Here is a 71,247-nt window from a genome sequence, read left to right on the forward strand (position 1 = left end):
GCGGATTTTCACCAAGTCGGTCTTCAGGTCAGCTTCAAGGCCTTCTGCTTCCTTGAGGGAGTGAACAATGAGAGCTTCCTCAGCCGCAATGAGCCGATTTTGGTGCCCGAACTTTCTCTTCGAGGACTTCCAACCCTTTGCGCCAGTTCAGCGATCGTCGGAAAGCGTCAGTTTTGGCATGCAAGGCAGCCTTTTGCTCATTAGGCCGTTGGTGTTTCGTCTACAATATCGGCTTTCAACGGAAGAAGAGGCGATCGATGGGGGCAAGTTTGGCTGGCTCGGCATGGTGGCTGTCTCAGAATTACCTGAGTTCAAAGTCCTTTGTCTGATCTGTGCATCCTCACCGCTATTCTCGCCTTGACTGAGGCTCGGGGGGCAGCTGGCCTGGTAGATGCTCTGTTTTAGAAGCCGATTGGGGTGTCATCGGCTGATCCTTCGTCGCAACCTTCTTAAAAAATGGTGAGTTCTTGCAGAAGAGGATCACTGGAGCTGGTGGGAGGAATTTAAGGGCTCTCTTGAAGACTCTACATTATCCACCAGATCTCAAAGTCATCAGTCGAAGAGTTGAAGGATAGATTGTGAAGAACCGATGCGTTGCTATCGGCTCATTGAGCATTGGTTAAGTGAACAAATCGGCAGAATCAGTATGAGGGGGAATCGGCTAAATTAGCTTAAAGGAAATCGGCAAAATCAAATTGGGGAAAATTCTTCATTGATAAACAGGATTTCTTACATAAAGAGCTGATTGCTCTCAAAAGGAGGTACTAGGGGATACATTGCCCCATCTACTACTACTGATCCTATGCTAAGGGTCCTATCTACGGGCCGTCGCTGCCCTCGTCGTCGCCGTCGTCGCCGCTGTCGGCGCTACTCCCGGCGGGCTCGTCGTCGCTGCTGCAGCGGCCGCCGGCAGGGCCCTCGTTGTCCTCGTCCTCCTCGTCAGCGTCGTCGTCGTCGCTGTCGAAGTCGCTGAGGTTCCCCGGCCAGGGACAGAAGCGCTTGGCCGGCGGTTCGTCGGAGGAGGTGTCGTCCTCCTCCTCCTTCTCCTCCTCCTCCTCCTCGGGGGAGGTGAAGTCATCATAGGAGAAGCGATCGTCATCGCTCTCCTCCTCCGTTTCCCCGTCGGCAAGGAAGCGGAGGTCACTTTCCCCGTCGGTCAAGGACTTGTCGTCCTCGGACCAGACGGAGAAATCGTGACTGGACTCCTCCCCGGCTTCGATGGCGCGGCGAATGTTGGCCGCATGGGCCTCCTCCGGGTTCCACTCCGGCGTCGGCTCGCGGGAGGAGGAGGATTGGGCGGAAAAACCTGATGAGGCAGAGGAGGAAGAAGACATGGTGGCGCAGAAGGGCTTTTTGGAGTGCTAATGCGAAGGGGATGAAGAAGCAAACTGTTTGGAGCGGTTAAATAAAAGGGGATATAGTGGAAATTTAATGTCACAGCAGTTTCCGAGGAAGTGGTGCCCAACAAAAAAAAAATATTGCCAGGTCACGCGGAGAAGTTGAGAAGGCAAGGCATCATGATGAAGGATACTGCGACGGTTCTGCCACGACATGACCCGACGAAGAAAAGCAGAGTGATTTTGGAATTATCAATTCCAAAACCAGGGGGGCATGTGTTATCACCAGAATTTGACCGAGTCAGAGGTGGGCCGCGATCAAGATGGGCTTGAAGAATATACATGGAAGAATATACGTGAATCGGCCTTATATGCGAAGTTTGGGCTAGTTTGCCCGTGTATCTGTAATATAGTAGGATACGTGTCGGTTAGTTAGAATTTGGCTCGTGCACGGTTGGGATTATTCCCACGTTAGAAAGTCTACGGACTATAAATATGTATCTAGGGTTTATGAAATAAACAACAATCACGTTCACCACAAACCAATCTAGGCGCATCGCCAACTCCCTTGTCTCGAGGGTTTCTTCCGGGTAAGCATCATGCTGCCTTGCGATCTAGGCAGTACACGTTTATTCGCTGTTCATGCGTTGCTCGTACTGAAGCCTTTTTGATGGCGAGCAATGTAGTTATCTTAGACGTGTTAGGGTTAGCATTGTTCCTCGTATCATATGCTGTCGTCGTGCAACCCTGAGACGTCTAGCCGCCCTTACGCCTATCTTAGGTGTAAGGGCGGCACCCCGCTTGATCGTTATTTAGTAGATCCGGTCCGTTATGGTTGCTCCTTGTTCTTCAAGGATTAGTTTAATATCTGCATAGTTAGGCCTTACAAACGGGTTGAAGGATCCAGTGGCGCGTAGGGTGTAGTTTGCTAGCCCTAGATAGGATGTTCCGAGGATCAACTTCGTGTTGGTTTTTAGGCCTTGTCTAGGGTCGGTTTACGATCACCGTGCGTGGCCGCCAGGCTCAATCACAAGTAGGATGTTCCGATTATGCGGTGAAAACCCTAAATCGTAGTAGGTCGTTTTAGCTTTATTCTGATCAAGCAGGACCACCATATATTCGTGCACCTCGTACGAATCATGGGTGGATCGGCTCTTTGAGCCGATTCACAGGACAACCTGAGAGCCGATCGAGGCTCGTATTTAATGTTTACGTGTATGCCATGCAGGAAACTAAGCGAGGCACATCCATCACCTTCCTGACCGGGTATAGGTCAGGTGGCACGCCCTTGCACCAGCATCGGACGTGCGTGCCGAGTCTTTGCGGGCCGTCGCTCAGAGGGACCAGGGCCAGCCGCAGTCCTGGGAGCCTCCCGGCTCTACCGTGTTGCCCGTCGCTGCTCGCCGGTGGGTTTCTGACCGCAACACAATTACAGATAATACTGTCGAGCATTACTGTTTCCAAGGTTTCTAGATGTGCTGTATCGGGCTAAGTTTCTTATTTGAAATGAATACATATTCATTACTAGTGTTAGGACTTCTCTTGGCGTTGGCAAGGTCCATGTTTTACTATTGACACTATTAAATTGCTCATATACACATGGGCGGATCCACCATCCCTCTAGCCCGGGCGGTCGCCCGGGCTTGGCGGCGGCGGCAAGCCTAGTGTCATGTGATGTTCTATAGCATTTTGTCTCAAAAAATGGCATGGTAGGCATGTTTGACCGGGCTTCTAGAAACTTCTAGGTCCGCCCATGCATATACAGATATATTTAATAAATTGAATTTAAGATTGATGTGTATTTATCATTTTTTGGATCAGAACCTTTGCATGTTTAGGGCATGTACAACGTTGTTGCTTAGAGAGGCGCTAGGGAATAAAATCCCTGCCATTATGCTACAATCCCGTTCTATTCTGGGATTAAACCTAGCGCCAACCCAAAACGTGCAGCCAGGCGCTTGCTCTTTAGTTTGGGTACAAAACAACTGGTACAACGATGTGAGCTACCCGGGCAGGAAAAAAATAACCTGAATTCTTCCGAGCGGGCGCGTGCCAAACTGAAATTTCGGGCGGTCGCACCACAGGAACAGCTCCATGCCTTCAGCTATAGTCTAGCTGATATCACGTATTTTTTTTCAAAAAGCTGTAACTTTTAAATCGTGCAGCGAAATTACAATTCGGTTTCAATTCTAGAATCCTCACGACGAGAGCTTCCAAACTAGACCACATTTTCATACGTTCTGACGAAATTTTTTAACGAGCAACTTTGATGCGCGACAGAGCAACTTTGTTTTGTGGCAAAATAACTTTGGTGTGCTGCAAAGCAACTTTTGTGTGCAACGAACATGTACACTTTTTGGTACACGAAAGCACAACTTTGGTGCCCGACAACAATTTTGGTGTCCATCAGAACAATTTCAATGTGTGACGAAGCAACTTTGGTGCCTAACGGCACAACTTTGATGCCAACAGAGCAAATTTGGTGCCAACATAGGAACTATCATGCGCGACCGAGCAACTTTTGTTCTTTGGTGCATAATGACGCCATTCTGGTTTCCGACATAGCAACTTTGGTGCATGACGGGACAATTTTGTTGCCTTACAGCACAACTAATGGTGCCCTAAAGAGCAACGCTGGGTGTCAGAACAACTTTGTTGCTTGCCGGCGCAATTCTGGTGTCTAAAAGAGCAACTTCGGTGCCTAATAGTGCAATTCTGGTGCCTAATAGCGCAACTTTTGATGCCTAACGGTGCAATTATGGTGCATGTTAGAACAAATTTGGTGCTCATGATTTCGGGGAGCAGCCGCCTGTGCCTAAGCAGCCAAAGAGGGGGAGCAGCCGCCAGTACCACTATTATGAAGCCGCCGGAATCAGACGAAGCAACTTTGAAACCCGACGGAGCAACTTTGCTGCCCATCAGAGCAACTTCGGAACTCGACGGATCAACTTTGCTGCCGAACAGAGCAACTTTGGTGCTTGCGGTATATTCTTGGTGTCCGACATAATAACTTTGGTATCTTAGTGTGTAACTCTAGTGTTGACAATGCCCGACATAATTTTTTTCGCCGCGTGCCAAAATTGCTTAGTTGCTCACCTTGGTTGTTTTGTAGGGCACCAAAGTTGCTTCTTATTTTTTTTTGTCAAAATATATGCAAGCGGGATCTAGTTTTAAAGATCTTGCCACGACGATTCTAAATGTGAAAACGAATCATAATTCCGATACACGGTTTAAAAGTTATAGCTTTTTGAAATAGATCTACAATATCTAGCTGGCCTATTCATTGCATGTACGTTTAGGAAAGAAAAAGCGTGCCAACGCCTGCCAACCAGCTAATTAATTGTTGAATCTTTCCGTTTTTATCAAAGGGGATAAAATTTTCCTAATATAGATGGTATGCTGAACACTGCTAACGAGCACGCGGCCGCCCGCTAGACGTATCCAAAAAATAATCATTTTTAGCGCCTGTACCTAGCGTCTCGCGTTGGAGATAGGAACTCTTACCTTTATTCGTTACTATATATTTATTTATTTTTGGTTGCTCAAGCGTCTATCTAAGCGCGTAGCATTGTAGATGGCCTTACCAGACTGATTTTACTCTTCCGTAAGATACTATTCATTATCGTTGTTATACTTTAGAAGGCAGATGCAATTGGCACTTACAAAATAGATCATTATGGCAGGGAACTATTTGGGTTTCTTATAAATGGATTTCAAGAATTCAGGATGCACTTTTAAGACAAGTGGCAGTTACTCCGCATATGGGAGCACATTAGGTTGTTGAAATTTTCATATGCACATTAGTTTGTTGAAATTTTGAGTGCTTCTCTACCGACTATCATTCCAAAATCATGAAAAAAGTACAATTAGTACTCACTCAAAATTTAGGCACTACAGTTCCCGTAGATAGCGAGGAGAAAGAGACATGAAAAAAGACTACTAAACAATACATCAAGAAAGACCATGAGACTTGACCACAAACTTATTCCTTGTTAACTCTCGAATATAAAAACAAGTGTGCGTGTGCGCGTGCGCGTGCGCGTGTGCGTGCGTGCGTGCGTGAGATCCGGTGCCCCGACTGAGGCAGGACACGGATGAACAGTACCGTGCCCTGCTGCCTTGGCCGTTGGATCGATAATGAATAGACCAGATTTCGCACTGTAGCAGGCACTGTGGATGGTACTGTAGTAGATACTGTGGACGATGCCTGTAGCGAATATACTGTAGCATACGCACTGTAGATGCCCCCTGTAGCATGCGCCTGTTCATGTTCATCCAGCCATCGGTTCTCGATCCAACGGCCAGAAAAGGCAGCAGGGCACGGTACTGTTCATCCGTGCCCTGCCTCAGTCGGGGCACTGGATCTCAGTGCGTGCGTGCGTGCGTGCATGCGTGTGCGTGCGTGCGTGCGTGCGTGCGTGCGTGTGTGTGTGTGTGTGTGTGTGTGTGTATCTAGTGTTGTAGCTTCAGCTCATTGCACGCTCGTGTGGCGGTGGGAGCGCAAACGGGGCAAAAAGCAAGCATAAGTCCGTTTTCCCCTGAAGACCCAATTATATGACCTTTCTTTGTGGAAAAGCCCATGTGCTAAGGGAAAGAGGGGGGGGGGGGGGGGGGAGCTGCTCCTGCCTCTCACCTAGTTCCAACACTGCCTGTAACACTTTAGACAATAATCCCTATTTGACGCTCGTTGCGTCGGTTAGTGGGGCGACGTGTACCCCCCAATGTAATCTATTGGCCCACCATGGTCGAAATGGCAACGAGTGTGCCTCCTGAAATCGCGAGTGTAATGCTCCGACACCTAGAGTGACTTTAGAGTTGCGGGTTTAGTGCGCGTATTGATAACCCCCAAGTGCAGGGATAGTTATAGCACCTTTCAATGTGTAAGTATGTGGTATCGAACCGCATGAGCAAGAAGGTAAAGCAATATATCCCCTCAAACAAGAGTGTCAAAATTCTAGTTATATATGCACTAAACATTTTTAAACATGCAAATGGTGATTGATATCTTTCAAGTTTTAATGCAATAAGTAATGGTTGTGAGGATCTCAGAGATATCCCAATCCTCTATAATGCGGGAGGACAAGATAAAGGTTTTACTCTTATGTTAATATAATGGGCCTAGGTTCATGGGTTTACTTAATCTTTCTCTCTCAATAGTGGTGGTGATCATATTATAGACAATAAAGTACACATAATTTTCATGCTTCTATGGTAATATTTATATGAGTAACATGTCCTAAAACATGAAGTTGAGAAAGGAAATATCAAAAGGGTGTTGTCATGCATTCCAATTTTATCACTTGGACCCAAGTAGATGTTCTCATTAATTTATCCCTAGATGCGTGTATACCAAATTATGCTAGTTGATATTGTTGTCACATAGCGGTATCATTTATGTCATTCGGCTACACCCTCCATACAGATCTACATAAATCTTACTCTTATGTATAAAAACACACATATAACAACGCATGCAAAGGTTTATTTGTCGTGCACATCGTGCACCCCTCTCATTTTCCTACACTTGGAGTCGTCAAACACCTCATGACATGAGCAAACAAGACATTACCATAAGTGTGACTCAATAATAATCTTAACTAATGCAATAAACAATCATAATGTGATTCAAGAGTATTACAAGATATAAAAGTTGCAACACAACGGTAAATGCATAACACGTATCATCTCACATCGTAATAACAACCATATGAATTACATCTTTAGAACCATAATCATATTGAGAAGCTCATACATATTACTATAATGATAATACATAGAGAGATTGGATCAAGATACTACCACACACCGAAGTCCAGAGGGTAGAATACTCCCCTCTCATTGTGGAGAGTGGCGTGGAGGCATGGGCGAAGGTGGAGAGGCTGCTGGAGATGATTCCGGCAATGGTTCGCCCTCTAATCTTCTTCCTGCGGTGGACTTTGTCTCTCCTTTTCGTGATTTTAATCTCCGTCTCCGTTCGTTGTGAAATAAAAACCTAGATGGATTTATAAATGGTTTTAGGTTAATACGAAGGCGATGACATGAAGTTTGACGCAAAATGAGCCACGAGGCTCCATATTACCTCCATTTCGCGGCTGATGGCATTCTTTCTTGGGTTCAGCCAGTCCTGTGGAGTTAATTTATTTTCTACCGTTTGTACCTATGCTGGCGAAACTTTCTTGAGGATGCTGTTATGAGATAGTAGAATTGTAAACCACCTATCGGCAATGATGGCCCAGGTGCTGGTGGTTATTGAGGATTGCAGTAGCACCATCTGGTGTAGAAACAACTTGTATGTCCTTTATTAGTAAAACTTCAGAGGTGGTAGAAAATTCTTCCGAGGAACCTCGCAGGTTTACCTCCTTTGTTTGCTTAAATGATTTAGCTATTGTTTGCTGTGTTATATGTGATCCTTCATTATCATGGTAAATGCTGAACTAGAATAGTGTTGTAGTTGGTCAATCTACCAATATAAATGTTTGATGTCAATAGGAAGGCAGTGGCATGAAGTTTGACACAAAATGAGCCATGAGGCTCGAAATCACCTCCATGGCGCAGCTGAGGGCATTCTTTCTTGGGTTTAGCCAGCCCCCTACGGATTTTATCAATGCGTCAATAGCATCCCAGAGTAAAGATTTGAAGCTTGTTGCTAGCGAAGTGAATAGGAATATTGAACGGGAAAGACGTGCAGACTTCTACAACCAACCATGGTAAGCTTAAGGAATACATGCCCCTTGGTTGTACTTTGTGCATTTCCTGCTTGAATTTGTTATCTATCGTTTGTACATATGCTGACTAAACTTTCTTCGACTCCAAAATTCATAGGGTTGAAGATGTTGTTTAAGATATTTGAACCGTAAACTGCCTGGCGGCAATGATGGCCAAGGTGCGGGTGGTTCTTGAGGAGAAGATTGCCGCAGCATCCGTTGGTGTTGAAAGGAAAACTTTAGAGGTGGTAGGAAATTGCTCGGAGGAACCTGGCATGTTTACCTCCTTTGGTTGCCTAAATGGTTTATTTAGCTATTTTGTGCTGTTTTATATACTTATATGTGATCCGTCTTTATCATGGTAAATGCTGAACCGAGAAAGTGTTGTAGTTCTAGCAATATAAATGTTACTGCAAGTGCAAGGTTAGCTTTGTATGATGCACCAATGTGGTTGTCATTAGTCCACCAACTCAACGAGGAAGCTGTAGGACGTGAGAAAGTGGGCCTTTTGTATTTTTTTTTTTGTTTTTTTGAAAGCTCAACGGTGGAGGGGAACCCCCTCCACCTGAAGTGAATTTATTGAATCATAAACCGGGGATACAAAGGTTTTTTACACAGCAGTGGGTTCACAAACATCAACCCAGGAGCCGACAAAGGATCAAGTAAAATGAGTTCTAAGAGCAGCAAGCCACGCATCCACAGGCTGGCGGCTGTGGCGATGGGGCAGCCGGTGGAGCTAGAGCTCACAGTGCGTCGCGAGGAGGGAGAACATCTGCCTGGGCCGCAGGAGCTGAGCGTCGAAGACCATGCGGTTCCGGCATTTCCAGACGATCCAAAGGGTTAGCAGCACCATAGTGTGGCGCACCGTCGGGATGAAGCCATGGTGGGCGGCGGCAAGCAACTCGCACCCCTCATCGAGGTCAGCTGCCGAGGCGGCCGCGTGTGCCCCAAGGCCAGCAAACCAGGGCGCCAACCGGGGGCACCTGAAGAAGAGGTGCACCAGGTCCTCATCGTCATCGCAGAACGGGCATCGGGCGCTTGGCAGAATCCCATGCCGGTGGAGTAGCGCGCGGGTCCTGGTGTTCCCGTGGCGAGCGATCCAGAAGAAAACTTTGACCTTGAGTGGCGCGAAGTTCGACCAATTGTGATCCGCGAGTGGGAGCACGACACCGGATGTTTTCATGATGCTGTAAGCTCCGGCTGTGGAGAAGGCGGCACCCCCTGGGAGCAAACGGGTGTCCGGCTCGTCTGAGAGAGACGCATGCTGAAGCGACATAACCAGGGCAGCCAGCTGAGCTTGGGCGGCCGCCGAGACGCGCGTTTGCAGAGGGATCTCCAGCGGGGCACGCTCCAGGGCCGCGGCCACCGTGATGGACGGCTCAGTACAGTGAGTAAGCAGCTCTGGGACGCGGGCGTAGAGGGGGCCGGCGGCGTGCCAATTGTCGAACCAAAACGAGGTAGACGCCCCATTGCCAACCCGCACGTTGGTTATCCCGCGGTGTACCGCGAAGACGCGCTTGAATGATCGCCACGAAGGGGTGTCGAGGGGCGACGGGGGCTCGGCGATCCCGTTGGCACCATACCAGCGGCGAACCCACCGGGCCCAAGGCGTGTCATCCCCGCGGAGCAGCTTGTGGATGAATTTGAGGAGCAGACACGTATTCTGGCACTGGAGATGTCGGACGCCCAGGCCGCCCTCCGCGCGTGAGCGACAAACGTCCTCCCAGGCAACTTGGCAGTCACCACCAGAGCACGCGGCCTTCCCCTTCCAGAGCATGCCCCGACGGGGCCTGTTCATACGGTCCAGAGTGGTGACGGGGAGGGGGATCACGCTCATGGCAAATGAAGGGAGGGCGGAGAGGACGGCGTCAGTCAGAGTTAGGCGCGAGCCCAAGTTGAGCAGCGAACTCTTCCACCCCGGGGCGCGCTTTTCTACCTTGACGACCAGGTGCTGAAGGTCCTGTACACGCAACTTGCTGGCTGTCAGCGGGAGGCCCAGATATGTTTGTGGGAACTCCGCCGGCGTGCAGCCTACCAACGCAGCAAGGTCAGCGGCCTGCACCGTTGGTACACTGATGGGCACAAAGGCAGATTTCTGAAAGTTGATCTGCAAGCCCGTGGCTCGGGAGAATGTGTCCAGCAGGCTCTTGGCGCGAAGGAGCTGATCGGTGGTGGCACGCAGGATGAGGAGGGTGTCATCCGCGTATTGGATTACGGGGCATGGCAGATCATCCACCAGCGGGTGTCTCAGGCGTTCATCCCCCGCATCGCCGGCAATAAGCTGCTGCAGGACGTCCGCCACAATGATGAACAAGTATGGAGATAGGGGGTCCCCCTGACGCAGCCCTTGCTTGCAGTCAAACCATCGACCAGGCACTCCATTGAGAAGCACAGCAGTACGCCCAGACTCCAGGATAGCTGTGATCCAGCCGCACCACTTGTCGCCAAAACCGCGAGCACGAAGGATGTGATCGAGGGCAGCCCAATCGACAGAGTCAAAGGCTTTTCTGAAGTCAAGCTTGAGTACGATGGTCGGGACGCGTCGCTTGTAGCAGCACTGGACTAACTCCGCTGCATAGGCAAAGTTATCACATATGTTTCGCCCACGGATGAAGCCAGATTGGTCAATGGACACGAGGGACGGGATGAGCGGCTGAATCCGACGCGTCAGGACTTTGCAAAGTATTTTCAGCGCAGTGCCCTGGAGAGAGATCGGCCGGAACCCATCAGCAGTGACAACATCTTCTCGTTTGGGGAGCAGGGCCATGTAGGCTTGGTTCAGAGGCTGCAGGCGTGTGGTGCCAGAGTGAAATGCATCAAGCAGGTCCTTCATATCCCCCTTCACGAGAGGCCAAAAGGTCTTGAAAAACCCCGGACTAAAACCATCAGGGCCGGGTGAGGCGTCAGTGCGCATAGTGAGAAGGGCAGCTCGCAGTTCTTCCTCGGAAAAGGGGCGCTCCAGGTCAGCCAGAGAAGGCAGGTGGCAGTACATGGATTGGACGTCGAAGTCGAAGGTAGTAGATACCGAACTCCCCATCAGGGAAGAGTAATAGGTAGTGAGCACACGCTCCTTCTCAGAGTGTGAGTAGACAGGCAACCCGTTGTCATGCAGTACTCGAATGGAGTTCTTCCGCAGTCTAGCCGAGGCGCACGCATGAAAGAATCGTGTGTTTTCATCTCCGAGGCGACAATATCGAATGGAGGCGACAAGAATCGTGTGTTTTCATCTCCGCAGTCTAGCCGAGGCCTTTTGTATTTGAACGTGGAGGAGGGAAATTCAAAGAGATGTGGTCCCTTTCATTGGTACCTCAAGGATTAGGACATCTGTTATGTCTCTTGGCCCATCCTATCCTGTTCCCTTCTATTCCAGTCATACGTTTGTTCATTTTCGGCTCGTAAGGGTGTGGTAGACCATATTTTGTCCATTGTGCTATGCTATGGTTTTGGTTGCCCTGAGAGGCTTGTCAGTTTGCATGAGTAGCGTCCTGTGTTGTTACCTTTCTTCAAAATCTTGGATTGCTCCCATTCTTGCATAACAATACAAACTAGAATTGCTTTGTTACAGCATACAAACTATTGTTGCCCTCGCCGTCATTGCTGATTTTTACTGGTTATTATCGTATAACAATAAAGTCTGTTGCTATTTGTATTGTCCCTTTGCATGTTTCTCCTCTGGTTGATTGTCAGCTGTGAAATTGCAGTCTGAATTCATGGGACCCTGCGAGCAGTAGTAACAGGAAAGATCAAATTAGCCATCGTTTGCTCCCTGCTCTGCTTGGAGCCTGAGATGCAGATCGTTGCCCCCATCTCTGGAACTGAGCGTTCTGTTAACCGGTCTCTTTGCTACTGCTAGTCGCTACCTTTGCTCTGTTGCTGAGGGGAGGAGAGGCGACGCGACTGCGATAGTAGCCTGGACTGCTTGCACAAGGTGCCGCTGGCGTCCTCGATCTGTTAATTTTCTAACAGATCCTCGTTGGAAATTTTACAAGGTGCAGAGGGGAGAACAAATGCCGATGCCCCGCCGGTGATAGGGGCAGGCTCTTTTGAACTGAATTATCTCCGTGGACGGTTTGTTGGATACTGTTTGTCTGTAGCCATGTACCAGTATCAAAAATGCGCTTACTCCATTTCATCCGGAGTTGGTCCATCAGAATTGAATTGTGCTCAGAATTTCTGACATTACGTATATCACATGGTAGCAGTACAGTGTTTAGGAGTATGATACTGTTAGCAAGTGCAAGATCTGAACCCAGATCCACTCAAGAAAACCACTCCACACGGCTTCACTACATCCAGAAGCAATATGGGGAGCAGAGGTGTGACGCCAGCTCATCGAACAATTGAGCGTTCTTATCCGGTTTCACGGGCGGGGCCGTATACGCAATGCGTGAACCGACGTCCCAAAAGCCCCAAAACGTGATCAAGGTAGAGCAGGTAACCCATGATCGTTATCATGTGACCCGACAAAGAAAAAGAAAACACACAAGCCAAACAGAAGTTTGTTTTGAACAAAAACATCAGGGGGCGCTCTAGCCAGGCTCCCCTGATACGAAATCAAATTATATAGTACAAAATGTTTTTTTGCTATTTTTTCATGTGAACAAGAATTAGCTTAAGACTGAACCAACTCCTTAGGCTGGTGCCAACGCGGGCGGTAGCAGGGGTGGTAGCGCCGATGTCGGGGCGAGAGGCGGGCGAGAGAGGGGCGAGACGAGAGCGCGGGGCGGTGGCGCGGGCGCCCGGCGGTATCGCCCGCTACCGCCCGCGCTGGGGGCGATAGCGGGGCGAGAGGGAGGCAAGAGGGAGGCGGCAGCGTTGGCACGTCGGGGCGGTAGCGCTGGGGGCGAGAGGGAGGCGAGAGGCGGGCGAGAGAGAGGCGACAGGCGGGCGAGAGGGTGTAACGGCTAGCTGACGTGGCGCGATCTGATTCGTCCACGTCAGCTAGCCGTTGGGGTAGCTGTTGCTGGTTCAAAAAACCCTAAAATTTCATCCCCACCCCCTATAAATACCCCCATATGATTTCACTCACTCCACACCCATTTCATCTCATTCATCTCCTTCACTCTAGTGGGGTGAGAGTGGGGTGAGAGTGAGGAAAAAAGCTGACATGGCAGGCTATAGTGTGGTGATGCATTGGTACCAGCCTTAGCCATTGAGTGTCGACGTCGAGGTCCGTGACGATAGTTAGTTGCAGAACGGTTGTAACTAAGGGCATCTCCAGCGGCGCGACGCATTTCGGACGTCCAAATTGTCCGCGTGCGTCCGTTTGCATCGCCTGGCGGACGGGGAAATGGTCGTATGTCCGTTTGCGTCTGGGGTTGGCTCCCGCGGCGCGACGCATTTTGGGCGCAGGTCAGAATTCAAAAAACATGAAATAGCGTCGACTTTGCACGAAATTACAGCCGCAAATTGAGGGCTGAAACAAGTTCATCACACTTTGTAGCTCGTACGGTGCAAAGTGAAGCAAAAGGGGCACAACAAGGCCTGAACAGCAATAAAAAAAGTCCAAAGGAGGCCAAGGTGCTGGGCGCATGGCGCCGGCGATCAGGCGTCTCGCGCGCGGATTTCGGCGCGCCTCTTCATGAACCATGCCCTGGTGTCGTCGTCGACGCCGCTGAAGTCGGAAAGCATGATCCTTGTGTCTTCTGCACGCAATTTGGCCTCGGCGTCTGCCTTTTTGGCCTCGATGTCCAGCCTTTGGACATCGAGGACCTCCTTGGCGAGGTTCTGGTAGATGGCAGCTGCGGCCTCTTTTTCCAGACGCCTCTTCTCGTCCCTAGCAGCCATGGCGGCACGGTTGTCGGCCATTATCTTCTCCATGCTCTGCGTGAAAGCAATGGCCTGCGCCTCCCGGACGAGATCGGCCTTGGTAGCCTTGTGGCCTCGTGGACGAGGTGGAAGGACTGGACGGCCTTGATCGTCGTCTTCGCCGTCGAGGGTGACCGCTGTCCCATTCTTCACAGCTTCTTGGTAGGCCGCAAAGCTTATCATCCACTTGTTGTTGTCTTTGAGCACCTCCCAACAATGGACCATATGGAAGCCCTTCTTGTGCGTCGCCCTGAACTTCTGCAAGGCGCGGGATACCTGCAATCATAGCCGCCAATGATGTACAATGACACAAATTGACGCAATGACGCAAATTGAGTAGAATGATGATGGTTCTATCATCTTTACCACTGTCAGGACGCCGGTGCCGCTTACGGGGTTGTTAATAGCATGTTCGACCGCCGAGCAGAACTTGCTTGTCTCTTGTTTGATGTAGTTCCATCTTTTCCGGAGGGACTCTTCCGTCCGAGGGCCTGTGATATGGTAGGGCGGGTGCATCCTGGTCTCGTTGTACTGCTGCAAGACCTTGGCCCAATAGACCTTGCCCTTTTGCTGGGCGCCATTGATATAATCTTGGGTCGTTGCCAGCCACGCTTCACACAAACACTCGTCCTCGGCGTCGACGAAGCCTTGTGTCCTGCGGCTCTACCCCTTGTTCTTGGTGGAAATGTCCGTGGGGATAGGCTGCGTTGGCGCGTCGTCGAAGTCGTCCACGCACACGGGTGTCGAATGCGTCTGCTGGGTGGCGAACAGCCGTGCGGTCTCGATGTCCTCCGCATCTTGCGTTGGTGGCCAGTCATCATGCGCGCCTGTCCCGGCCCGATCATCGCGAACGAAGCCGCCGCCGTAGATAATTTGCTGGATGTCTAAATCATGGCGGTCCTTCCAATAGTCATACGAACGACCGGACATCAGACGCATGATACAGGGCGCTCGCACACATTGACAGAGCTCACGTACCGGGTCGTCCATCGTCGGGGCAGGCGGCGCAATTTCGTCGAACAGGATGCGGGGCTACGACATGCTCTCTTCCGGCACCTGGCGCGTCTTCTGTGTCGCGCCCGGGCAGGAGTCACCGCTTCTAGGCGTCCAGTTGAGGTCGGGAACCACCGCCCCGGTCAACTTCACTGGCGGCAGGCCGGAGGCGAACCGCGACGCCGCGTGACCCTGCAAGGGAGCGGGAGTTCCAGGGCGCAGCTGGGAACTTACCGAGCTGACCGAAGAGGCCGGAGGAGCGACGCCGGCGATCCCCTCTGTCTTGACGATCATGTAGCCCTCTGCTAAAGTCGGATGGAGGGCTACTTGCGCGACGCCGGCTTTGATCTGCATCTGCCAGGCCTGCTGGTTGGCGGCCGCGGCAGTCTTGATCTTCTGGTTCTTGCGCCGCCCGCGATGCTTCACGGCCTCCAGGACTTTCTCCTCCGCGGAGAGCACTTTCTTTGCCGCCTTCGGCTTTGCCTCCCGGCTACCGCCGTCGGCGGCCCGCTTTGCTTCCGCCGGAGCTGCAGTCTCTATTCTGGCTATGGCCGTGGCTACGGGGGAGTGTGGGGCGGCGGCGGGTGCGAGGGTTTGCTCCGCATCCATGGCGGTAGCTGTGGCGACGAGGACGTCCATCGCTTCTGGACTGCTCGCGCCGGTCTAGTTTCCAATTTGGCGCGGGGGAATGGCCAGTGGCGGGAATATTATCGCCCTCCAGCCACTGACGCGCGGGTCCTACGTCTTTTTCGGCGGACACTCGGCGCGACCGCCGAGCATCCGCGGAGACGCAAACCTGGCGCATATTTGGGGCAGGTTTGCGTCTTCGCGGACGGTCCGGTCACTTTGCGTCGCCCCGCTGGAATAGGCCCCAGACGCATTTCCGGTCACGGCGGACACAAGCGACCGTTTTCGTCGTGCCGCTGGAGATGCCCTAACATGATATTTGTTTTCCGGTTGCAACATGGCTTCTGTTAAATTCTTTCGGTTCGAACTGAGATTTTCCAGTTACACAATGGTTGCAGCAGCTATTTGTCTGCAAGGTGACTCTGAATTCACAATCAAAGGTGCATTCCAAAGATCACAAAAGCTGAAGCTTTTGAAAGATACAACCGAGAACATTTGAAGGCGGGGCGAGAGCGAGATGGAGATGGAGATGGCTGGTGATCATGAAGTTTTGGGAAGATTCATCCGTGCCATCTCCGATCTAGTAGGAGTAGATTCGATGGACACTTGGTCAGGAAACTGAAAGCAACATCATACGGAAGTGCTGTATGTATTTGACAAGCGTGAATTGTGACTTCCCTTGATGGCATGCAAAGGCTGATAGCAATGTTGAGGAGATAAACCATAAACGATTTGCAAGTGTAGTTATAATGAGCACCACACGAGGTACTTGCACTCTGCATGCCCACAAGAAGCCGATTTGATCAAAGTTGAGTGAGGGAGGAGGGGATCGGTGGCGCGCGCATAAATGAGAAATCAGACAGCGACACGATCAAAGTGTGTAGATGTAAGTTACATAGGCAACTTACTGTTTGTACAAACATGTCATGATCAATCTCGATACTCTTCCTGGCAAGTGTAAAATGGTTGCTCAAAATTACGCAAAGAACATGTGAGTTGCTCCAAAGAGAGATGCCTAGGGCCGTAGCTAGGGGTCGGTCCTAGCTAGGGGAAGCTCTAGGTAGTAGAAGTCGGCAAGTTGGACTTTAGGGGAGGGAGAGTGTGAGCTCCAAATTGTAGCAGCTGTGCACGGTGGAGTGGTGGATCAATCAAGCAGCGAGTGAAGAAGGAAGCAAATGGCATGCCATTTGCTTCCTTCTTCCACCCTTCTCCTCCTCTATCCCTCCGCCCAAATTCTTTGCTTTGGGTTCGCTTCGCTACCAGGGATCTCTTCACTACTGTTACAGCGGCGCGGCCAATCCCCCCATCCCTGATCAAACCAGCCGACCCCCAAGTTTACCCGCCGCCGGATCGAACCCTAGCCAGCCACCGCCGGTCATGTCGGCGCCTCCGCCGCCGCCGGACGAGGCCGTGCCCGTGCCCGGCGCCGTCGCGGTCATCGGCAACGACAAGGTGCTCGCCGCGGCGCAGCACATCGTCAAGTCCCTCGCCACCTCCAAGAACGCCGCCGACGACATGATCCGCATCCTCTCCGGCTTCGACCACCGCCTCTCCACCATAACCTCCGACCTCTTCCCCTCGCCCTCCCCTTCCCACTCCCACTCCCACTCCCAATCCCACTCCCCCTCCCGCTCCCCCTCCGACCCCGACACCGACGCCGACCCGTCCTCCCTGGCCGCCTTCGACGCCGCCGAGCAGCTCATCCACCTCTGGGACACCACCCCGGAGGCGCTGGTCTTCGAGGCGCCCGAGGACGACGCGGCGCACTACCTCGCGGCCGTGGACGCCGCCGTCGACCACCTCGCGGCCGGCGGGCCCGCCGCCGCCTCGGGCCGCGCGGGCGTCGCCGTGCAGCTCGCCATGGCGCGGCTCGAGGACGAGCTGCGCCACCTCATGCTGCGCCACGCGGTGCCGCTCGACGCCAGCGGGCTCTACTGCTCGCTGCGCCGCCTCTCGCTCGAGTCCATGGACGACCTCGACGCCTCCTCCGAGTTCGACCCGGCCACCCCGCACAGCGCGGGCCCCGACACCGCCCGCAGCGCCAGCATCAGCGTCAACCCCTTCGACGACCACCTCTTCGACCTCGTCCGCCCCGACGCCGTCGACGAGCTGCGCGCCATCGCCCACCGCATGGCCCGCGCCGGCTACGCCAGCGAGCTCGTGCAGGTCTACTGCGGCATCCGCCGTGACCTGCTCGACGAGTGCCTCTCCGTCCTCGGCGTCGAGCGCCTCAGCATCGACGAGGTCCAGCGCATCGAATGGAAGCACCTAAATGACAAGATGAAGAAGTGGGTGCACGGGGTCAAGACCGTCGTCCGCTCCCTGCTCACCGGCGAGCGCCGCCTCTGCGACCAGGTGCTCGCCGTCTCCGACGAGCTGCGCGACGAGTGCTTCGTCGAGTCCACCAAGGTCTGCATTATGCAGATTCTCAACTTCGGGGATGCCGTGGCCGTCTGCCCCCGGTCGCCCGAGAAGGTCTCCCGGATTCTCGACATGTACGAGGCGCTTGCCGAGGTGATTCCTGAGCTCAAAGAACTCTTCTTTGGGACTCCTGGCGATGATGTGATCTATGATTTGGAGGGGGTCCTTGGGAGGCTTGGGGACGCGGTAAAGGGCAACCTCCTTGAGTTTGGGAAGGTTCTGCAGCAGGAGTCGTCGAAACGGCCTATGATGGCCGGCGAGATCCACCCAATCACACGCTATGTGATGAACTATCTTAGGCTGTTGGTCGTTTACAGTGATACCCTTGACCATCTCTTGGATAACGATGCTGCTGGAGATACACATGGAGGTGCTGATGAGGATGAGGAGTATCTGCAGAGCTTGACCCCGCTTGGGCGTCGTCTGGTGAAGCTCATGTCTTATTTGGAGGCTAATTTGGAGGAAAAATCAAAGCTTTACGAGGACGGCGCACTGCAGTGTATATTTTCCATGAACAATACACTTTATATCGTCCAGAAGGTGAAGGATTCCGAGCTTGGGAGGATTTTGGGCGATCAATGGACACGGAGGCGCCGCGGGAAGATTCGCCAAAATTCCAAGAGCTACCTTAGGATATCATGGACCAAGGTTTTGTCCTATCTCAAGGATGATGGACATAGCGGCGGGAGTGGAAACAGTCTTGGGAATTCAACCTCCAGGATCAAAGAGAAATTTAAGAACTTCAACTTTTCCTTTGATGAGACTTACAGGACTCAAACACTTTGGAAGGTACCGGATCCTCAACTCCGCGAGGAACTCAAGATATCGATATCGGAAAACGTGATTCCAGCATATCGGGCTTTTGTGGGGAGATATGGTAGTCTAGTGGATAATGGAAGGAGCTCAGGGAAATACATAAAGTACACTGCTGAGGACTTGGAGAATCAACTGTCTGATCTATTCGAAGGGTCACTAGGTTCTGCCAACCACTCCAGGAGACGGTAGTAGCTTCATTTGATGGAATTTGGTTACAGGTATGTCTAGTTACAAGGTTCAGCGTATTGCTGAACTGGTGGAGTTATCGCATCGCATGTATCGAATTGGTGCTTGTTCCCTGTTATGGTGATGTACTACCAGAGGAGTCCACAGGAGGATCCTTTGGTCTCAGTCAGATTATGTGCACCAAGAAATAATGTACATGTAATTATTTTTTTCAGTGTACTCATATCTTTGACACTTTAGTGTACAAGATCTAGGATATGGCACTATGTAGAGACCCACATCTTGGAATAGATTGAATATGTTACATGTGTTTACAATTGGAGTAATATATTACATAAGATGTGGAAATAAAGCATGTTTAGACCCCCAAACCAAAAGGAACAGAGTTTGTCACTTGCACGCTTAGAGAAAATGAATTGACACAAGCAGATCTTGTGAAATCCTTGAAACTACAGATCGCAAAATGGACCACAGTGCAGAATCCGACTGCTCTTGATGTTCAAGAAAATAAGTATCAATAATTGTGATGCCTGCACAAAAAATCTTGATATTACACTCACACATGTCACCTTAGAATGAATGCTTATGTTTTCTGTAGTATGAACTAAACACATATTTATTGTCAGAGTCTGAAATAAAAGGCTGTTTCATCAGACATTACTGTAAGCTATTGGTACAAGATAATAATGATATGGGGCAATACTAATTTCAAATTGTGTTCCAACATTTGTATCAGTGCTGTATTGAGCTAAGTTTCCAATTGGAAATGAATAATTATTCCTTACTACTGCTAGGACTTTTCTTGGTATTGGCAATGTTTGTCAACTTAATTTTGGCGTAATCTCATACCTCATGATTTATTGGAACTATTATATTGCTCATATACTTAGTAAACTGTACGAATGATGTGTATTTATCATTATTTGGATCAGAACCAATGCATATCTATCATGGCAAGACATATCTAAATAACTAATTTTCGGTATGTTACTATTCATCATCATTGTTATGCTTGAGAAGGCAGATGCAATTGGCAGTTAACAAAGTGGATTTGTTTTGGTGGCATTATTTGGGTTTCTGTGGGATAGAGGGATGATAATAAGCACATTGTAGATTTCAAGAATTCAGGATAGAGTTTAAGACATTGTTGAAATCTTCCAGTGCTTCTCCATCGTTCCAAAATTATGAAAAGTAACGGTTAGTACTCACTGCATTTCAAAATGTAAGGTAGGTGCATGGAAATAATGAGTTTTGACTCTCTCAGCTCTTTTCGTTATTTATGATTAAACACACTACTCTCTGTGGTCCTGTAAAAGCTGTTGTTTTGGACAAGAAATCAAGAATAGGGCTGAACTTGCAATTTTTTGACAAATAAATACCCTAAGAATATTTGTATCTGGTACTTGAAATTATATTTGCGAAAGTATCTTGGTAAGTAATTTCACAATACACTTTTTTAGATTTATTCAATATACCTATTATCTCCCCTATTCCCAAGTCAATACAAATAGGGATACCATGATCATTTCCCTCTACTATTGATGGCTTCCTTAATCCCTGTGCAATACGAAAATACACCTTATAAAGTAAAAAAAAAGGAGGGAATAGTTACTTACATGAGGCGAATTCTGGAGTTCTGGTAGATTTGGCAGAAAACCACAAGTAGTTAGCCTTCTCTTTGAAAACATAGTTTATTAAGTTTATATAATAGTAGTTTTATAACGTGAGGCTTCGATGTAAAAGCATGGAGGCATGTCTTTCTGGAAGAACTAGTTTGATAATAGCTTTCCTTTTATTGAAGTCCACCAGATCAAATGTTTTAATTGATTGTTACTCAATTTTGGTGCCTCCCTTGTTTGATATAGCTGGAGCAGCTTCTTAAACTACCTAAGCACGGAGGGAGCATTGTGCGGTTAGGTCAGCTTGGTTCACCTGATGTTGCAGTTTTGGTATCCTTGTTTGTACTTCTCATTAAATTGATACTTCTTAGCGGCCCTGTATGATCATTTGAGGACATGGTTTTGCAGGTTTGCTTTGTGGAATTGTAGAAAAATGAATATACAGCCAAAGCATGTGTCGAGACTCCAGGCCTCATTCATCAATAGGAAGCATTCTGAAGGATGGCACACTATAAGTAGCAACTAATTTCAAGAACTATACATATCTCCACTCTGGTGAGCTGTTCTACTTGAACTGTTTTTAAGTATGCAGTAAATCTGGCATTATTTTCATCATTCCGCTGCTTGTTTCCTGCAACATCTTTTTTTTATGCGACAAACAACAAATAATGTCATGTCTGCATTCAAGAGCGATTTTCTTTTATTTGCACTGTTTCCATATCAATCAGTCAGTTTCTTTTCTTTATTGTTGTATCGTATGCTATAACTTAAAATATTCAGCACAGTTCAAGATATGAAACAGGATAAGCACTGCATAGAACTTTAATTGTACCGCTCCACAAGAATTCCCAATGTTCTGAAGAGTCACTCGATGCCCTGTTACCACCATGATTTTGGTAATACTTGTTAAGCCGGGTACTGAAGCCAGCTAGGAAGCCATGTACTTATGTAGGTGCGGGCATACTATTACTTAGTTTTATTTTTTGCAATGAAAACTGCAAGGAAAGCCAAATTCGCATCCATGAGAAATCAAATGGTGATTTTTTTTTTGAGAGATCAAATGGTGAGGTTGTGCATTCACTCCCTAAACAAGTGAGCTAGGGTTAATTACAGCTACATAATTTTAGTTGCTTACATGAGAATTGGTGACAGAGGACTATGCATTCCAGGTCCAGATATTTGCTCTGTTAGAAAAAAAAGATCTGCATCAATTTCATATTGTTAAGTTTCTGTTATTTTACTATGTGCCGAAAATCTATTTAATACTCTGTTTTGGGTTACTAAAAGACTAGTTGGCATCTTTGCGAAGTGGGGCCAATAGATGCTGTTTTTGTAAGTTGCAACAGACATGACAGTTTCAGTACAGAAACGGTTTTCCTTTTAAGGCTGCATTTAGTTCTTTGCCCACCTGGGCTATAGTCTAGCTAGCCCGTCTGATCCTTGACGTGCTTGCCTTGGCTAGCTATTTGGTTTGTTTAGCTGAGACGACGGTTAGAAACTAGTTAGGACCCACTATTATGTCACATGCAAACCCCAAGGAGTTAGATTTGTTCTTTGTGGACAGTTGCGTACTTCTTTGTGCAGCTTTGCTGTTAGAGGAGAGCAAATTTAGCTCTTCTTTTTGGGGAGAATTTCCTAGCCCAAAATGGTGGCTTTGCCAAAGATCTGAAACGCTGCCTTAGTTTGCTTATGTCGAAACGTGCAATTTGCACCCTGCTGGGTCTCCGTCTTGGGTCTATGCGGCACTCAGGCACCCTGCTCCCACCCTTCTAGCGGCTAGAGCAATCTAAAACACTGAGAGTCATCCAACGGTTCATCTGACAGCTTCATAGCTATCCTGTCCAGGTATCTTATTTCTCTTCACTGGAAAATTTGCTTATTTTTGTTTGTGTTGTCTTTTGTGTCTTCATGTTGCTTAACTAGTGAATACAGAATTGATGAACACATTTTTGGAGGCTTAACTAGTGAAATATAGTGCAGAGCAGAGTAGAGTGAAGTTGCAATTGCATCGTTGTACCTACATGCCACTCTGTTTAAAAATATTTTAGTTTCTTTGATTGGTACAACATGATTGTCTACTTTGTGCCAATCCCACGAAGAGCCTTCAAGCTATCAAACAGATATAGATTTCACTTTTCTTTCGCCTTTGTCAGGTGGCTCAGGGACTCATGGTGCGTCATTTCTTGAAGGGAGTGGATGGAGATGCTGTGTTTATCTTCCCTTTCTTCATGTTGTATCCGTTGATCTCTTCCTTGTGGGTTAGGTACTCATACATGACATCTAGCTGGAGATTCTCGATTTTTTAGTGTAGCAGTTGTACCCTGGTGGGCTCACTGTAATCATGTTTCTGAGAACCGGTGATGACTGGCATAGTGGCATTTAAAAGGAATAATCTTACTCATGGTGAAGCTGGCTATAATCCAGCCAAGTCGATTAAGTTGGTGAAGGAGACCTTGCAGACTTTAGAGTTTCCAAGGGAGAATTCTAAGCCTATTAGGCCGGTTGCTAAGTGGCAGAGACCTCCAGATGATTTTGTGAAAATAAATTCAGATGGGGCGTTCAATGCCAGCGATAACTTGGCTGCAATTGGTGTAGTTGCTCGTGAGGGTTTGTTATATAGGGGTGCCATGGGTAAAACGTACCGTGGTATTTCTGATCCTCTGATCATTGAGACTCTTGCACTACGAGATGCTGATACTTATACAAGGGGCAGAGGGTTTAGTAGAGTTGTCTTTGAAGTGGACTCTGAAAATCTGGTTCATCTTTGGCATAATAGAGCGACTGATCGTTCTATGGTCAAGAATGTTTTAGATGAGATTAGTGAGCTCACTGTGTTTTTCACAGTTTTTAGCTTATGTTATGCTCGTCGCGAGGCTAACCAGGCAGCTCATTCTTATGCAAAATTTGCAAGTATCCAAGATGGGTTGTTTTCCTGGGATGCTGAGCCACCTGCTTTCTTAGTTCACAGCCTACAGGCTGATTGTAATGGTGCGTGAATGGTGGCTGCAAGTTTCTGACGCACTCTTTTCCTTACAAATGTACCTAAGGGGACTGAAAGGTTTTTAATGAGGCGGCTTGCTAGCTTTAATATATTGATTCTCAAAAAAAAAAAAAAAACCACCTAGTGAACTCGAATTAGTGCCCTTGGGTTTTAGAGGAACCCTCCATCTGGTAAACTGTAATTTTACACTGACGCTCTGGGCATCCGTTCTATCTTCGGTACCAAACTCATTATGTTGTTGTCACTTGTCACTGTTGCTCAAGGAGTGGTCTTAAGCTAACTGCTATCATCTACACCTTGGACCTTTTCCAGTGCTCTCTTGATTGGTGCCCACTCGTCGTTCAGGAAGATGCCTCTTCATGGATGGGCCGTCGGACGGTACACACCTTCATATGGTGGAAGATGAACATGGAATGTTGGAATGAACCGTGACACATAACTTATAGCTGGACTCTACCAACTCATCACATATGCGTGAGATCACCCAAGAAGAGGCCAAGACCAAGATTGTCTCAACAGAAGAGTCTAGCTTAAATGCCCAAATACCGAAGGATGACAGCGTTCCGAAGTTGTGCAACTGTCATCAGTGAATTAAGAAGAGGCGTCAAACTCATTGCAAAGCTCAGATAATTCTCAAATTATTTAACTGCACACTGTCACCCATTAGTTCTCCTGGTGGACAATTGTCTGTCAACCCAAGGAGATCGCGGAAGGAACTACACATGAAACAACTACAGCTCGAGAAAAAGGAGTGAAGGGAGCCAAAGATAATGTACATTTTCGCGTCATACGGTGCTGTTTGCGGGTAGAGGAACAACGCCGTCGAAGAAGTCCCCGAAGTAGTGGCGGGGCTCATGCACCAGCTTGGAGATTATGTCCCTCAGCGTGATCACCCCCTCGGCGTCCCCCTTGTCGTCGACCACGTAGATCCGGTGGATCTTCACCGAGTCCAGCTTCAGTATGATGTCCTTAATCGCGTCGTCCCTCTTGCATGTGATGACGTCATGCAGGAAGGGGGAAGCCTCCTGTTGCTCCTGGAGATGATGCCGGACCGCGGTAAGGAAATCCTTCGCTGCGATCGTCCTGCGGATGCATCTAAAGTCATACAACTGGGCACTTATGTAGAAACAATATCAGGTGCAGTGGTCTTCCAGGTAAGTACAATGCATCCAAGGTTTATAGATAGCTTGATTATGACGGGCAAGTGCGAAATTACACCAGATTTGAATACATAATCAGAGATAAGAAAACCTGTATTGTTTGTATATCTTGGGGGCAGCCAGAAGATATTGGACATCTCTGATGCTAATATTACCAATTGCTTTTGTTCCACTTGTGTCCATAACTGGCAGACCACCAACACCTTTCTCCCTCATCAGTTGGAAGGCTTTTAGGACTGGCTGATCTTCATTTACCTGCAAAGGGGAGAACCCGGTTATATATAAAATGAGAGCAACATGAAGGCAACTTTGAGTTTCCCTTTTGTTTAGCTGCAGGTAAGACATTATAAGCTTGAGTTTTTTTGTAATTCGGTTGCGCATTAACCCATTTACAGATGTTCTTTTGTATAACTGTTGAGCAACATGATTCTAATGCATTTTGTCTTCCATATATACAGACTAATATGTCAAACAATTATAAGAATGAGATAGCACAGTGGGAGGTACCTTAACAAGTTTGTATGGCTTCATCAGAGGAAGACCAAGATCACAGAGTTTCTTAGTTCCCCAGCTTTCAAACCAAGGAAGTCCAGCACACTCTGCAAGCATGTGCACAACTGAAGATTGTGTAATGATATTCTCAATGTGATCTCCCCCCATATCTACCACTGGGAGGCTCTTCATCCTGTACTTGGATAGAAGAAGCAACATGGTGAGGAATGTGTCAGATGTCTGCAAGGCAAGAAATGGTGCCCATCGGAAGCTTCCTGAGATGTCGCCAACCTAAAAGCATCAGCAACTGTGTCATGAATGATTGCTAACTAGAGGAACAGGGGTAAGCATTTGAGTGTGGTGAGAAGGAGTCACCTTTGTGTTCTTATAGAACTCAGAGGAAGTAAGGGTTTCAAAAAAGCTTCCACCAACTGATGCTGCTTCATCTGATTCTGAATCAGTGGTAGTTTCTACCCTGCCAGACGACGTTCTTCTGAATGTGAATGAGCCTAACCTAGCTGCTAGATTGGCTACAGGCGATCCAACTGCAGAACCAGCTGTCCCATTAGGTGAAGCGTCCGTCTGCCACAGAGGAGAAGAAGCAATTGTTGTCATACATGTACGAGTGTGAAAATAATCAGTTTCACAATTAACATTACAAACAAAGTTTACAATTTGCTGCTATTGTTGCACATTATTTTGGTTTAAACTACCTACATCTGTAATTATTCGAAATACTTTTGTTCACTTAAAGGTCAGTATTTCGGTGATCCGGGAGATGCATTTTGACAAGAGTAGAATGGTTAGCTGTTGGGAGTGACTCGATGGACGGTCCAATGATACGATACTTAATTGAGATTCATTTATCGTGCATTTAAATCTAGTTCACTCAAATGCTGCACTGTATAGTAAATGGTGCTAATGAGCATTGAGCAATGCATTTGAATATGTTAGCAATCACGAATATGCTATCAATCATGTCTTAAGAGAAAGAGAGCTCTAATCAGAGATGTGGTCACCTTCATAATAAGTCAAAATGAACCGTGCTCTTAGAATATATAAGAATTAAAGTTTAAAACTGGAGCTTCCAAAGTTACCCTCTAGACAAACAAAAATCAACTTTTCCACCAACAAGAGATTAATCATGTTACTTTTAGACCCACCATTGCGATTTCACATGAAAAATGTAGTCATTTGATTTATATGAGGAGAATATGGATCAAAGCTGCAGCATATCAACATGTTTTCACTAACGACTCATGGATTTATGGTGATGAGATTTGTATAGCTATATTAAAAATTATCCAACAGGAAGAGAGGGGAGATTAACCTGATGAAGCAACCACATCGCAATACCAGCAAATTCCACAATACCGATGTATTTATCTATCCAACTAGCATCCTCTGGGGCATCGACATTTCTTATGGGTGCACTCAAAATTTTGTTTTTAGATAATGTTTCAACAGTATCAGCAAGGCTGGCATCCGAAGGTATCTCGATTACTGCATCAAAAAACATCATGGTAGACAGTTAGAATTCAGAGTGCTTATCAGATAATATGAGGTAAAAGAGTACAAGTTCTGTATATTTTATTGTTTACAGCCATGCATTTCAGTTAGTAGAAAAGCATGGTATCAGCTATTCCTTTTTGGAAAATGGTGTCGGCTATTAAAGACAATGAGATATCCCATTACTGTAATCACATTTCAGTATTCAATAGCGTCCAACTGTATGGTACTCCGTATTATTATTCAATCACTTCAAAATAGTATGCTGGCACATAAATCAACCTGTAGTATAAGGTTAAAAATTCAAGAGTTCTATTCAACCTCCTATCCTGAGGGGTCCTCTGTACAGAGCTAGGTGCACCTTATCTTTGGGGGCTCCGTCGGCGCCCCCATCCTGGCCGAAAACATAACTGTGTGCTAACCCATCTTAATTTGGTGTTAAACTGTAGAAAAGATCAGGGTGTTTGTGTGCGATGATTGTATGCTAATCATTGCTATTATCAGAAAAAATTCCTAATCATTTGCTATTGCTGATCGATGCTAATCGTTTCCTACCAGTCTTATCCTACTTGCAACTACTAATTATGATGTTGATTGGTCTTTTGGATGTGGGTTGGTACCATTAGCATACCAAATGTGCACTATTGTGTCGCAAATACGTTGTTGCTTATTCAAGATACATATATACTTCCTGCAATATGCATCACTCGGGCCAAGAATGAGTTTAGCCACATAGCTAGAACAGAACAGTTTGAGAGAATTCAGGATGGAATTGGCAAAGTTCAGTTAAGTTTTTTGTGATCTGACCCTATCATTACCATGACCCTATCATTACCAACTCAATTGGTTTATCAAGTGGCCAAGTAGGAGTTGCTCATGTTAGCATCATTGATTTTAAAAATCATCACAAAGGATTGAGTTCAATTAAAAAAAATGTATCCATCAAGTTGGGCAAAAAGTTGATGCCAGCAAAAGCTACACCTCTTTATACAGGCTCCTTTTAATCAGCACACATCATACAAACTGGTGAACGCCCCAGAAACACAGTCACACAATGCACAATAATTTAACATAAATATTTCGCCAAAAAGCAAAAAAAAAAAAGTTTGCTCCGCAATCTGGCCTTACTTGAGTATTAATTGTATGCAGAAGGACACAATGTACACCTCACCGTTCCAGAAGATACTACAGGAGTAGTAGTCATGACATTGAGTGGAGACGTTAATATCTTAGCCATGTAAGCTGATATCCACGTCAGTCACATAATAATAAGCAATAATGAGATGAAGCAAAGAGAGTCGAGAACGTCTCTTGTTTGGCTGGTCTAAGACTAAGAGGGGATGAAAGGGACCTTTCAACTAGAGCAGGCACTAGCCCTGAAGAGTTGAATGCATTGGGATTTCGGAAACCTCCACTGCATTTTGACTGATAAACTTGATGTTGGTACTGATGTCAGAGAAAGAGTATGACACGCACTATTTTCGAGAATCAACTTGGAGGTGGGCTCATAAAAGACATGTTCACTACAATGGCCAGGACAGACTCAAGAGATACAATATCTGATGCTCCGTCGGTTCAGATGGATTGCAGGCAGTATAGGCACGACTACGATCGAGCACAGGTAGGAACTGAACTAGCAGTTGAATCCAATCAGAGCAAGCACGGCACAACAAAAGACGAGCATGACCAGCAGAAACGACGATACAGACCACCAGTTGGCATCCAAAGAATCTGTTGGCTCCATTTCTTGTCGCATCGATCACGGCCAAGGAAATTTCAGGAACCTCTCATACTCACAGGCAGTCACATTGGAACGTATGCGCACACAAATGCTACTGTTCCACTATCAAGATCCATCCGTTTCAAAAACTATCAAGATTCAGGAAGGAGACAACAAGGAGAGGAAGGAAGCAAGGATTGATTTTACCTTGGGAGGGGTGGGCTCGCGGGAAGGACGCGACGGGGATGTCCTCGAAGCATGAGTTGAGCTTCTCGGAGGGCGAGAGCTGCGGCTGCGCAATCTCCCACAGGTCCTCCACCCGGTGCCCGATCGCCGCCTCCGGGCTCCGCGGGCTGTCCGTCTCCATCTATCTCCTCTCTCCTCCAAACTGCCCAACTCCTCACCCTGCTTGTGCTTGGCCACCTCCCCTCCCCACCAACACCTGGATTCCTCCCAACAACTCTCTAGCTTTGCTCTTGTGCTCGCAGTCGCAGGTTGCTGCTGCCTACGCGCGGGAAATCCTGGAGATAAACTCTGAGCTAAGTAAAAGTTGGTGAGTCGGAGGATGCGAATCCGCGGCTACTAATAATGCTGGACTCCGCAGTCACTCAGTGTAGTGTGTCTTTGTTCTTATCGTCTGTGTCACTGTCAACGCGAGAAAGGGGGACGAACTGACGGCTAAGGCACGCGCCCTGACAGGTGGTACCGATCGCAAGAAGGGGCCCGCATGTCACTGGCACCGATAGAGATCCAGCGGGTGCACAAGCTTGTTTTCTGGCGAAGAAGAGTAAAACCGCTGCGGCATCGAGAACCCGGGGTGACGTGGCCAGGCCACTGGTTTCCTCCCTTCCTATCGGTTTCGAGCTGGCTTGGGGAGTAAGTGGGCCCCGTTTTATAAATTTTTAAACATATCTCGAAGGTTCGGATGCGCTACGTCGGGGAACCAGGGCCACCTCTGCCTCCGCGTCTTTCCTCCATCAAGTCTGTATCGTGTCCACGTGCAATGACGATTAGAAGCTCCAGTTTGATTTGCAAACAAGATGGAAATAGTTGCGGCAATGATGTGCCAGTCTTCTCCTCCGATAGTGGATTATGTACACACAGTGGCGGAGCCAGGAATTGAACTGAGGGGATCGAAACAAAGCTCTAAAAAAAATTCATAGAAAAGAGCAAATGTATTCAATAAAAGAGGTCCAAGTAGATTCAATTTGCATATTTCATCAAGTACAACAACAAAATGACTATAAAAAACAAGAACACCAAAATAGAGCTACATTTTGATAAGATAGTATCGTACCATTAAGTTGCCTCCTCGTCGGCATCCATCGAAGGCAGCCGGGGACGAGCCGAGCTGGGGGCAGACGGGCAGGGCCGACCGGCCGAGCAGAGGCCAGGCGATTGGAGTCGGAGATGGGGACGAGCTGAGGTGTTGAGCCGGGGGAGACGACTGGAGACGAAGGCGGCGGCGGCGGGCCAGCGAGGAAAGGCGGTGGTGGGCCGGCGGGGAAAGGCGGCGGGCCGCCGAAACGGCGACGATAGCACCGACCTCCTCGACCTGGTCATGGACGCCGAGGCCCTGGCTGAAGCGGAGAAGGAAGCAGAGGAGGAGCAGGCGGCCCATGCGGCGGTCGACGCCGAGATGGAACAGCTCAGGGTGGCGGCCGCCGCAGCCGCAGAGGACTCCGACTCCGACATATCATGGTCTTCCGATGATCCTGATGCGCCTACCCCGGAGGAGAAGGCGGCGGAGCAGAGGGCTATAGTCGAGTCCTTCGAGATGCTCAAGGACGACGCCGCCAACGCGAGGTTGCGGCAGTGCCTCCTAGAGGACGCGGCAGCGCACCGAGCCCTAGCGGCCGCATGGGAGGCGGCGGAGAAGCAGATGAGGGAGCGACGCAATGACGGGGCCGGCCCGTCAGGCAGCAAGTAGTTTAGGCTTCTAGAACTACTTTGTATAGTTTGAATGTACTAGGTTTCTATGATTTCTATATATGTTGCAAATGTTAAAAAAATGGGTCACCCCGACGAGGCACACCCAGACGCAAACGGACGCGCGAACAAAATATGTCCGCAGAGCGACGCAAACGGACGCTCGCGACCAATTTTAGACGTCCGAAATGCGTCGCCCCGTTGGAGATGCCTTAGGGTCGATTATTTTTCCCAAATTTTTGAGCCGGGTCGACTGACCCTCCTCGACCCGGTGGTGGCTCCGCCGATGTGTACACACGTATGGGTGTATTTTAGAATATCCATTTATTCCTCGAGATTTGTGTTTGTATTGTGAGATGGAAGGATTTCTTTCCCTCTCCTATTTTTATCTAAATCTTGAAGCAAAATAGATAGTGCTAGAAACACCCACACTCATGCGTGTAATTACCAAAGCATTTCTGTTTCTGATATTGCCAGCTTGTTTTAACTAGTGTTATTTTATCGGTCTTACTAACTCTCATGCGAGCGAGATGCGGCTCATATGATTGCATGGTCATTCTTGTTAGCCACTTGAGATTTTTTTCGGTTGTACATGAGGCTGAAAGCTGAGTTGCAATTGAGAAAAGTGCCTCGTACCAATGAATTTTTTCGCGATTCATTTTGCTCAAGTTATAACATGGTTGCAATTCAGAAAAGTATCGCAAACCTTTGAATTCCTTCAGAATTTGTGTTAGTCATGAGTTGTAACTGAGATTTTGTCCTAACCCAAATTTAATCTAGTTCTCGGTTGAATCAGCCACTTTGGTGTTTTTATAGTTCAAAATACTTGATGGGCGTCCATGTACAAAAATAAGAGTGCGAGTACCTTTTTCCGAAGAGGTCAATAAGCATACTTAAGTCAAACAAAAATTAAGCGTAAGTCCTAGGGGTGATGTTGTTTTGCTCTCCACATCGGAGCGAGAAGGTTATTGATGATGACGCATCTAAGAAGCCACTGGTTGGAGCCATAAGACGATGCTGATAGTTGTCTGCGTAATAGATCGATGTCGTAGAGAATAAATGGACAAAAGGGGGTGGACGACCACCCCAGATCCAGCTAGTCAAGTCCAAGGAGACCTGATCTCACTAGCTCCGTGATGAATCCAGAGTTGTTGAATCTCGTCAGTCGGAAAAGAAAGAGTGAATAGCATAAAACCACCACATTGGTGGCCAAATTTACGAAAGACCACCACTTTTGGTTTGCGGGACAAAAAACCACCACATTTGAGTTGGTTTTTTACCGAAAACCCAAATGACGAGTTTGCAGCAAATTGACACTGAATCTGACCATCTGACCCCACCCACTGTGCTGACGTGTCCAAATTTAGACGGAAGGAGAAAACGGCCGTAGCCGGTCGGACGTGGGCCCCTCCGGGCGCGGATGTGTAAAAGAAACGTTACGAGCTCTCCCTCCCGTCACTCTCCCTCAGTCTCCTCTCCAGTCACTCTGCTCCCGCCGCCGCTGCCGCAATTCTTGCCGCCGCCGCCTGTATTTTGCCCGCCGGCCGTCAATGCCCAGTTGGAACGATGGCGAGTCGTCGAGCACGGCTCTTTCCTGGCCAGGGGTAAGTAGCTCTTTCCTCTGCACCTAGGGTTAGGGTTTGGGCAGATTTGGGAATTTTGATTTTTATCAATTTCCTCTCCTTTTCTGGTCGATTTGGTGGAATTGAGAAGGTTTTGTTTGTAATTAGGACTTCACACCTATGGACTACTGCCCAGACAGCTAGGATGAACCAACCTTCACGGGTTTGGCGGCAGGTTGCCCGGAGGTGTGCCGCCTCCACTAGAAGGAGCCGGTGAAGCGTGTCGCTTTTGAAGGAACGAACAGCGGCCGTCGCTTCTACATGTGTTCTATGGAAGGGGTATGTTGTTCACACTTCAAACTCTCTAGCGCGCAGTAGCTCTGTAGCAGTAGCTCTGTTTCTAATTTGGCAATGAGTTGATCGATACAATGACCCAGAGTCAGAGAAGCAATGTTGCTCACAGAAGAATGGCAAGCCATGTTAATTAGATGTAGCTATGCAGTACTAATTGTCCATTTGTGTGAATAATTGCATGTATGCTATGTAGTAGTAAAGAAATAAATAGTTGCATTTCTATGAATAAATGCACTCCAGTGTCTATGAATAGTTGAAATAACAAGCATTAACTCTGAATAAGTCCATTTGTGTGAATAATTCCATGTCTGCTATGTAGTACTGATGAAATAAATAATTTTAAGATGCAGTACATTGAGAATTGTGGCTTCCACTCTTGGCTTGATGATGAGTGGCCACAGCCAATGAAGAACACATTGCTGAAGCTGTGGGGAATGTACCATGACATGCATAATGCACTTCTGGATGAGAAGATTGAGAATGGCAAGATTGTGAAAGATTTGAATGAAGAGAGGATAAAGGTGGAGAAGAAGTATTCCAGCCTGATGGATGATGTTTCCAAGTTTATGAATGATACTCAGAGGCAGGTTATGCAGGCAAACTATGACAAGATAATGAATGGTAGTGATGAGGAAAAGTTGAGGGAGAATAAGACTAAACTTGAAAATGAGCTGATGAAAGCCCATGATGAAGTGGCTAAGCTGGAAGAGGGCAAGATTGCTGATGACAGAAAGATGAAGCTGATGGAGGAAGAAACTTTGTTGCTGAAGGAAGAGAAGAAGAAGCTAGAGTATCAGCTATTTGATTTGTTTAAGTTGAGCAGTGCTAGGAATGACAAGTTGGTCAAGATCAAGCACATATGTGAGCAGTAAGATGTGACAGTGATGTAGTACTGTCTACCCATAAGTATCTGTAGCCCTATGAACTGTTAGTGCTGCAGTATTGAACTCCATGTAGCCCTATTATGAATAGTTAGTATTGTTCCATTGAACTCTATGTACCCCTGTTGTTATGTTGAATCTTGTGTTGGTTTATAACTCTGTGTGTGTTTAACTTTAAATTTTAGAAGCCTCGATGGTTTTCCGAGGGTTATCGACTATTTTAGCTCATATAGATCATGTATGTGGTTTTAAGAAGCCTCAATGGTTTTCCGAGGGTTATCGGCTATTTTAGCTCATATAGATCATGTATGATGTTTTAAGAAGCCTCGATGGTTTTCCGAGGGTTATTGACTATTTTAGCCCATATAGATCATGTATGTGCTTTTAAGAAGCCTCGATGGTTTTCCGAGGGTCATCGACTATTTTAGGTCATACAGATCATGTATGTGCTTTTAAGAAGCCTCGAGGGTTTTCCGAGGGTTATCGACTATTTTAGCTAATATAGATCATGTATGATGTTTTAAGAAGCCTCGATGGTTTTTCGAGGGTTATCGACTATTTTAGCCCATATAGATCATGTATGATGTTTTAAGAAGCCTCGATGGTTTTCCGAGGGTTATCGACTATTTTAGGTCATATAGATCATGTATGTGCTTTTAAGAAGCCTCGAGGGTTTTCCGAGAGTTGTCGACCATTTTGGATCATCGAGAGGCTCTATGGTTATGTAAAGCCCTCGAGGGTTTTCCGAGAGTTGTCGACCATTTTGGATCATCGAGAGGCTCTATGGTTATGTAAAACCCTCGAGGGTTTTCCGAGAGTTGTCGACCATTTTGGATCATCGAGAGGCTCTATGGTTATGTAAAACCCTCGAGGGTTTTGCGAGAGTTGTCGACCATTTTGGATCATGGAGAGGCTCTATGGTTATGTAAAACCCTCGAGGGTTTTGCGAGAGTTGTCGACCATTTTGGATCATCGAGAGGCTCTATGGTTATGTAAAACCCTCGAGAGGCTCTATGGTTATGTAAATAACAACAACAACTACCAACATAGTCTGAAACTTAATCTTAAGAGCATCAATTGCAACATTTTGAAACAACATACATGATCAGCAAGATAGTTTGGACCATCATTTTAGACATAGTCTTAACAGGTGCACACATATATAGTTTCACCCATACAGTACAACATAGTCTCAAATTTGAAATGACAACATAGTTTGGACCAATGCACTGACAACAGAGTCTTAAACATGCTTAAACATCAGGTTATGCATCAGGAGCAGGGGTAGGTGGATCCTGGCGATATGTAAACTTTCCAGCAGTCAGATAGCCCTTCATCCTACCTGTCAGAAGTCTCTTCCTTCCACTAACCCTCCTTGGGACATCAGGAGCAGAAGCAGTGCTTGTTCTTGTGCAGAAAATCTTGGACCCTGCTGGTCTTTGCTCGCCTCTTGAGGCTGTGGTCTTTCTTTCTGCCTCTTGGAGCTATTTGGTGCTTTGCTCTTGCTTTGTTGGAGGTGCTGGTGGAGGTGCCTCATCACTTTGCCTTGTACTCTATAAACATTCAAATTAAGTGAATATTGTTCAAAAGCAAGTAGTGTACATGGCTTAAACATACAATTTTTTTTACCTGGTGCTTATTGTTCCTAACTTGCAGCTGTGGCTTCAGAGGTGCCTGGCAACTAGTGTACCTATGGCCAACAACCTTGCAGTTGCTGCAAGTAATACTAGCCATCCTAGAAGTGTCTCTTGGTGCTGGAACTTCAAATTATCCCTTTCTTCTTTTAACTTGTTTTCTTCCTGGCTTCTTTCTGAAAACAGGTGTGTCTATGTCATCAGTCTATGTCTTTTTCCAATCATCTGGACCAGGCACAGGGTACACAACATGTTTGTAGGCTTCTTTGTACAGTGGCTTCTTGAAGAACTCATGTACATAGTCCTCTGGATGCTGTCTCACTTTCATAATTGCAGCAACTGCATGACTACAAGGTACTCCAGTGATATCCCATTTCCTACAGGTGCAAGTGTGGTTCTTTAGGTTGACTGCACAATTTCTTTTGCTGTTGCTAACCTGCCACAGGTCAACATCACAATTCTTTGCAGTGCATTCCCTTGACCACCTCTTTGCTTCTTCCAACTTCTCAGTATAGTGTGGAGTGATCTCCCATCTGGTTCTCTCTGTCTTCTCTCTTGTCCCACTGTTCTTTACCATGACTTTATTCCTTAGCCCTTCTAGCATTGTTCTGATAGGCTTGTTCCTCACATCCAGGATCATTTTGTTGAACACTTCTGAAATATTGTTCACAACAAGATCTGTTTTGCAGTTTGTATCAAAAGCATGCCTGGCCCATGTCTCTACAGGAATCTGCATGAGCCAATTATAAGCCTCCTCACAATCTGCCTTCATAGCATCCATTGCTCTGTCAAATTCTGGTTTTGTGTAACAATAACTAGCTGCATCCATGTGCTTCTTCAGTTCTGGCCCTCTGAATCCAGCAGATTGGAAGTTGGCATAAATATGCCTCAAACAGAACCTATGAGGAGAATGTGGGAACACTTGTGATACAGCTTTGAGAAGTCCCTGCAAACATGAACAAAACAATTGTTACTGTTCTTTTCCTTTTAAAGCAAAGAGAAATGAACTGTAATAGACAAAATATATGTTACTGCACTAACCTTTTGCCTATCAGAAATAATTGTGTACATTCCAAATTTTCCAGACTCCCCAATACAATACCTAAGCTGAGTCAGAAACCATAACCAACTGGCAGTGTCTTCCTTGTCCACCACACCAAATGCAATAGGGAAAATGTTATTGTTCCCATCTCTACCTGTTGCAGCAAGTATTTGTTGGCCAGTGCTCAATTTAATGAAGCATCCATCTACCCCTGTGTCATTGTGTGGGTAAGATAACAAAGAAAAGTTTCTGCTAGGAAAAAAGTAATGCATTTACAAGAATAATTACCTATGAAGGGCCTGCAGCCATTAAGAAAGCCTTCCTTTGATGCATTCAGACAGTAAAATAACCCATGAAACCTTGGGTTTGTACTAGGATGCTCCACTAAATGCTTTGTTGTCACAATACACCTGCTGCCAGGATTAGTGTCAAGGACAGCCTGAAGATAGTCCCTCAACCTTGTGTATTGTGCCTTCTGGTCACCCATAACAACAGCAAATGCCTTCTTTCTTGCTCTGTAAGCTTTGCTCTTGGGAACTGGTACACCCCACTTCTGCTTTGCATTGTCAATGAGTGTGTCAACAGTTGTGTTTGGATCAATTCTAACAGCCTGCTCAGACTGTTTGGCTAGCCAATCAATAGTTACCTTTGTGTGCTGTCCAGAGGCAATACAAGTGTGAACCCCTAGAATTTTCCTTATGCAAAAAGTCTTCTCATGTGCAATCTTTGAGGCACTGATGTAGAAGGGACAACCATTATCTGCTCTAGGACAAAGAACTATGATTCTATCACTGTCATTCCTCCAGTACTGAAAGTTCCTAAGCTGAGCTATGTGGTATGTCCTTAGAGCCCTCCTAGACTGGTATACATCAGTGAAACAAAGATTCATACCTATCTGTTCATGTGGGTTTGCCCTGGTTTCATCATACCAAACTCTTTTCTTCATTTTCTTCAGTCTCCTCTTCCTTCCACTGGCAGGTACAAATTTTGACACAAACCCTTCATCATCACTGTCTGCAACCTCATCAGGGCTACTTTCTTCATCAGATGTAGGCATGAAATAATTTACTTCTTCAAATTTAACCACCTCATGATGTGAGCTACTAGTAGGACCACACTTTGCTGCCTTGTTCTTTAGTGGGATGATTTTCTCTGTAATTTCCTCAACCTCTGAATCTTCCTCTAGTTCAAATATCTCTTCAACATCAGTGTCACCTTCAAAATGAAGAAATGGGTCAGCCTTCTGTTCTTTCATGCCTCTTCTTCCTAAGCTCCCTCATTAGCTCCAAATCTGCTTCAATAGCTGCCTCCCTCTCAGCTGCTGCTAGTTCAGGTCTGTACTCACCATCATAGTACATGTACTCAGCCTCATATTCACCAACCTCATTATCATTTACCTCCTTATCACTGTCATATCCATCTTCCAAGTCTTCATCTTGATCTGATTCAGCAACCTCTTTCCCCTTCCCTTTATTCATGGTGCTGCTGTGTTGTGTGCCAATGTACACAACATCACTGTAGTCTATTGCCACTGGATACACCTCCTCCATTTCATTTGCCATGAAATTGACCCCTGACTTGTTATCTGACAACACAACAGGGACATCAACTACATTTGTAGCTTCAACATCTTCTCTGTTCAAACCAATTGGCCATTCTGCTTTGTCCTTCACCATTGTTATATTGAGTACCTTCTCACTGTCATAAAGCTCAAGCATTTCATGTACCTTTGCCATGCTATCAACTACCTCCATTCCTTCCTTCCCTTTGCCTCTTTCTTTAACATAGTACATGTAGTCTCTGATGCCATAGCCACGTTGTTCTACCAGAGCTAGCAAATTCAATACAGTGATGTCTGAACTGCTAATAGTCCTCTCTAAATTATCTTCACCACTAAAATGAAATCTAATCTCCCAGATATCATCATCCAAACTGCAAATAGTTGTTCACATTATCAAGACAGAGATGAGAACTGAGCTTACTCGACGCCTATCATGCCTAGTGCAAAGAATCTACAGCACACACTACTCTACAACACCGGTGGCAGGGGAGGGGAGAGAGGAGTGAGCTTACTCGACACCGCCGCCGAAACTTGACGCCCACCGGTGGCTGGTCTTGCAGGGTGAAGCGACCACGGCTCTCGCAAAAGCGGTGGCTGCTTTCTGCTCCGGCGACGACTGCCCCACCGCCGCCACGTCCTCGCGTGCGACGCCACAGCCGCCTACGCCTGCGCCAGCACCGCCGGCTCCGCCTCCGACTGCGCTGCCACCGCCGCCAGTGGCGGCGCTGCCGCGCCACCGCCGCTTACGCTGCGCCAGCACCGCCGACTCCGCCTCCGACTGCGCCGCCACCGCCGCCTGCGGCGGCGCTGCCGCCACCGCCGCCATCCTCCGAGTCAGCAGTGAACGCCGCCATCCGTGTTCGAAAGGAGAGACAGAGGAACGACTGACCGTCCCAACCGTCCCAACCCTAACCCTATATGGGCGCGCGGAGGGGCCCACGTCCGACGGGCGACGGCCGTTTTCTCCTTCCGTCAAAATTTGGACACGTCAGCAGAGTGGGTGGGGTCAGATGGTCAGATTAGTGTCAATTTGCTGCAAACTCGTCATTTGGGTGTTCGGCAAAAAACCAACTCAAATGTGGTGGTTTTTTGTCCCGCAAACCAAAAGTGGTGGTCTTTCGTAAATTTGGCCACCAATGTGTTTGTTTTATGCTATTCACTCGAAAAGAAACCATGAAACCAAGACACAAAGACTACCTGCATAACATGAAGAGGAACCGTATCCACCGCTTCACAAGAGCATCAACCAGAAGATTTCTTAAGTAGCACATTTGCTTCTAACGTGATGATCATGCATGATTCACAATAAAATAGCTTAGTTGTATTGGTTAGTCAGAGTACCGAAGTCCTTGGATCTCCACCTCAAGACCTGCGGTTAGGACATCTCCAACGAGCAGACACCGAAAATGTCCGCGTGTGTCCATTTGCGTCGGTTTAAATGGTTGAAATCGATCGCGCGTCCGTTTGCGTCAGGGGTGGCTCCAGCGGCAAGATGCATTTATTTTCGATTTTGCATTTTTTAAACATGAAAACATAATTTACGTAGTAAAAGGAAGGAAAATAAAAACCGTAAAACGCCTGCTCCTACTGGTTCTCGTTGTCTCTGTCGATCACGACGAGCTCCGATACCACCCACGACCAGTTGGGAAGCGGCGAAACATACGCCGGTGCCGCAGGCGGTGGTGGAGCTGGAGCAACCCAGGCCAGTGGTGGTGGGTGAGGTGGAGCAGCCCACTCCGACGGAGTAGGTTGAGCAGCCCACGCCGGTGGTGGAGGTGGAGACCCCCACGGGTTGTACGATGGAGGTGGAGGCGGCGGTTGCACCGGTTGCGTGACCGAGTCCTGGAGCGCCAGTCGTAGGGTCTGTTCCTCCGTGAGGCCCGGCGGCATGATGCGAAAGCACTAACCACGGAAGAGATGGCCGCGAAAGCGATGCCCACGATACAGGCTCGTTGCTAGGCGGGCCCGATGGAAAAGCGAGCGGTCACTTGGAGCATCTGCGCAGCGTTCGCCACGACGCATCCGAGGCGCAAATATGCACCCGGTCACTGCGTCGCCCTGCTGGAGCGTGTTCCAGTCCGTATTTTCGGCCCAGGCTCGTCCGTTGGTGATGCCCTTAGAGACATACTATTAGCAATGAAGATTATCACAGTTGCATGAAATACGGTCTAGATCCAGAAATGGAAAACACTTTGTACTAGACGACTAATCACGCGTGGCAATGGGTCGTTGCAACTTGCAAGTGTGTCCTAGCTTGATCACATGGCCAAATTACCTTTTGAAGCCCAACTAGCTTGTTTCATGTTATTTCCAACATGGGCCAGCCTGGCATGTATATTCGCTTTTTTTTTTTCCTTTACGTGTAGGTTTTGTTGTGAAAGCAAATGCAAGATCTTGCGATGTCAAGTTGTGATTTTCTCACTTTTCATAATGCAAAACTGATTTTAAAATGTAACATACTTATACAGATTTTTGATTCGAAAGCACACACGAGATGTCGCAAGGTTGTCTGGGTGTTTGCTACTAGTTTGGCGTTTTCTCCTATTATTCGATGATATTACGTTCTTTTGAAAATGCTACAAACACATGCCTTTTCTACTGTAATTGTTTTTTTTTTTGCTGAAATAGATGGGGAATTTTGGTGCCAATAAACCTTGAGCAATTTGTGTTTATTTTTGTTCCTACAAAACATGGTTTTTATCGTAATAATTTATAAAATGAAGGAATAGAAAATCCCTCTGGACGATGGTTGCGGCATCTGCCCTACACTTGAGTTTGGACCCTAGCAACGTGGATCACCTTGTCTCCTTGGCCACCTCTATACTCACCATGCCTTCCTCCGTCCCAAAGGAGGTGGCGTATTAGACTCAAATAAAAAGTCAATATTCTCAAAGTTTGACCAAGAATATGTACAAAAATATGAAGGTATATAACACCAAATCGATATCTATAGACTCATCATATGATATATTTTCATAATATACTTACGTAATATTATATTTGTTCATTTTTTTAAATATATTTGGTTAATGTTAGAAAACATTGACTTGCTGACTAAGTTTATACGCCACCTATTTAGAGTTGGAAGGAGCAACTTATATTTTATTGATCAAATTATTATTAGTCAAATTTTTGGTAGTGGTCTTATAAAACCGAAGGGAGTATAGAACCGCGGTTTGACAGGCTGCAGTTTAACCATGAAAATTCTCGCACTTCTTTTCTTTACAGAAGTAGCCCACTGTTATGATAAAATGATGATTGCAGTTGCTTCTTACACTAATATCTAGAAGCCTACTATTGTCTCTGTCTGTAAATAGACGTCTAAGATTTATTTAAATTAGATGTTTCTAATCGCGACTAGGGTTCCGCCCCACGCCGCCGCCGCCGCCAGGCCTTCCCCCTGCCGCCGTCTCCGAAAGGTGACAAACATCTGAAAGGCTCCCGCGGCTAGGGTTCCGCCCCGCGCCGCCGCCACCGCCAGGCCTTCCCCGCCGTCATCCCCGACTCCCCCATCTCCTCCGGCCCTCGCTGTCGCTCCCCGCGGGCGGCAGGAGGGAGCTCAGACCCTAGCCTTCTTCGACCCCCTCCTCCGGCCTCCCCATCCGCCGCCGCCGGCGCAGGCCGTCCGGGCAAAGCCCCGTGCGGTGTCGGCGGCGGCGGAGCTTTCTCTACCCGGGCGTTTGGAGGTAGGGCGCGGGGCCTTCTCCTCCGGCGACGGTGCTCCTCGGCTTGGAAGGTTCCGTGGCGGCGCGGGTCTTCGGGCAACGCGACGGCAGGCGGCAGACTAGCGATGGCGCGGCTGCTTGGCAGCGGGGCGGCGAGGTGGCGCGCGGCGGGGCTCTCTCGGCCCAGAGCAGGGCCCCCGGGGCCCATCTGGGGCTAGGCGGGCCTGGCTCGGGCGCCACCGGACTGCTTCTAGCGGGCAGGAGAGGTGGCCGGAGCTGAGGTGGGTGAGGTGGAGGCGCGCGTCCAGCAACATCCCGACGAGGGCTTCACGAGGATGGACTAGGTGGGTCTGGGCTCTGCCGGGCCAGGAGGGCCTGGTATGCCCCTTGTCGGCATGTCCGGATGGGTACCGCCATTGGCGGTGGCGGCGGTTCCCTCCCGCGTGTCCACTACTTCATTGCTCCTCGGCTTCGAGGTCCTCCTTTGGTTCGCTGGCCTCGATTCGTTGGCCGCGGTAAGGCGGCGATGGTGGTTCTATAGTCGTGGTGGCGCATGTTGGTGGGCGGTGAGTTTGGTGGAGCACATTGGAGCGTCCGGGGCGAGGGTGCGAGGGTCGGGAGAAATCTCTGTCGGGTTGGCCGACACCAACGCGGTGACGCTCGCGGGTGCCACCTTTCCTTCCTGAAGGGCGTTGGGTGAAGCCCTCCTTCCTTGCCCTTGTGCGTACCGGGGGAAACCCTAGGACCAGTCCGGGTAGCAGCATCGTCGTCGTCGCATGCCTTCTTGAAGGTGCTACTTGGTACGTGGCGTTTCAGAGTGCTAGGATCGTGGTGGTAATTCTCCGGTGGGCGCAACGGCTACGGAACACCTTCGTTTTCGTCGATCCGACCTTTTCAGCTTTCTTTCTCTTTCTCTTTTGTTTCTTTCCTGTTTTCTCTTGGACGTGATTGTGCTGATGCCCCAGCAGTTGTACCGTGTGGTTGCTATATTAATATAGCGGGACGAAAGCCTATTTCGAGGAGGATGTTTCTAATCGCTATTTAGTGACTAGATACATTTAGATTTAGACAAACTTCAACCGTCTGGACGGAGGGAGTAGTATTAATACAACACATTTATCCAAGACTAGGACAAAACCCGTGCGTTGCTACGGCATCACATTAAATAAAATGAATGACCTTACATATCTATAAATCAGAATGACATGGAGTTGTTTATTGACATATCTTTTATACCATGCAATAGCGTAAATCACAAAAACATAAATGTCAAAATGTGTAACAGTGAAAATCACATGACATCAATTTAATGATGTCCGAACAACACATTTCAGGCCTATCTTTGACAAATACTTACAAAACAACAAGACTTATTTGCTGACGCACACATCCACACGAACTTCCCTGGAAGGTCCAATCTGCTCAGGCTGGTGCAGTTTCTTCATTCCTGCATATGGTGCAATCTCTCAGTTATTGGACATAAGGAGACTGGACATACATTATTCCACCGATGGAAAATAAAAGTGCATATTAAAAGGTTGTTCCGAGCACCTTACCTCTCTGGAACTGGTCCACGCGAATGATATGATTCAAATAAACTTATCCTTGATCAAGCAGGAATCATTCCTAACTTTCTACTGTGTGTAAGTTAAATTTTAGCTTTTTCAATCAACACCTTATGCGTATCCTAGCAATGGTGTGATTTCACAACCATAACTGCAACCATGGTTTAAGACATCAGCTGACAGAGTATCAGAAAAATACAACAGAATATACAGCTAACCAGCTAGGGTGGAGCACAGATGAACAGCGTTCGGCCGGTCGACGTTCCGACAAATAAAGTCAGCGTCCTCAGGTGGAGGATGGCCAGTCGGCGTATGGGCGAATAAATTCGGCGTCCAAAAAGGTAAGTCAGCGTCCTCAGGTGGAGATGTGGCGGTAGCGTCGGAGGACGACGGGAAGGACATATCTATGGTGCCAGCCTGATCCATCAGCTGATAAAATTGGAGTATTTGAGAAGAGGCTTCACCAAATCAGCAAAACTACCAGGCTGTACGACGTGCACATGTACAGGTGAGGCAGTTGCCAGTTGCAAGGGAACACAGATTCTTGCTTTCGTGAGCATAGCTCTGCTCAGATGATCGATGGGTAAGTCTTTCATGCGTGCCCGCTCGTACCTCCTGGCTGCTGCTTGAGGAGCACCGGATAGAGTAGGTTGTTCGGCAATCGGCACCAAGCGGCCGCCGCGCTCTGGAGACTGTTCTGGAGGTCACCCGATCTGGCGGATATCATCCTCCTGTTCCTGCTGCTCCCGACTCTCGTGCCTGCGTTCTTCTCGAATCTGGGGGATCTGGAATCGGCGTGAAGAGAACATGCTGGTGGCTTTCGCGGCGGCTAGGATGCGAATTAGGGTGGACCGACGGTTGGGTGCCTTTTTTATATGGTATACTGTAGGAAGGTACCGTGCAGGTACACCAGTTCTACTGGGCTGCATGTCTCAAAAAAAAAAGTTCTACCGGGCTGCAGTTTGGCTGGGCTGGGCCTATACAGACGTGTCTACGAAAGGAACTAAACAACACGAACGAACCGTTCTTTGATCGTAGTTGGTCTCAGCGGTGGCAGCGCTCGTAATTATAACGAAAAACAGGGGTAACTCGAAAACGGACGAAAAAATTGGGGAGAAACCTTCCTTCCTTTATTAGTAGGTACTAGCACAAATACCCGTGCGTTGCTACGGATTGACTACACCCACAAGAAGAAAACAACGTTGATCAACTCCCATCATCCTTCCACCACCGTGAGCATTTATATTTCTCTGCTCGGTGGCACCATCTGACACTCAGGCGTCGCCTAGGTCAAGACCCATCGGACTGCACCATCCGGTACATCATTAGAAATTTATTTGAATAAATAATGGTACCATAACTAACTTTAGAAGTCTCATAACAATTTCATCAATTTTATAATTATCACGTCATATTGATTTTTTTTTGTATACATTTACAGAGTAAAATTTGCACAACTATTTGTTACTCCCTCCGATCCAACAACATCTAAAACAGCAGCTTGCAAAGTTTAGCCTGATGCATAAATAAGTCGATGATAGATTGCAAATTTTCCGCGTTGGCTTTTCCCTAGCAAATTAAAGGTTGCCTAGCTATCTATTGCAATGAATTAGCTCTTCAATTTCCCTAATAACCAAAAAAGCCAGCGCGGCCGTCCAGATCTCTTTAATTTTCCCCATTTGCTCTTATCACGAGCTGACCCAGCAAAGCTCCCCGGCCCGCCCTGGCTCCGCGATCCCGCGCCACCGGAGCGGTGCGCTGCCGGGCGCGGGCGGCTCCTGCTCCGGCTCTGATCCCGGCCGGCCGCTCGCAACGCCGTGCTGGCCTTCTTCCTCTGAACCGGCCAAAGGCAAGGGCCGAGGCCTCAGGCCACGGACACCCAATTCACCCTGTGGTCAACGCACCCGGCACGTCGCCCTCCTCCCTCTGGGCTCTGGGATCCCAGCCGATCTCTGGCTTTCGCTTGGTGAGTCTCTCAGAGCAGTTTCCCACCCTCTTCTCCTTCCAGGATCCTTCTTCTCTCGCGTCAGTTCCGCACCTTCTTCTCCTTTCACGATCTGGAAGCTTGCCGGGCAATGCCGTCCTTCAGTTGTGATGCAGGCAACAGATTTCAGACCAATCCAACAATGATGCTAGGAGTACTTTTTTTGATTCACCTTGCTGATATTTCAAGCAAATTCGAACGTCTATAAACAGGTCGGAATCATTGTGAGGGAGCGATGTGGGACTATTCAATCCCCGATCGATGGTTGCCTGCAAATACTTTTAAGAATTTATGCTAGCGACGGTGCTGGTGATTGGGCCGTTTGATCGGTTCCTGGCCCAGAGCGATCGCTCAGGACGAAGCCCACGCCAACGAAGTGATTGCCCAGCTCGCGCCAACGTTCGGCCGACCAGCGACGAGAATTTGGGAAAACGTTTCACGTTCAGCGGTGGCAACATAAGTAATTTTGACTGATAAATGGGAGTAATAATAAAACGGACGAAATTTTGGGGAGAAACCTTACTTCCTTTATTAGTAGGTATAGATAGATATAGAAACATTGTCAGAAACAACGATACGGACGCAATTGGCATCCAAAGAAGAACAGTACATATAGAATACTAGAGATTAATTTACCTTGTGATGTGTGGGGGTACGCGGGAAGGATGCGACCGGGACCCCACCGGGATGTCGTCAAAGAACGAGTAGCTTCCCCGGTCGGAATCGCCCTCGATCCAACAACAAAAGCTTAATTTGTAATCAGATTGGAGTCCAACTCGGACTGAACTGTGCCGTGCGTCAATAGGACAGCTCATAAATATTTCCCCCCGGTCTGCCGCTTGCTCTCCTTCACGCTGGATGATGGGAGAGTCGCAGCGCCTAGGTCATTTTGTAGGAACCGATCTCCTCCGCAGATCGTCGGTGACCGTCCACCGCCGACTTGATCACGTGAACGCGCAGTACCGGCATCCGCCGCTACTGAGCTACAAGTTCTCTTGGAAGCACCTCCAGGACCCGGCCGATTTCGGGCGTCTCGAAGAATTCAACGAAGCCGTCAGAAGGTTAGAGTCGGATCATCGCATGGATAACCCTGCGGCGGCGTCCCACGGCGTCGAGAGGAAGAGGAAGGCCGGTGAAATCTGCCAGGAGGTTGAGGTTGCTGCGGTGGCGCTGGAGAGCGTGGGGCAGGTTGCTTCCGTGGTTGTTATCGCGGCGGCGGCGCAGTCGGAGATCGGCGGCGGCATGGAGAAGAAGCTAAGGCGCCCTGCCGACTCCGGGCGTCTCGGAGAACTCGAAGAAGCGGATCACCACATGGATGTTTCTGCGGCGTCCCACGGCGTTGAGCGGAAGAGGAAGGCCGGTGAAATCTGCCAGGAGGTTGAGGTTCCCGCGGTGGCGCCGGAGAGCGTCGGGCAGGCTGCTTCCGTGGTTCTTGTCGCGGCGCAGTCGGAGATCGTCGTCAAAGCCGATGGCGGTGGCGGCGGCCAGGAGAAGAAGAAGGCGAGGTTTCGCCGCGTGACCTTCGTGTGCGGGAAGGACCGCGATGCAGAAAACGGACGAGACCGCCGCTGCACGGCGTCGCCCGAGAAGACGGGTGGTGTTGACGTGGCCGCTCCCGCGCTTGCAAGGGTTTCGGACGACGGCATTCGGGCGCCGGCCATCTCGGCACCGGCGGATGTCGTCTTCGGCGATGGCGAGCATACTACTGATCCGGTCAGCGGCGAGCATCACCAGGTGCCCGCGGGGATTTCGAATGATGATGATAGTCGGTTGCCGTCCATATCGGCAACGCCGGATCTCGTCTTGGGCGACGGCGACCAGACTGAGCTGGCTGGCGGAGAGCATCACCAGGGATCAGCGTCGGCAAGCAGCGAAGTCTGCGCCGGAGATCAAGAAGCCGGTCCAAGTTCCTCTTCGGAATCTTCACCACGCATCAAGGCGGCCGAGGCCTTGGAACAACCGCACGTTGCCGCCGATGACACGAGAACGGAAGGCAACCAGCGCAGTCCATCAGAAGCGTATCTCCATGTTTCCGTACCAGCAAGCGTGGACGTGGCCGAAGCCCGCGACCAAGATTCATGCCCGAGTTCACCGAATCCTTCCGACGACGACGGCGTTTCTGAGGATGACACTACAGTGGGCGGCGGCATCGACCCGTACCGTCTCGGACAAAGGATAGCGATGGAGATGGATGAGGATGCCATAAGGTTGGAGGTGGCGAGGCAGTTCGGCGCGGATCGGCAGCGGCGGGCTGCGAGGCGGCGGCCGGTGGCGGCGCCGGCGCCGCCGCCCGTTCGCTTCTCACTCCGGCTGTCTGACGATGAGATAATGGAGGACATTGCTGCCGTCTCCCCTGAGAACATCCAACAGGACACGCCGACGGGGCACGGTAACAGAAAAGGTCGTCGAGGAGGCAGATGATGGTATGTAATGCCCATTGCCAAAGAACGAAGCACACGAGCGCGGCTCGAAGACAATGTTGTAAAAAGACCAACGCCTCTAGATCACGCCGGCAACACTATCGATCATTCTGTATGATGGTCAGGAATCTTGAGGATACTATGGAGCAGATTCAGAAGCTTCGCACAAGTCATACCTTCGCCTTCGCACCAAGGGAAGAGACCGGGATGATGAACATGAACCTTGAGTACAGTACTATGCTTGCAAAAAGAGAGGGAGAAGGCCATGTGTTGCGCCATCTCGAATAGAAGTATAGAAGCTATGTTCGTTCCTTCAATTTATTTTGTAATATGACCGATGAAAATTCGGTTTGTTACAGCAAGCCTTGCCTCAATCTTAAGTACACACACAGTAGTTAGCATAGCTGTTGAGTGGTTGTTTTACATTTCAGCTTTTCCCTACTAAAGAAAGAGAAATTATCGCACTTTTTGCCGTGACATATATACAAGCATGATGCAAAGAAGCAAACAGATGCCTTTGAGACTATCGGCTAATCAAAATCATTGAATATATGTGGTGGGATATAATTTTTCAATCGACTTAGTTTTACCATTTAACCAATCAAATATGGTTTTTTAAACAATATCTTATTCTTCGCTCACAGTTACTATTTTTGTGAGGTTTAGTTGAGTGAGCTAAACCTACTGATCGTTGAACACAAACTTTGTCATTGTCTCTACGCTTGTGGGTCACAAGACCAAAGGCTGGTCGAGATATGATCCTACAGTGGACCACAACTTTCGAGGCTTCAAATTTGACGGCCAAACAAGTGTTTTATTTTTTTTTATTTTTTCTTAAATTTGAAAGCTGTTAACAAATTTATAGTTACTCATATGTTTTATAAAATACTAGCACAAATATCCGTGCGTTTTCTATGGAAATAAAATTGAGGAGTTTATTTCGGCAAAAATGGATGTGCACTGCTACTATTTAATTTTTATTAACTATAGCTCGGTTTGGGAGCTCAGTATATTTGAAGTATTTTGGAAATACTTCAGTTTCAGAAATAACAAAGTATATAACACTTCAAAGCGTTTGGGTCCAATAAATATGGTGGTTTTAGAAACCGAAGTATCTCTAAAACTTCTGTTTTTTTACATATTATAATTTGCAAACTTCAGCCCGGACCTCTTTTTTTCCTAAACAGAGAAAACGTATCTACTTTGTCTTCTCCTCCAGCGCCTGCGGCCATTGCCAAGCTATCCACTGCCGGGTAAATCTAAAGGTATAATAGATGCCACCCCATGGGGGTTTCACAGCGCTTTGAGCTTCTCAGCCATCAGATCTCTCCTCAGAATCATTCCTGACCGTTCATTTTTCTTACCGCATGGTATAAAAAAACACTCCAGAGTGAAAACCCTAGCCGCCAATCCGTCCTTGCTGAACTCTCCACTGTCGGGTAGATGCGCTTGATCAGGTCGATGCGGCAGACGATTGAAACACGCGCTACTGAAACTTGGAACAGCCAGACTGTCGGACAGAGGTAGAGAAGTAATCGATGGGCTTCAGAGGTAGTACCAAAACGGTCAATTCAGGGAGACTGCATCAAGCTTTGGTTAGCAATCTAAGCGGTGCTACTCTGACTAAAGCTTATCACACTGATAGTGGAAGCAGAACATTACAAAGGATGATCTATAGGCGTCACTACAGGAATGACGCAAGACCCTCCGCATAGCCATGTGGACCGTCAGCGTAGACACGGCCCTCGACGTAGCCCGTATACGCCGACGTCCAGGATGGGCCCTCGGCACAGGCCACGCCGTCCGTTAACTTCAAATATGTTTTTTTTTAAATTATTTTTTTAATCTCTCACATGGATCATTTTAACTCTAACTACACTCAATCTTAGGTCAAATTACACTTACGGTCAAACTTTTCAATTTAGTCACCCATCTTCACACTACTCCGTTCTTTTCGGTTGAGCTTCCATGAAAGAAACGAAACATTGTTGATAATACTATCATATCAATCATATTAATCCTTAGACCGTGATATCACAACTCTTTATTATTTTGAATATTAAACAATTATTTAGATAAACATCAATGGTTAAGTGATAATAATCTTTATATGGAATGCATTTATTAATTTTAATTTTTTCTAACTAATAAAAATATACAAAATCCTGAATTTATAGCAAAAATTAAAATATTCCTGCTTTCATATTTCCATTTGAAGTTTTAAGAATCTGAAAAAAAGCCAGAATCTCAAAGAGCAGGGTACTCACTCCTCTCACGATTTATGTTAGGCACATTGAGAAAACTTTCACTACGATTTAGATGTTTGCTTCATCGTCATTTCTAATTTTTTTTACTTCAAACTGAATCAAATTCTACAGTTTCAGATTTAACTTATAGATAGGCCCAATCTCATTTAGCATGCGCCGTTTCAAGTGGCCACGAGCGCTGAAACATTAGTTTTTCATTATGAGTAGCAATCTGTGTACAAAATCCAGTGTCACAAAGCCTCACAGATATCTGTTTATTGCCTTATTGGTGATTATCAAATGAATGGATGGTATGCACGCTATAACCCTGAATGATGTGTTGTTTTGAACTTACTTCGAATACCTTCCGGAACAAGTATAAACACGCTTGGCCTTATAATTGCTTTTTCATGGTTAACTTTCACATCCATTTTTTCCCCTAAAAAAAAAGCTTTCACATCCATTTTGATTATCAGCGCACTGGAGCTCGCTGTAATTCATAGCTGCACACAAAAAAGTACCCACCAGAGTGAATGCCGACATAACCCTTTAATTCTTCCGAAGATGTCTACTCCTCAAAGGTGAGTATCATATCAAGCACAACATCCCGACGTTATGCTGCCACATCTGCGGTGCAAGCATCACCGAGATGTTCCTCTTCAACATTTGCAACCCAGTGTTCATATTGTCCAGCTTATACCTGGATGGGTCACCAAAAATGTATACAGAGCAGGATAACGCATTGACAAGCCACGACGCGCTAGATAAATCTAGAGAGAAAATATCCGGTTTTATCTCAAAATTGTAACATCAATTCTGAGGTGGTGTCGTTGTAGATGCTTCTATAGGGGTGCCGAAGTCGTAGACGTTGGGCCCGAGAGCTTCACCTTTGAGTCGGTCCCCTAGGACTGGACGTCTAGCGTTGCACGACACCACGTGAGCCTCCATCGCTCTATGCTCCGGAGTATATCATTGATGTCAGCTCCTGCCTAGCATCTTCACTCTTAAGTCCTCCAGCAAGATGATAAATTGTCAAAAGTAATTTAGAGACTAATAATATGAGGTGTTTGTGGTACCCTCAAATAAAAAATAACCCTTCATTTTCGTTCATCCAAAGGCCTATAACAATTTACACTGGTCTAAAAAAGGTGACCAGTAAGATTCATACTGATTACTGGTGCCAATATCCGCATCGTACGAAAAAAGGCTGTAGTTGGGCTTGGCCCAATAGCGTCCAACTCGTTCTACCTCTGTATTATTGTTCAGAAAAGAGAAAAATTGTTAAACCTAAAGTTCACCAGCCTTGGACCATTTCCCCAAGTTGGTTGTTCATTGGTAAAATATCAAAAATGATACACTTACGGGAAGAAAGTTACGGGACAAGATCTATGGGATTACGGGCATGCACCTGGGTGGTTCGAATTTGTTTGCTCTCCTTAATTTCAGGATCGTGGGTTTGTTTCAGGCCTCCACCTCAGTGCGTAAGTGGTCCCCGTAAAGAAAAATCCCATAGGTGTAGCATTGTTGGTAAAATATCCAATAAGAACTTGAAAGTGAAAACCCATTTATACCAGGCCCCTAATTAATTAAAGTAGGTCATGAAAGCATTCGATGGGTCGGCTTCATCGATTAGATCGCCCACCTCCACTGTGATAAACCTCGTGTTTCCATTCCGATCATGCTGAGTCGTCGTCCACATCAATTTCGATTGTACTGTCGTGCGTGCGGGTCGTCGGACTGCACGCATGCTCCGTCGTGACTCCCCTAGACGTGGTCAGCCAGTTGGTTCTTGCCAGCGATTACTGCTAAAGTAGCGAAAAAGCAACTCCACCGACGTGTATAGACGTCTATGTCTTATCCTGATAGTCCAATGTAGCATTGAGATTCGGGCAACTTTTTTCTGACATTGTAGAAACCACCCTACTCTATGTCGATTTCAAGTTACGCCATGGATCCTTGCAATTCCTCATGGCCGCCACGAAGAGAGAGAGAGAGAATAGATGGGGGCTGTTCGGTGGAGTGGGATGCAGAACAAGACATGTACAAGCTGGGTATTGAGGAGAGCATATCTAGTGATACATTGCCTTATTTGATACCGTGGTACCACTATTCAAAATTTAAATTGCAATATAAAAAATTCGGTAACAAATTTGTGGATGTTGACAAATTGTGTGTTTACATTTCCTATAACTTGCATAACCAAATTCGTAATACCCTTAGAGAAACAAAAAAAGAGAAATCCAACATGAATAGTATCACATATAGACAAAACACAAAATGCCACATAGCAATTTGTCTTTTTTTTTTCTCTTTGCATATTTTGAATTTGGTTCTGAAAATTCTAGAAAATGTAAAGACACATCTTGCAAACACTCACAATTTTGTTTCGAATATTTTTAGCACTTACAAAATTGAATTTTATGAAGTGGTATCATGGTATCATATAAGGTATGATATCACAAGATGTTTTCCCGGGTACTGTAGAAGAGATGAGTTAATAATGCAAACAAGGCAACACGAATCTCCAACACATAAATGATCGTAATGCCCAAACCATGGAGGAATCGCCGCACTCGAGGTGTAAGTTTCCCGTGTACATGCCGTCACAGTCCACGCCAAGCCTGCTTATTGCTGATACGGCCTAAACACTTGAGAGGGGAGAGAAAAACATATCTAGTGATGCCTGACCTTATTTCATAACATGATACCACTCTTCAAAATTTAAATCGGCTGGGACGCGTTTCCAGCCGGCATGGCGCGGCAGGCGGCCTTGGTGGCGCCCGGGAGGAACACGTACGTCCCGATTCCCCTGCCATCAGCTTCCCTCCTCTAGGCTAGCATCGGCGTAGAAACGGGTAGAGTTGAAAGACATAATGCAGTTCCGATTCCTTGCCAAATACGGGTTCGTGTCGTATTTGAGTCAAACTCTTACGGTATAGGGAGGAACACGAAATAAACCCTCGATGCTCACCTACAAACCCTTTCCCATCGCGTGCTCTTCTTCCCAGAAAGAGCTATCACGATGGAGCAGATGGATCGGACAGTCCATTTAGCTGGAACAGATCTACTCCTCGCCGGGACGCCGCCCTCGCCATCGCCATCGCCGGCGGTCGTCCAGCTCGCGTGCGCCGGAATGAGCAGCCACCTGGTGGCGGTACCCATCGCTCCGGAGAAAACGGGACAGCTTGCTCTCAAATGTGTCCCCGAGGCGCGATCGCCCAACGCCGTCGACGGTCGGAAGGCCGCCGATACCGAAACTGAAGATCAGAAGCTCGCTGGTTCAGCCCGTCCTGGAGGATTCGATTTCGGCCACGACAACATCCGCTCGGATCTCATGGTTTGCGCGCTCGCATCTGTGCGTACCTACGTGCTGTCGGTGCCCGAAAGGAAAGAAGAGGTGGTTTCCGGGCCAGTTCTCCCGGCGTCAGAGGCGAACGCCGTGGACGTCAGCCGGAAGGACCCTGACGGGGAGAACCAACACGAAGTCGCGCTGGCGCCGGCAGCGGGATCGGAGGCCCCTGAGGACGAGGACGTCATCGCCGCCGAAGACGATCAGGTACCCGCGCAAGAAACCGATGTGGACTTTTCTTTGGATCCGGCGGCCGAGCCCTGGGCGTCCTCTTCCAGCGACACAGACGACGACGCCGACGACGAGCTCTACTACCAGGGGGTTGCGGCAGCGATGGAGATGGACGAGGAGACGTTGCGATCCGAGGTGGCCAAGTATTTCCGCCGGGAGGCCAATCAGGAACGGCCGCTGCGGCGGGCGCGGAATGCCGCGGCCGCGAATCTGGCGCCGGCCGTGGAATTCTCCCTCCGTCTCTCGTACCAGGAGGCAATGGAGGACGTCGCGGCGGTCAGGCCCGCCCAGGACTTCAGGTTGGAGGCTGAGGTGCCGGCGCTGCAGGGACGGAGGAAGGGGGGGACGAGGGGGGGCTCAGCCACCCCCAACAAACTTATTTTCTTCATAAACTTCCTAAGAATCATGCTCACCCTTTGTAATTCTAAGCCATTCTCCCCCCTCCAACAAGATTTTGCCCCCTCTAAGGCTAAAGTCTGGCTCCGTCCCTGCGGCGCTGCCGCCCAACGCAAAACGTCGTCGAGGAGGCTGATACGGATTTCTACTTGACACTTGAGAGCTTAGCACATGAGTAAGAGCATCTCCACTCGTCTCCCCACAGAGCCCCCACGGCCACTTTTTTTCATCCGGACGGCGAAAAACGACCCAGTCAGGCCCCCGGTTCCTCATTTTGGTCCGGATTTGAGCCTATTTTCGTCCGGACTCCCCATGCCATCCTCGGTTTCCCGGGGGTCTCCCGGGGACTCCGGATGAAGCTAAACCAACCGCCCACGCCCACGTGTCTCCTCTTTCGTCCGGATTCCCCGAGCTATCCTCTTTTTCCCCGACAAACGCCGCTTGGGGAGCACACGACTGGGAAACTACTCCTCCCCACGCCAAATCTTCCTCCAATCCGGACGAAAATTTCGCCGGATTTGGGCGTGGGGAGCGCCAACGAGTGGGGATGCTCTAAGCCACCACTAATCGTGTTCTTCGTAAATCGGTTGGTTTGACTGTTTGTTGACAGATTGAAGCGTTTCTGGAGTATGGGCCGTGAACTAAAAGATGAGGCACTTGGTGTGGTCTATGCCGGTAATATGCATATGCTCTGTAGTTGTACTGTACAGTTGTTCTGCTCTTGGCCTAAAACAGAGAGATCGATTAAATTGAAGAGCTCTTTCCCTTGCCATGTCTGATCATTAGGTTAATTCTATTTTTTTAATGATTTTTTTTGTGCTGGAAGCTTGGAACTGAATTGCAGTCTCCTCTCGGACATAAATATTTTCTGGAAGAGAACAGTCGGTTGTGTTGTGTTGTGTTGCAGAGAGCCTCACCACTTTGGTGAATACTGACCAGTAGTTCAGTTTGTTCTTCAAGATTTTATTGTGATATCTTGTTATGAGGTAAATTCTATTTTTGTTATATCTGTTTGTGCTGCAATTGTATTCACTACAACACTATTGAAGATTGGGGCACTTCAAAGTGTCTCCAAATTTTAAAATAACTACTCAAAGACTTTTGAGGAGTATAATGTCAAAAATTACTGCATTTACTTGTGTTGATAAAAAAGTATTTGTGCCACTTTCAAAAAGTGCCTAAATAATATTGCAGATGAGACACTTCAAAATTGTCATAACTTCTTGTGGCACTCTCGAAATGTGTCCCTAAAAACTAATAGTGAAATAGGCACACTTTGAAATGTGCCCTAAAAACCAAATGGATGCACTTTGAAATGGGCCCCCAAAATAAATGGATGCACTCTTGAAATATGCACCAAAATATAAATAAATTCACTTAGAAATATTACCCCAAAAATACATGGATTCCATTCCATAAACTGCCTGAAAAATGTACTCCTACAAGATTTGAAAAACCATACATGAATGCATTCTCATCCAAAAATGTACCGACATGAGCATTACATTCCCATCCATTATTTGTATTTTGGTGCATATTTCCTCCTGTCTCGGTTCACATGGCTCACTTTCAAAAAACATTTGTCTCACATTAGTATCACTTCTAAGGCCTGCATGCAATTAATTAGGTGCAGTAACCCCCTCTAATCACACTTGATTTTCCCTTTCTCCTTTTTTTTAACTCACTAGAAATAATTTGGTTCATGCGGTTGAGGTGGGAATCGAGACAAGTTTGCATGCGGGGTTGACTGCATGTGGATGGAAAACACCATTGGCCTATGCATGCATCTCTAATAGCTCGGGAGTGGCAGCTGATTGAGGAGTAATTAGAGGGGGTTATTTCTCCTAATTAAATGCATGCAGCATTTGAGAGAGTTTTTAGCGTCCAATCAAAAAATGTCTTGGTCCTGATGCAAAACGATTTGAGCCCTGTGAACCGAGACGGAGGGAGTAACATAAACACTTTTTTTTATACTTACACGCGTGGGTGTGGGAGTTTTCGTCACCATTCGTTCTTTACGATTTGGATAAAAGGAGGAAAGAGAGAGCTATTTTCCACCTACCACGGGGAGCGGAAATCTCGAGAAATAAATCGACGGTACAAAAAACACCCATACTCATTCTTGACGTCAAACCTAGGATTTGCATTCTGGTGGGTTGGGGGTACAACTATCCTCCTAAGAGCATCTCCAACAGGCGCGCTATACTATATAGGCTGCGCTGTATAAAAACAACCGGTATGCAGCACGCGGGAGGAAAATCGGCGCTCCAGCAGCCGCGGCGCTGCAATTTTTTTTTTGGACGCGCGGCGTTTTGCAGAATCCGGAGCGCCATATGTGACGCGTCGGCAACAGCGCACGGCAACGCTCTGCGCACGCGTGAAAAGCCAAACGGCTGGAAAATTTCCGTCCCCGCGCCCGCGACCCTCATTTCCCCACCGTCCCGCCGCCGCGAAATCCAGCCGCCTCCGGTCCATTCCGCCGCCGGTCCCGCTGCTACGCACCGCCGCGCCTTAGATCTGCCTCGCCCGCACCTCCTCCTGGCAGCAGCGGCCGCTCCGCTGCACCGACCGCGCTGCCGCCAGCGACAGGCAGTAGCCGGCGCTTCTCCTCCTCGTACTCCTTCGCGCCACCGTCGTCGTCGCCATGTCCTCGTCTTCGTCTTCGAGCTTGCTAATGACATGTCGCGACCATGATGCTCGCCAATTTGCTCGCAAGGTACGCACCTCCGTCGGCTGGCCTTCATGATTATGCTCGCCGATTAGCTACTATAGTTGTAGTTATAAGTAATTTCATATGTATGTTTGTAGATTTCATCATACGATTCATCGGATGACGAGTACGGCCAAGAGGAAGAGGAGAACATATCGCTACTATTAGCATACCGCACCGTCAAGAAGCCAAAATTTGGTGGATCGATGTTCGGTAGACAGAAGTTGTGGAGAGAAAGGATTGAAGGGCATGAGAAGTTGATGCGGTCGTATTTTAATGAGAATCCGATATTCCCCGAAAGCTATTTTCGGCGGCGTTTTCGGATGAGTATCAACTTGTTCAAGCACATCGCAACGGAGGTGACCAAGTATGATCGGTTCTTTGAGCAAAGAATAAATGCTGCCGGAGAACTTGGTCATAGCACATATCAAAAGGTGACCTCCGCCTTGCGTATGTTGGCACATGGTATACCGGCGGATCTAGTTGATGATCATTTGACCATGGGAGAGAGCACTTCTATCTTGTGAGTGAAGCGCTTTGTCGTTGCAATAGTCAATGTCTTTGGCTAAACATACTTGAGAGCCCCCAATGCTCAAGACACAACAAGGCTTTTGGAGATCAACGCCAACTGGGGGTTTCCCGGTATGCTTGGTTCCATTAATTGTATGCATTGGAGTTGAAAGAATTGTCCAGCGACATGGCATGGTCAATTCAAAGGGTACAAGAAGGATGCCACCATAGTCCTTGAAGCGGTCGCCGACCAAGAGACTTGGATATGGCATGCATTTTTTTGGAATGCTCGGGTCTTGCAATGACATCAATGTTCTTCAACGATCACCACTAATGACAAGACTTGCAATGCGGGAAGATCCATTGATGTAGTTTGAAGCTAATGGCCACAAGTACAACTATGGCTACTTTCTCACCGACGGCATATATCCAAGGTGGCAAACATTTGTGAAACCGATTATTCCACCAAGAGGTAAGAAGCAAACCCAATTCCACAATGCACAAGCGGCGGCTAGGAAAGATGTAAATAGAACATTTGAGATTTTGCAAGCCCAATTTGCCATTGTTAGAGGGCCGGCTAGATTTTGGGACCAAGAATACCTTTGGTATATCATGACCCCTTGTGTCATCATGCATAACATGATTATAGAGGATGACCATGGGAAAGATGTGGATCATACCCGCTATGAGTTGATGGGGGTTCCTGTGCAAGTGAGGAGGAACGCACATAGGATTGCCCGGTTCATTGCCTCATACCATGTCATTCGCTGCAACGACACACATGATGAGCTTCAAAAAGATCTCATGGAAGAATTGTGGAATTAGAATGGACAACAATAGTTGAATAATTGTTGTATTTGTTTGAAAACTATGTGTTCTATTGTCTCAAAACTATGTTGTATTGTTGTATATTGGTCTCTAAACTTGTTGTATTTGGTGTGAACAATTTTATGTATTTTTTGTATTTGTTATCTACAATATATTGTATTCGGATGGTATATTTTATTTGTGAATTTATATGGTTGTTTGATCTTGTTTGATGCATAGTTGTGTGTGTTTATTGTTTGCGCCGCGATGCGCGCTGCAAAATGGAGCGTCCGGCGGAGGTGCTTTTTTTTGCGCGCTAACGCGCGCTGCAAATGGAGCATCCGGCGGGGCCAAAATCGGTCCAGCGCGCGCTATCCTTTTACAGCGCGGCGATAGCGTGGTTTAGCGCGCCGATTTATAGCGCGCTGTTGGAGATGCGCTAACCACCCAACCTCAGATTGGTTTTGATAGATAATCATCATCCTGAAATGTAATAGAAAACAACATTACTTTCTTATCATGGAAATAGCGCAACGATCCATGGACATTTTTTGCATTCATGATAGAGTTGAAAGACATGATGCAATTCCAGACTCGATTTCGTGTCGTACGTGAGTCAAACTCGTACCGTGTAGGGAGAGACACGGAATAAATTCCATAAACCCTCGATGCTCACCTACAAATCCTCTGCTGTCTTCTTCGCAGAAAAAAGCTATCACGATGGATCAGATGGATCGGACAGTCCATTTAGCTGGAACAGATCTACTCCTCGCCGGGACGCCGCCCTCGCCATCGCCATCGCCGGCGGTCGTCCAGCTCGCCTACGCCGGAATGAGCAGCCACCTGGTGGCGGCACCCGTCGCTCCGGAGAAAACGGGACTGCTTGCTCTCAAATGTGTCCCCGAGGCACGATCGCCGAACGTCGTCGACGGTCGGATGGCCGCCGATACTGAAACTGAAGGTCAGAAGCTCGCTGGTTCAGCTTCAGCCCGTCCTGGAGAATTCCACGACGACATCCGCTCGGATCTCATGGTTTGTGCGCTCGCATCTGTACGCACCTACGTGCTGTCGGTGCCCGAAAGGAAAGATCTGGCTTCCGGGCAAGTTCTCCCGGCGTCAGAGGCGAGCGTCCTGGACGTCAGCCGGAAGGCCCCTGGCGGGGAGAACCAACACGAAGTCGCGCTGGCAGCGAGATCGGACGCCCCTGCGGGCGAGGACGTCATCGAAGCCGAAGAGGACCAAGAAGCCGAAGACGATCAGGTGGCCGAGCAAGAAACAGGTATGGACTTTTCTTTGGATCCGTCGGCCGAGCCCTGGGCGTCCTCTTCCAGCGACACAGACGACGACGACGATCTCTACAACCAGGGGATTGCGATAGCCATGGAGATGGACGAGGAGACGTTGCGATCCGAGGTGGCCAAGTACTTCCGCCGGGAGGCCAATCGGGAACGGCTGCAGCGACGGGCGCGGAATGCCGCCGCGGCCGCGAATTCGGCACCGGCCGTGGAATTCTCCCTCCGTCTATCATACCAGGAAGCAATGGAGGACGTGGCGGCGGTCAGGCCCGCCCTCGCCCAGGACGTTGGGTTGGAGGCTGAGGTGCCGGCGCTGCCGCGCAATGCAAAACGTCGTCGAGGAGGCTGACACGGATTGCTACTTGACAGTTTAGCACATGAGTAAGCGACCACCTGCAAAGGTTCTAATCGTTTTCTTCCTAAATCGGTTGGTTTGATTGTGTTTTGACAGATTGAAAGTATTGGCCGTGAACTAAAAGATGAGGTGCTTGGTGTGGTCTATGCCCTATGTCAAAACTGTTCTTTCTACTGCCCGGTAACATGGATGCTCTGTAATTGTACTGTACAGTTGTTCTGTTCTTGGCCTAAAATAGAGGGATCGATTAGAATGAAGAGCTCTTTTCTTTTCCGTGTCTGGTTATCAGGTTAATTTTGTTTTTATTATGATTATTTTGTGCTGGAAGCCTGGAACTGAATTGCAGTCTCCTCTCCGACATAAATATTTTCTGGAAGAGAACAATAGCTTGTGTTGTGTTGCAGCGAGCCTCACCACTTTGCTGAATACTGATCAGTAGTTCACTTTGTTCTTCAAGATTTATTGTGATATCTGGTTATGAGGTAAATTCTATATTTATTACGTATAATTGTTTGTGCTGGAACTGTATTCACTACAACACTATTGAAGATTGGGGACACTTCAAAGTGTCTCAAAATTTGAAAATAACTACTCACAGACTTTTCAGGAGTACTTAAAGAAATACTGCATTTACTTTGTGTTGATAAAAAATTAGTTTTGTCACTTTCAAGAAGTGGCCAAAAAATATTACAGATGAGACACTTCAAAATTACCATAACTTCTTGGAGCACTTTTTAAATGTGTCCCTAAAAACTAATAGTGAAATAGAAGCACTTTGAAATGTGCCCTAAAAACCAAATGGATGCACTTTTAAATGCCCCCCCCCCCCTCCCCCAAACAAATGGATGCACTCTTGAAATGTGCATGAAAATATAAATGAATATGTACTCCTACAAGATTTGAAAATCCTTACAAGAATGCATTCTCATCCCAAAATGTACCGACATGAGCATAAAATTCTCATCCATTAATTGCACCAGATTCAGATAATCATCATCCCAAATAGTAAAAACAACAGGAAATCAGACCGTGAGTGTAGGTGGCATTTGCAGTGGAAATGAGACTAGATAGCCATACTAAAGCTTAGTGACTGCGTACCGGCGTCCTATTACATATGTCCCACAATATAAGATGTTTTGGCAGGTTATTTTAGCCTACCAAAACATCTTATATTTAGAAATGGAGGTAGTATAAAGCAATGACCACTGACATGGAAAATTAATTTTCCAAATGATAGCAACCACCATTGTCACAATATCTGAGTGGGGTTTTTTCCTAACTATCGTGAAATGGCAGGGTTTTTGTTACAGTATGTACCTCAAGAAATGTGCATCCAATTGCTAGCCGTGACATAGCGATTCCAGTCTCTTCTCGGACATAATTATTTTCTAGAGAATAATTTTGTCAGGCGTGTTGCAGCAGGTCTCACCACTTTGGTGAATACTGATCAATAGTTGTGTTTGGCCTTCATTTTACCTTGCTATCGCAAGGGTGGGTGTTTGGTTTCAGTTCCATTTTTGGTGACACTCATGGCAGCAGCTCATCACTGGATATATTGTACACATAGCTGTACAATTCACTACACTAATCCGCGTTGTATTTATTTGTTTTATTGATATCTTTTTCAAATTTTGAGCATCTTGACAATCTTCCCCAAACTAAAGAACAAAAGAACATGGGTAGTGATTAAAGTAGGCCTTGGCACCCCTACTAAAACCCTACAACAAGAAGAAAAGTATCTTCTTGCCTGCCTGGCTTAACCTTTTCTCTCTACTTGGGACTTTAGGAGCATCCATCAAGTTAACATTAATCTTGGCTTAAGGAGAGATCCAGCACCATGCATAGTTACTGACTAATCAACCGAGAGATCAATCAATCAAGGAGAGATCAATTAATGGATGGATCAGAGGCATTCAGGCGCTCCTCTCCATCATCTCGCAAAACCTCTTGAAGGACTCGAGCTTCTGCAGCTTGAGCTGCTTGTGGATCCGGCGGATGAAGACGTCGGCGACGTGGTCGATCTCGTCCTCCAGCCGAAACTCGGCGCCATCGCCCTCCTTCTCCTTGGCGTCGCGCACCACGTCGATGACCGACCCGGGCGCGTTCACCAGCTCGTCGTCGTCGTCGTCTTCCCCGCGGAACAGAGAGTGCGTCAGGTACTCGTCGTCGCTTTCCTCCTCCTCCTCTTCTTCCGCCTGGGCGTCGTCGACGTCGCGCTCCGTCACGTAGCTCGGCGCGGTGTAGGGCACGATGGCCTTCTTGCTGCCGTCGCCGTCTTCTGTTTCCTGGACAGCGCTGGTGCTGCCGTGGGCGTCCTCCTGGTGGCCCATGATAGCGTGGATCTTGTGATTGATGGCGCTGACGAGGAGCTTCTTGTTGCGGAGGATGCCGAGGACGAGGAGGCGTGTCTTGAGGGTGCTCGTCTTGGCGCGCACCGCCGTCGACTTGGCCTTGACCACGGCCACGATGGTCGACAGCATCTGCTTCAGGAACATGGACGCCTTGCTCTTCATCTCTGCCGCTCGAACTAGCTCGCAACGACGAAGCTGGCAGCTGTGCTTGTGCGTTGCCGGGAGATTAGCTGCGGGTGTGTTAGTTTTACTAGCCTGTACAGTGTATGGTATGTGTGCACTTGATGCTTGGACATGGAGTTTTGCCTGTGGGATGCCATGGGTATATATAGCCGATCTTGGGGCCGAGGTGGGGGTGAGCAAGAGCAAGTGGATGTCCTAGAAGTTTCAGCATCACACGAAAGCAGGTTTACAATCAAGCTAAGGCATGGTCATGAAGGAAAATGGATATATTAACGGGTCTCTGTAACAAAAGCTTGCTGCTAGCCAAAAGCAAAAGCGACTAAAGCTGGATGGTGGGAATGCATGCATATAAAAGTGTTAGTAGTAATTTTTATTTTTCCTAGCATACTAATGAAATGGGCAGAGCGGCTGTCTTTTGCTTAAAAGAAGAGCCAGAGGTGGAGATTAACACTCTACTACTATTGATCCATGCATGGTAAATGGTTGTGGTGATGAGTTATGAGAAATGCTCTTCTGGCATGCGCGAGGCAGCGTGCATGTATGCACCGATTTGATTGTCTTGTGATTGATTTGGGATTTGAATATGTACTACCTCCGTTTCAAAAAATAAGACTTATATTTTTTTTTGGAAAGTCAAACCATTAGAGAGAAGGTGGTACAATGTTTTAAGTATAGAGCATCTTTTGCAGGCAGATGGTACAATGTTTGGCTCACCATTTTTTTTTTCATAAAAACTCATTAACAATGTTGGCCTCACCATTAGCAGTAGCACCGTCTCTACACCCATTCTATTTTCAATCTCCAATTTGAAAGAGCCTTATATGTCAGAATAAATATCATATTAAGAATCCGTTTGAACTTGTCTATTTCATTCGAAGTTTCACAAAGTTTTTGAAGTTAATCTTCAAATGTTGTTAAAAATATATTTAATATTGGTCTTATTTTTAAGCTCTCTTCGCTAGAAGCCTAAAATTGTATACGCTTTTCAAAGTGGGGTTATGGTTTAAATGCTATAGAAGTTTCAAGTTTAAGAACTAGATCATCTAAAGTGAAAAATGGATAGAGAAGAAAACCGATGTAACTAAGCAAAATGAAGAAGACAATAGACGGCAGGCATGCACGCTATATCCCGTGCATGGCAAAATCCCGGACTCGGCGAGTTACCATTAGCAGTAGCGCCGTCTCTACAACACTAAAGTAGATACACAAAACACAATGAAACATCATGATGTACTGCGAAACACACTGAAGCCTAATAGAACAACACTAAAGTAGATACACGGATTTACACTTTCGCTATCTAATAAATTTATCGAACTTGTCTATACAATTCTAAAGCATGGCGAACCACATTCAAACATGATCATGCATAAGAAACCCTCTATGAAACTATAAAATATTGTGTCTCTAAGTTGTAGATACTAGATACTATGGTTTTTGTTCGACCATTATGTTAGGATCTGAACTCGAATTTTATGTTTGTTTTCATCTTTACATTAATATATTTTATGGTTCGAATTCTAAGTCAGTTGCCACAGTTATTATCTTACTCTGTTGAACCCTGTTTGAAACACAGTGAAGAAGTTGTTCAAAACAATATTTTCGTTGGGTTCCATAAAGTTTTTCAAAGTTTCAGAAAGCTTCTAAAGTTGATTTACAAATGTTTTTATAAATATATTTAATATTGGTATTGTTTTTAAGCTCTCTTCGCTAGGAACCTAAATTTTTATACGCTTTTCGAAGTGGACTTCTGGTTTAAATGCTATAGAAGTTTCAACTTTAAGAACTAGATCATCTGAAGTGAAAATGGATAGAGAAGAAAACTAATGTAACTAAGCAAAATGAAGAAGACAAGAGAAGGTGGGCATGCACGCTATATACCGTGCATGGTAAAATCCCGGATTCGACGAGTTATGTGTCATGAGATGGTACGGTATATATGGTCCCAGCCACCAATAATGCTGGCGGCACCTCGTGCGTAACAGTTGTCAAATGTTGTTGCAAACCTTCCGTTTCTTTCCTTTGAAAGAAAAAAGCCTTGCGTTCTTTCGTGCGTATATGGTTTGCTTCTTTGTGTAAGAAAGTTCATGGTGATGTGTACGTGGGTACTACTAGTTGTAGGCAAGTTTGTGGCTTTTGGAGTAGTGCGCTCATTGTGAGGTGCTCAAATTGTGACCTTGTAGGCTACTAGTAGCCAGTTTATCATATGCATCGACGCATGGTTTTTTATTTCTTATTTGTAACTTCATCTCGCTAGTGAGATCGCGTCATCGCAATGCCAACAGATAACTGAATCGTGACCACAGGATGCAAATTATCTGGTTCAGATTCACCTTTCTTCACGATAAGGGAAGTGAACTATTTTCCAGCAGTTAGCAGAAATATTATACAGATAGCTTCAAGCTGGAATTCGAAAAGCCCCCACTGAATCGATGCAGCAATTGCTTGCAGAAGGGCAAGTAGTACTATTTACGATCTTGTTTGGGAAAATGACCAGCTGCTTCTCTAACGTACAGGGAACGTCTAGCGCTAGTACTAGTATACTGATCTTCCCAGGAACCAGATCGATGCATGGCTGCATGTGGGAATCCTTCGCCGCTAAGGTTCCTGTTGGAAAAGCAGCTAGCTAGAAGGCGCCTCTCCAAGCTGTCATCCATGGAATCGAATCGGGTGACCACGCGCGGACCACGGCATGCAGGAGCTAGGCAGCCGCGCCGTATCCGCTCCGTGTTTTCCACTCGGTCTACGTAGAGCTAATTACACCTATAGTCCTACAACTTGTCTATCATGTGAAGGTTTAGTCCTACTACTTACAAACTGTGAAGTTATGGTCCTACAACTTGAAAATCATGTGAAGGTTTGGTCCTCAATCAATCAAAATCTGACATGTGGCATAACAGTTTTTGCAGAAGCACCCCTAATATTTTTACCTGGCACATTGGACCCTTGACGTCTTCTTGCATATGGGTCCCACCTGTCAATGCGTATCCGAAAAATTTAATCAATTACAAGCCCACAGAGGTTCGAACTTGCGATCTCAGGTTTCCAGTAAACCACAGCAGCCACTAGATCCTGAAGCCCGTTGTGATGTAAATGAGGACGTTAACTTATTTTATCTAAGATAGCTAGATAGAAAAGAAAGAGGAAACAAATAAAATTTTATTTGCTGGGACGAGGTTTTGTACTCGCAGGATACAGACGAACTGCCTCCTAACCATACTTTTCTTGATGTTCTACTTAAGGACGTTATAGCTTTATACATTTGTTTAGTGTTTTTTTTGCTATTTCTCGCCAGGATGACACTTACACATATTTTGAATTTCAAAAAATTGAAATAAAAAATTTGCACGTACATCTTCGGGTGCTATGCGTTCACGAAGTTATTTCATAAAAAAATGACTTTTCTAAAAAAGATAAAATTCAGTGTTAGAAATAATACTTTTCACAAGATAATTTTTCGCATATGACAGGTGGTCTAATTTCTACACAAAAATTACAAGCCGCTTGAATGGAGAAGACATGTTTTTATACAAAGTAGTAAGTAGTATAAAACAGTAGAAAAATAAAACCTTTAGAAAACTATTATTTACCACATGTAAAACTCAATTTAGTCTGTATTAATATTTAAAGACAAAACACTCTATCATATAACATAGTACATACGTTGAATTGTATTTGTAATCTGATGTATATTTATCAAATGAAATATAATACTAATGTTTTCACAAATTTTACTTGTCCATGTTTCTCCTATATTTTACTTACTTCACGAGTTGTAGTAAAAATAGAATACACAACTATAAACACCTAGAATACATTTAGACAATATATCAAAGACGGTGATGATTTCTCGGTTGATTTAAAAATAATTTATACTAGGTAGTTATCAATGTGTCTAGTAAAGTTCACAAGTGACATATTCTCATGTATTTTACGTACAAATATAATTCTTTTCCAAAAAACTGTCCTTAGCGTCGATTTAAAAATAGTTATTTCTCCATCATCCCAATAATAAGGGAACTTATAAAAAAAATACTCTGAGGCCAGAGAAAATATATCTATTCATGAAATCTAGGCTTGCAATAACGAATCGTGCACTATAAAGTTTTACAAACATGTTCTAGATCTAGCTAAATGGGGGTGTACATTACTTAATTCTTCATGGACAGCTCCGAAGCTAGGAAAAAATACATCTATTTATGGCGTTTGCAATAACAAATCAGCACTATGAAGTTTCTAAAAACAAATGCTTAGTTGCAAAAATTGTATACACTAAACTAGTTTAGAATAAAGGGCCATGCATTTGTATTTCACAGTCGACCCAAGAATCATTTAACGGAATAGTTTATTTTTTATATTCTTAAATTGGCTAGCATAGATGGTTAAAAGCCCTCAAGAATAATGAAAACATGCATCCATCTTATATATATACAATCAAAGATAAAACGACAACATTCATCCAATACTCTTCTTAAATTACACTAGCAAAGAAGGGCGCGGCGGCACGCCGCGCCGGATCGTGGTAATTATGTAGTTCAGTTAAACAACTATGTGGTTCCTTTGTGCGGGGTGGCGGCCTGCTGGCTGTTGCTGGTCGTCGGCGGCGCCCTGGAGGTGGTGGCCAGATCGTGCAGGATCTGGCCCGTCGACTTCGTCGGCGGCGAGGTCTGTGGTGGCCCTGCTTCGCGATGGCGCGGTCGTGGTTGCAGGTGTGTGCGGGCCAGTGGAACTGCAGGCTGGCTTCGGCCAGTTGCGTGGGGATGGTGGCCTTGATGTTCCGGGAGAAAGTCTGCCCGGCTATGTCCGGCCGGCGGTGGCTGCGCCTGCGGGCGTTGTTCCCTCGTTGGAGGCACTGCCGTGGAGCTCCCTCGGCCTCCAAGCTCGGATCAGGCTCTTCGGGTGAAAGCTTTGGCCCTGTTGGGTCGGGCGACGGGCGTCGTCTCACGTCGCTTACCTCCTTTGGGGCGTCGTCTAGAAGACCTCGATCACATCTGCTCTTCCTTTGGGCTGGACGCACACATCTTCGCGGTTGGCAGGTGTCCAACCGGCGATGTCGGTGTTCCGTGTGGCGGCTTATGTGGCAACGATGGCGTTGAAGAGTGATGGTTTGGTCGCGGCAAGACCTTGTTAGTCGGCTTGGCCCGGCGTGTCCGAGTTTCCTCCATGCTGGTCTTCCGTTGCTGTGGAGTCGGAGCTGCCATGTTCTTCAAGGTCTTCTCTTGGGCGGCGTACGATGACCTGCAAGGGGCGGTCCAGGTGAAGTTCACCTTCGGCGCGGGTCTTGCGCATCCCCTCGCCGGAGCTCGTCATCCGAGTCGGAGCTGCTTTCCCCTACACGAGGAGCCACCTGTTTGGCGTTGGCCAGCTTGAACCTCGCGGTGCCGCTTCGGCAAGGTCTTCTTTGTTGGTCGCTTCTTCGGGGAAGTCGGAGTCGCTGCGGGTGCGGAGTGATGACGATGACGCCGGTGGGCAACCTCGACGACGATCTTCGCCTAGGTGGTGTTTGTGCAGCTTCGGTGGGTTGCCAGGGTGGTTGTGTTTGCCCATGCGACGGTCGTGTTCCATGACGGTCGGCATGGGTGTTTGTACTGGTTTTTGGTCGGTTTTCCGTTAATAAACTGACCACCTTTTCTTCTCTATTAATGAAAATGGCAAGTCTTGCCTCGTTTCAAAAAACTATGTGCGCATAAGAAATGCTCTTTGTCATGTCCACGTTTAAACAACTATGTGTGCATAAGAAATGCTGAGTGTATGGCTGCATAGTAAATATCATGACTGTATCAGGCCATAAGGTATCTTATGTCAACGGCTGGAAACCTGCATCGTGCTCGTGCACCGTAGGACAGTTAAACGGATGATGCAAATCAGAGATGATATTTCAAATCAGTCACTTAACCATTGCAGGATTATTAGCTGAAAATTCTGGGCCATCTTATCGGTCTCATCATACCCATTCCATCACACCTGGAAGGAGACGGCGGCATTGTCCCAAAGCGATGAAGACTCGTCGGATGCGATGGTGCCCAACGTAACAGGGGGTTGGCGGCCGCAACCCGAGTCAGCACCCGCGCTGCCCCACTTGGCGGCAACAACATTTCCCCCACCCGTGCTATAATGAGTCTGCTCCTAACAAATTTGCATAACAAAAGGAAAAAATAACTGGGACGTCATATTGTATGTTCAACTCCATGAAATTCCTTTGCATCATTTTGTCTAGCTGAGAACAAACAGTGAAGGAAAATAGATGAAGAATCAATGTATATACCTGAATTCAGCGGCAGATATCATGGTCACTTCATCTTCCTTTACAGCTGAGTACACACACAATCAAGCACGGCTAATTTGAGAGAAACAAATTCCAATCCTTATGGAAGGGAAACAAATATTTAGAGACAACAGTAGGCAAAATGAGCACAATTCTGCTAGAGCGGTGCTTAAAAGCTTCTGAACAAATATCCCTATTGCACAATTAATAAATTTCCACAAGACGATGCAAGTAGTTGTTTGCAGATAGGCGAGGTGTGGATAGGAAATATCAGTATTGCACAATTACCAAAAAAAATATAGGACGGTAAGCAACATAAGAAAGTAAGAATCCAAATAATTATCTTATCCCTAGTACGCCTATATTTTGTTTCATAGGTTGAGCCAATTTGTATCCTTTTAACCAAACCTGGGTTGTACTTGGTTTATTTGGACCAATACATTACCATATAATTGGCTGACATAGGGCTTGGTACCCCATTCATGTCCAGTGTCCAAGGAATCCTGCGGGTAGCCAAGATTGCACCCCTGTTGCAACAAATATTACATGCATATAAAAGCCAAGACTGCATTATTCTTCCTTGCAGTATGTCACAAAAATTGTTCTCTGAAGAAAGCTTCAGTTCAAGGTTGCATTACAATGTATTGCAAGCTATAAAGAATGCGATGAGACCATCGATCAAGGGAATAATAATCACAGTGCGTCAGAAGTGCCATCTCTTGATCTGGTAGGTTATTTTGTTTAAGGAAATAACTTTTCTGTAGCATCAGAAAATGCTTATAGCACCGAAAAGAATCGTTCCATTAATTAACTTTCTCAAGGAGGTGTTTATGAAAACAGTTCTGTATGGCCTGATAAAACAGGTCATCCTTTGTATTGAATGAAAGTTCACATTTTAGTTTCATAATATATCTCAAAAGTGCTATTTTCGCGGAGGCGATGTGTAGTATTTAGTATTTATTCACATCATATCATTATTCAAATACGCTACTCAGGCACAAATTTCCTTGTAAGTATCTAGAAAGTAACATCCAAGGAAACTCTCAACTACTTTGCAATCATTTTATTAAAAGAAACAGTAGCAAGAACACAACGATGGGGCATACCTTGAAAACACCAATTTAGCACATATTCTTATTGGACCATCGCACACCACATCTGCACTGATTGAAGTTTGTATTATGCAACACCCACAACATAATAAAGCGATACATATCAGCTCTGCTTCAAAAGGGAAAAATTCTAATCAGGATGAGGCAACATGCCAAAAAATAGTACTTCTTAGATATGTCATGAAACTAAAAGAACTTTCATTCAAGACAAATGCTGACCTGATTTAAAATAGAAGAACTCTTAATGTTCAATAGAAGGACCATCCAAACCCTTGATCAGAACTGCAGTCTGAAGAAAGTATATAGATACGCTTGCAATAAATCACTCATGGATACACTTCAGAGAAACACCTAACTCCATTTCTTTATTAAAGAACAAATTTCCAATACACCATCTGATATGAAGGCTGATGACTGGCTACTGTCAATTCAAGAAAGGTCTAACCAGTCAATTAGATTGTGGATATATAAATAGCTCTACTTATCACAGTGCATACTTCCAGGTATCCCTTCAAGGTAAAGAAATATACAGACTCAAACAGAATCGTCCAGCAAATGAGAAGGATCGGGAACTAAAGCCAAACAGCACCACTCTTACATATGCGCTTCTACTCTAAATTTTGAGTCTGGTCTTCACTATCTTGCTTCAAGACAACATGAAATATTTTCCTGAGATTAGGCATGTCGAGTGATTTTTTAGTCGTACACTAAAGAAAGAGCAGATAAATTAATAAAGAAATATGAAGCTGTCCTCCATATAATCAATCAAAAGGATGATACATGTTAAACTCCCAAATAAACGTACTGCTTAGATTAAGAACCAGACATGCATATTTTTCTGTGATATATGCACACCACTTCAAAACTTTAAGTAACAATTGATCTGATAATAACCCTACTGTCCTAACTAAAGTATGAAGGGATAACTACAACTGAGTGTTGCAGCATGTACCTACAAAGAGCAAAAATAATCCCTTGTCGTGTTTGTTTTTCCTTACAGGAAGAAACTATCTAGGAAACAAAGACTACTCTCTAAGCATATAAAGTGGTGATGATACAACAAACATAATTAATCCCCTCTTTGGTGTGTCCATGTCTTGCTATCATTGTTTTTACTATACTACACCTTCGATCAAAACTCAAGATAATAGACAGCAAGCCTTTTTGTTCTTAGGTTCATCTCTTGCATAAAAAAAGTATTCAACCAGATAAAAAAATGTTCAAAATATATTCCATCTCAGTATCGTATTTGGAACTATGTCCGATCTAAATGAATCAAAACAGAAGATCAAATAAAAGACACATGATGAACAGAAAACTCACCCGGCAATCATCCATGCCCAAATTGTTGGGTCATTCAAACAAACATGTGTTGGGCAAGACCATTCTTCATTTCTTCGGATATGAACGGATGCAAATCAAGAATGTGACAGAGCGAGAAAAGAAGCCCAGCGGCAATAAGGTAAGTGCAGCATGCCAAGCGCAGTGAAGTCCAGCCAGAATCCACGAAGGCGTAGGAGAGGATGTTGCAGAGCAGGTTGCCGTCGGTCGGACCGCTGAGCCCAACGCCGCCCACGAAGTCGCTCAGCATGTAGTACTTCCGGCGGAAACATACGCGACGCAACGGCGCGGATGGGTGAGGAGGCCGGACCTCTGAGCAGTCCCACCGCCACCTCCATATGCGGAACGTAGCGGCGCAAGAAGGCGCCATCCCTGGGCCGTGGCCGGACATCTCCCGGACGGCATCCCCCGTGAGTGCAAGCTCGCCGGGCGTCGAGGAAGGAGACAGCGAGTGGGTCGAGGGCCCGCCTCCTCTCCGGCGCGCATCCTCAACGACTATAACTGCACGCTACGAGGCCCTGGGCGCAGGACGGGGATGGCGGCGCTATGCGTTCCGCCTAGCAGGCGCCGAGGCCAGGCCTCCTCATCGGGAGGGCGCTGCGCCATAGATTGGTGGAGGGCTCTCGGTGGAGGTCAACATCGTCCTCCCGTCGCTGGCCGCGCACCGCTTCAAAGAGGAAGGAGAGGGTGAGATTGTGAGAGAAGAGATATCGTAGAGAGAGAGGACGATGGCGGCTATGGGTGAGACGCTCGACGCTGCTACATGAGCTGCGGCGGAGAAGGCGCCGCCGCCTTCCTTCAGCCCGTGGACACGGTAGCCTCCGCCCCGCCGGTGGACGTCGCTGCCTCCCTTTCTCGTTGTTGGACGCCACAATCTCCATCCCCTCCGCCGCTTCTTCCGCTTTCGGACGGTGTGGCATCCACCCTCCGCCCCTGCGCCACTCCGCCTCGGCCGCCGCCGTCATGTTCTTCTCCGCGTCGCCGGCGCCAGTGGCCGCGCTCGTGCTCCCGCCGCCCTGTTGCCTGCCCGTCGAAGCGCGGCATGCGGCTGTCGGCGGCGCACGCGGGTCGGGACGCCGCGCTTAGGACTGACGGATCCGTGCTCT

The 71,247-nt window shown here is 47.1% G+C and overlaps 4 protein-coding genes and 1 long non-coding RNA gene across 5 annotated transcripts; 2 read left to right on the forward strand and 3 right to left on the reverse strand.

Annotated features, from left to right (window-relative positions):
- The first annotated feature begins 16,631 nt into the window (after nucleotides 1–16,631).
- Nucleotides 16,632–19,126, forward strand: LOC127334347 (exocyst complex component EXO70B1-like). Its single transcript, XM_051360791.2, has one exon. The coding sequence runs from the start codon at nucleotides 16,847–16,849 to the stop codon at nucleotides 18,893–18,895; it is 2,049 nt and encodes a 682-aa protein (XP_051216751.1). The 5' UTR covers nucleotides 16,632–16,846; the 3' UTR covers nucleotides 18,896–19,126.
- A 1,949-nt stretch (nucleotides 19,127–21,075) lies between these two features.
- On the forward strand, nucleotides 21,076–22,948 carry LOC139836114 (uncharacterized). Its single transcript, XR_011752261.1, has 2 exons — nucleotides 21,076–22,356; nucleotides 22,665–22,948. It is a non-coding gene; the product is annotated as an uncharacterized lncRNA (long non-coding RNA).
- Nucleotides 22,949–24,122: 1,174 nt separating this feature from the next.
- On the reverse strand, nucleotides 24,123–28,967 carry LOC127334348 (SNF1-related protein kinase regulatory subunit gamma-1). Its single transcript, XM_051360794.2, has 6 exons — nucleotides 28,601–28,967; nucleotides 26,495–26,667; nucleotides 25,540–25,746; nucleotides 25,180–25,455; nucleotides 24,764–24,927; nucleotides 24,123–24,595 (listed from the first exon to the last, which is right to left on the reverse strand). The coding sequence occupies exons 1-6, from the start codon at nucleotides 28,758–28,760 to the stop codon at nucleotides 24,298–24,300; spliced, it is 1,278 nt and encodes a 425-aa protein (XP_051216754.1). The 5' UTR covers nucleotides 28,761–28,967; the 3' UTR covers nucleotides 24,123–24,297.
- A 5,991-nt stretch (nucleotides 28,968–34,958) lies between these two features.
- Nucleotides 34,959–35,824, reverse strand: LOC139835702 (uncharacterized). Its single transcript, XM_071825565.1, has 2 exons — nucleotides 35,795–35,824; nucleotides 34,959–35,699 (listed from the first exon to the last, which is right to left on the reverse strand). The coding sequence occupies exons 1-2, from the start codon at nucleotides 35,822–35,824 to the stop codon at nucleotides 34,959–34,961; spliced, it is 771 nt and encodes a 256-aa protein (XP_071681666.1).
- A 24,645-nt stretch (nucleotides 35,825–60,469) lies between these two features.
- Nucleotides 60,470–61,549, reverse strand: LOC127334349 (uncharacterized). Its single transcript, XM_051360795.1, has one exon. It carries the CDS (start codon nucleotides 61,400–61,402, stop codon nucleotides 60,803–60,805), a length of 600 nt encoding a protein of 199 aa, XP_051216755.1. The 5' UTR covers nucleotides 61,403–61,549; the 3' UTR covers nucleotides 60,470–60,802.
- Nucleotides 61,550–71,247: the final 9,698 nt, after the last annotated feature.

Source organism: Lolium perenne, chromosome 2, assembly GCF_019359855.2.
Source record: "Lolium perenne isolate Kyuss_39 chromosome 2, Kyuss_2.0, whole genome shotgun sequence".
Taxonomy (NCBI): Eukaryota; Viridiplantae; Streptophyta; class Magnoliopsida; order Poales; family Poaceae; genus Lolium; species Lolium perenne.

Excerpts from the sequence above, each read along its gene's own strand:
- LOC127334347 (XM_051360791.2), top strand. The coding sequence starts at position 16,847 with ATGTCGGCGCCTCCGCCGCCGCCGGACGAGGCCGTGCCCGTGCCCGGC.
- LOC127334348 (XM_051360794.2), bottom strand. The coding sequence starts at position 28,760 with ATGGAGACGGACAGCCCGCGGAGCCCGGAGGCGGCGATCGGGCACCGG. Across the intron at positions 24,928-25,179 it reads AGCCATACAAACTTGTTAAG|GTAAATGAAGATCAGCCAGT; the intron begins GTACCTCCCACT and ends TCCCCTTTGCAG. Across the intron at positions 24,596-24,763 it reads AAGATATACAAACAATACAG|GACGATCGCAGCGAAGGATT; the intron begins GTTTTCTTATCT and ends ATGCATCCGCAG.
- LOC139835702 (XM_071825565.1), bottom strand. The coding sequence starts at position 35,824 with ATGTACACAATTATTTCTGATAGGCAAAAG. Across the intron at positions 35,700-35,794 it reads TTATTTCTGATAGGCAAAAG|GGACTTCTCAAAGCTGTATC; the intron begins GTTAGTGCAGTA and ends TCATGTTTGCAG.
- LOC127334349 (XM_051360795.1), bottom strand. The coding sequence starts at position 61,402 with ATGAAGAGCAAGGCGTCCATGTTCCTGAAGCAGATGCTGTCGACCATC.